This window comes from Ctenocephalides felis, unplaced genomic scaffold, assembly GCF_003426905.1.
Source record: "Ctenocephalides felis isolate EL2017-DRISC unplaced genomic scaffold, ASM342690v1 CF-g0.4_SCAFFOLD_01492, whole genome shotgun sequence".
In the NCBI taxonomy this organism is placed as follows: domain Eukaryota; kingdom Metazoa; phylum Arthropoda; class Insecta; order Siphonaptera; family Pulicidae; genus Ctenocephalides; species Ctenocephalides felis.
Window position 1 is genome coordinate 30,848,972 of NW_020537646.1, and position 72,089 is coordinate 30,921,060.

A 72,089-nucleotide genomic window follows, 5' to 3' on the forward strand; every position below is an offset into this window, starting at 1 on the left:
TATTAACTTCTCATAGAGAAAGTTATAGTAATCATAAAAAATATTTAATGGAAATGTTTACATATATTTACGTTCTAAGAACTCTGGAACATTTTGGCATACCTTATTAAAACTGGATGTGTGTCTGTGTGTGTGTACTTTTTCGTCTACAATTTTTTGCGCAAGGATCAACCGATATGAAGGATTGAGAAAATTTGATTCATATTAAAGAAAAAATGTTTTGATTTGTTCTGGTAAAGGCAGGCCCAGTCGTTTTGAAGATACAGAGAAAAAAAAATGACAATTTGTTTTTGAGAGAACAGTGTCGGATTTGATTTATTCAACAAAATATTTCACTTGAAGTTGAAATGAATCTAGATTTTTTTAATTTATTTAGCAGTTGAAAATTGTTGTTAGGCTTATGCACATTAAATTAATTATCTGTTATTTTATAGAGATTTTAATAATAAGTATATGAATTGATTCTAATTGTTCGGGTTTTATATTCAGATTTATAAAGTTTGAACTTCATTCATATAGTTTAAACAAACCTCGACATTTTGATAAACCTACTTGAATGGGTTTAAAAATTTTCAAAATATTTCAGAGTTAATATATATACTATGATTAAATTTTACTATGAAAATAGACAAATCTTGCTAAAACTAATGAAACTCATAATTTAGAAAATAAATGTTATTGGAAGATAGGTAATGAATATATAAGACATAAATTTAATTGGATAAATTATTTTATTGTATTTAACATACTTATAGTAACCGTAGTATCGTTTGATATCAAACTTATCAGTATTTATGCAATAGAAATATTGGGACTTTAGAAAATTTAGACGACGAGAGTGTACAATTTACGATTATTTATTTTTAGAATATAGGAAAATAAAAAGATTAAAAAGTAGTAGTTGTAGTTGTAAGACTTAAAAGTTGTCCGAAAGGGTCTTAAATCGTAGTTGAACGTGGTTGAATAATTAGTTCTTTTATAGTGAAATAACTTATTTTGTAGTCAGAAAAGTTAATTCTGATTTGAATTATTACTACTATAATTAAATATAGTAAGAAATGTACAATTTCAGTGATAATTACTACTATTTTATCAGGGATATAGTGACACATTATCATTATAATATTTCCTTTTTGTTCAATACCCATAATAAAATTTACCTTGATACCTTGTTATGTTTACAGAGTTTATGCCAGTACTGATGTGAAAATGTTATTTTGACCTTTATAGAATAATATTCCTATTTATAACTTCATGGGTAAACACAAAATGGTTTTAGATGGATAAATATTTGAACTGTTCGATGATCATATTTGTCAGGCTTTCTGTTTACAACATAGTAGTTTATGAAATACAGAAAATACCAAAAATGTATCTCTGTTTATGTATCTATTATCGAAATCACTATACTCTATGTAGAAACTAATTCATATGTAATGAATAAATATAAGATCAATATACAGATGTATAAATACATATACATAATGAATATTGATTGTTTAACAAATTCCTTTGATTTTATTTTTAGTTGTGGGTCTTACAACCAAATTTTTAATCTTAATTGGAAAAGCGTATTCAACACTATTACAACCTTAAGGTTCCAGTTTTTAATTCACTTTAAATTTAGAAATATATGGTAGACTATAAGTAAAAATAACCATTTCGAGAATTGCTACACAAATATTGAAGTAAAAAATACTAATTAGGTATGTTACATTCTATCACAATTATTGCAACAACAACAATTCAATTGTCCAACAATTACTCAATATTCTAGTATAATAACAGATTGTAATTTCGGTGTGAAATATCAATGAAATGATTTACTCTAATATAGATTTTTTTTAATTTAAATTAGCTATTTAAAACAGATTTTATATCTATAATATATTAATACTTATGTTAGAAATAATAGAATTAATAAAGTCTGGAGCACATTTTCTAATTTAATTAGTCAGGTGGCGATCCGTTAGAACTATTGACATGATTGCGTAAAGTATCAACCAAATGTTTCTCAACTTTGTTTCAAAATTTCAGTACAAGCAATTCCTTCTGCTTTACTTCGAAAATAATTTGACAAGAATTCTGAAATAATTCTGCATATATTTTAATATAAGTATTCTATATGTAATATATCCGACAAATAAGAATGTGACAGTACAGTATTGTCGTAACTTCAGCAATGTTAGAATGTGCCATTACTTTTGTTTGCAAGTAGTTAGTGAAACAGATTACAACTCGGATTAGGTATAGTCTGATCTCAGACACAGCTGAATATACAAGTATTCTCCTTATACATATATATATATATATATATATATATATATATACATTGTATATATATATATATATATATATATATATATATATATAAGGAATTTCTTCAAAAATTGTTTTACCTCACTAGCTGCGCTTTCTTCTTGTTGTTGCTGTTGTCAAAATAATTGTTAGTTTTTTGATAATGTCCTGCTTGCCCAAAATGTAAATACCTTAAGTAAATTTATGTGTTTAAAATACATTTTTTTTACAAATATACGTACGTACAAATATTTCATACGTGAGCCAAATGATAATTTAGTAGATATGAAGGTACTGCACTCCTCTTACCGCTTGTAATGTAATTAATAATGTTATTGCTTGCAAACGTTTCGACATCGTCTTTGTTTTTAACATCAGTGCCTAAATATAAAAAGTAAAATTAAAACATTTTGTGAAAAAAATATTCTTTATAAAAAGACAATTGTAGCAATTATTTGTTGAGTTGTGTCACAAATGTTTTTAATAACTCTTAAAAAACGTATAAATAATCTACTATTTCCAATGAGAACGATAAACAATTTTGTCATAATTATATTAGCAGCATGAGGCTAATGTTTTTAGTAAATTTTACTATTCTAGTTCATTTTATAGAAAATGTAAAAATAATCTATACTTTTTGAATCTAGTAGCCATTTTGCTATGTTGTGGAATATAATCTCAACTTGCATCAATAATAATGTTAAAACTGCTTCGAAGTTTCATTTTAACAAAATGCAAAATAAATTGATAAATGTTGAATTTAGTAGCATTTTGTGATTTCAAGTAAACTTTCTGAATCTACTTCTTATAATTTTGTCAAGTAAACGCAAAACTAATATAAATTTATAGTAAACTTCTAATTTTAGAAGTTCGAACAACTAGATTTCAGAAAATTTTATCACTAGCTTTAAAATTTTGTCCACTTTTGAATTATCAGAAATTCTGTTGATTTATTAATTACATAGCTTAGAGAAGAGTAAATCAAATGCTAATTTGAACATGAAAAAACCAAAATACCAAAATACTGTCTGGAGCGCAATCCATAAATAACTTGGTATATTTAATGAAAAACGCAATACTTTACTATTTCACGATGATTTTATAAGAATCGATTATATGAGATATTTTCTATACATTCTTTTGTTTCTATATTGCAATTTAACTAATTTGGAGCAAATATGCTCCACTGTCCTTAAACACGATGAATCAGACAAAAATCAGAATCACACAAAAAAGGTTATTAATAAACTGATTCGAACAAAAAAAAACTTACATTTGATAACTTACTCTTTGAAAGCAATTCGGTCTACTGATCATGTTAATGTGAGGCGCTGACTCAATGGAATAATGTAAACTTGTTCGTACAAACATACCGCTTCTTCAGTATAGTGTAGTTGTTTCAGTCACTACCGTAACCAGTCGTACCCAGTTTTGTCTATATGTTTTTTTTTTATTAAATTGCAATCTGTACAGTCAATAGACAAAGATTTCCTCGCATGATGAGTGTTTCCGTCAATATCCAAGCCACCACTCAGTAGAGTAGGTATATTTGTCAATTACAGCTAAACAAGTAAATTTTATCACCGCAAATGAATCACTAATCCATGAATTTCAAATCTAACTGCTTGCTGACAATTCATAGAAAGTAATTAAAATTTATTTCTGTTGAATTCTCGTACCAACCATCATCACTTGACGTCGCCAAAACCTGTGATTAAAACTAGCCGTTTTATAGCAACTTCAAAAAGGACGCAGTAATTACAGCTCTACTTATACATCATATTACTTCTAGTCACATATTAAATTTACACATCAAAGAAGATTCGCTAATTCTTACTTAATTCGCGAAAGTTTCGCACTGCAACTAATTGTGGGAGTGGGTCTGAGTCTGTTCCTGATGCGCGCACGGCGAAGTTTCTCGCGTGACTTAATTTGCTTTGTCACTTTGAGTTTAATTGCGAAATTTTAATTGTATACAACTAAGTATTTACAATTGTTTGTTAACGATCGTACTTAATGACAAATCATTCAGACGAAACATTAAAATGAAATGATAGTGAATATTATAAGGTCGTAAATTGCGCGATGAAGTGGACTTCAAAGTTCAGAAAATGACTGAGCAAGATCGGACAAAATAGTTTTATTATCATTTGTTAGTTTTTGTAACATTAGTCATATATTTGGTGGATTGAATTACATAAATTGAGGTACATGTATGTTTTCAGAGTCGCAAAAGTTGCTTGCCCATGTTCCTTCAAAAATTAATATTATCTATTTGATTATATATGTATCAGGGTATTCCAGTAAGTAATACACAACACTAGCACTATCATTAGTTGTAATCACTATTAAAAACAGTGATTACAACTATTATAATAATAAACTCATGTATTTCAAAGGTTATGAGCTTAAATAGAACCTAGAGCTTTCGACTATGCCCACTTATCAACTATTGTGGTAATTTTTTATGATTTCATCAATTTGGACCATAGAACTCCAACTGTGTATTAATATTTCTAGAGCTACAGTCAAAAATGCTCAAAGTTTGGAAATAAGACTTTTAAAAAAATTATTATAACGATTTAGATAGTTTTCATAAAAGTTTGTTCAGATAATTAGGATTGCTAAATGATTCAATACTTGTTAGATTCATACTAAATGAACTGAGAACAAGTGAAAAACCTGCAAATAAGACAGAATTTTCTTATGCAATCAGTCAAATATGTTTCGTTCTCAATTATCGAGACAGAAACATTTAATACTGATAGATAGTAAAATGCGTTTATGTGAAAATTTTGTGTTATTTTAAGGTTTTAATATGTGCAAATTTGCACATATAAGCACATCCTAAAAACGCAAATTTTTAATAGAACTTGCCAAATCACTGTAGTACTTTTTTTTAGGTAGTATTTGCAATCAATGATTATATTAAAACTTTATCGTATTGTGTTCTTGATAAATATTTGTACAAATGATACTAATATGATGTAATCTTATACAAGAGTTTTTAATTTATTATTATATTGGGATTTTGGATTTAAAAAAATATCAGATATCTGTATGATGTCATAAATATTTACATGATCAATAATCTGGAAAATCAAATAATTTGAGGAATAAATATATTAAGATTTATAATCAGTCAAAAAATTAGTTGGTATTGGTATTTTGCCTTGAGGCAAGTTACATGAACTTCCCGATATGTGTAAATAATCGACCTAATCAATTAAAATTAAATTAATTTATGAGTGATGGAGTGGATTTATTACACATGATTGAAAACAAACAAACACGTTAACTCGGAGTATTTTCTAAAAGCCAATCTTCAAAAATCAATAATTTTTATAATTGAACCAGTTTCCGTAGGACTTTAATGATTTAGTATGTTCATGAAGACCAAGTCCTCTATCGTTATACTAAGTAAATCGTCTAATTTTAATTTTAACAAACGTCAAAAAAGCTACTCATTTACTCAAGCTTTGATGAATTTTTAAAATTAAACTATTTGTCGTAAGGCTATAATATTTTAGTAAGTTCTATAAGACCATGATATATATCGCCAAAAAAAATCCATAAAAACCAGCTCAATTTTTTTTCAATAGTTAATTACAAGAAAACGGCTCGGTAGATTTTTACCTAAAACAAATCAGTATCAATCCCAACTGATATCTTTCGAACAGTTTGTGATTTTTTAAAATCGATTCAGTAGTTTGAGATTAAATGTGGACGAAAAGTTTAACACTTTTTTGAAATTACAAAGAAACGGCTCGGCACATACGCACACACACATACTTTTACCAAATTTAGTTTCATTCGATTCAAAATGGCTTGAAATGTCGAGAAAACATAAAATCAGCGAGTTTTTGATGAAAACATAACATTCTCCTTCGGGAAGTTAATAAAACTTATGAAAATTCTACAAGAATTTAATTTAACCTTTACCTTGGTGTCGGAATTATATTTTCGAGAAATTACATCCTGACCACATGTGATTGATTCTTGCACATACCTAAAAATAAAAGAAATATGATTTTAGACATACGATTTTATATTGACATGCTACAAAAGTGTTTAGCAATTACATTTATAACTGAATGATTATTTTTTGGCTTGATTAATTTTTGAGATTTCTTTAAGAAAATATACTTTAAGAAGTTATAGTCAATATTGTTTAAATATCATATTCATCTTTAAATGAATATACGACAAATGAGAATCCTTGTATACCATAGATATACAACAATTGCTTTGTGACGTACGTATATATATGTATATATATATATATATATATATATATATATATATATATCTTATGCATTTTTTCATTTCCTTCATGTGAGCATTTTAATCCATATTTGTCTTTTTGTATCCATTAGTACATTCGAATGAATACGTTTTCTATTTGTGTCTGCTATTTTCCTCACTGGAATGTGTCAGACAAATCGAAGAAGCGACAATAATGAAAATCCCAGATGTGAAAACCATTGAAAAAGGAAAACCGCATATACTCAATATGCATATATATAGCCACTACAATCCATAGTAACATGTACACGTGGACTTCTTTACTCTGGCATGAACACATACGATAGTGTAACAAAAAAGCGAATCACAGAGAAAAACAGGAAATCAAGATATACAAATTTTCTCCTGGCTTCGAATCTCCAGGGATAGGAAACAAATTAGTAGGTTCGTTAGGACCTTTTTTGTGTAATCAGATTTCGAAGACATGTTATCTTGGTCTATCAGGTTTTTTAGAAATAATTTCGCAAACCGAGTGGCAAATTATATTTTACGACTAGTAGAGAATATAAAAAATTTCTTATATAGAAAGGTAATTATTATTCAAAAAGGTTCCTGAGAATGTATAAGCAATTATAAAACACTCCAATAACTTTGACGAGGTAATCGAAATTATTTATTTACTGGAAATATTCTTAAACATTTGAAATAGAATTATACTGGAAATATACGATTAAGTAAATAAATTATTTCTGAATAATTCATAAACTGATTTTGAGACAAAGTCCGACTGGAAAAAGATGTATGTTTTTTATACATGTTTTTAATACATGTTTACATTAACATGATCTGTTTCTTTATTCGATTTCTGTCAATAATAACTTTTACTTGTATACAAATTAGTCACTTTTGTTATTCTGCTGATAGTTGAATATTTGTAGAAAATTACGAGCAATTTGCATATATAAATTAGTTCATTCAAAACGATGATTTCTTTTCAAAAGTGTGCGTTGGGTACGGTTGTGACACGTGGTTGTAGATCTTGTCCTTTTCGCCTGAAGATAAAATACGAAAGAGAAAGGGAGGAAAAATCAATACAAGAATAAAAGATTTCACAAAGATTTATTGTTAACTTTGTTTAAAAAAATTAATTTATATAATGTTACATTCGTGAGCTTTGTGTTTAAATAGGTACTTTGTGTTGTATTTCATATTTTTGGTAATGAAGATCGTTTGGTGTTTATAACTATTTTATGCCTGTCACAAACATTCCGGGGATGTGGCCGGTTGTGACACCCGCCCTCTTTTTGTATGCTTTTATTTTATCGCAAATAAGGACATTATTTTATTATTTACATGTAGACCAATGTTCAAAGTACCATTTAATTTATTCATCTCCCAGTTAACGATCTTTATGCGCCGTCTTACCATAAAACATTATTAAATAAAAAATGAACACACTTGTAAAACATACATGTATTAAACTTTTATTTTTAAAATTCGGTTTCGGGTTTTTGGCTAAAACATAAACGAAAAATGTTGTTCTTTTCATCCAGTAAAAAAAAATGCCTGGACCGACCGTAGTGTAAGTGTAAGTAAAAAAAATCGACGCCAGTTCTTACGAAATACATCAAATGGTTTCTAAATTTTTAAAATTGTTGCAAATATTTTTGAGAAGTCGATACAATGTTAAGATTGTAACTTACATACACACACATACTTTGTCTAAATTTTGTCTCAATCACTTGAAATGTTTGTCTGAATGAATGAAAATGTTGAAATGCTGACTTGAAATGTCAAGAAAAGATAAAAGTAGCACGTCATATTTTTTGCAATATCATGAACTTGTCTTTCAAATATCAATTGATGAATAGAAAATTATATCATAAGTGAGTCAAAGTTTTTTAGTTGACAATCACAGATTTAAAACAAATACTAATAATATTGATGAGTGTTAAAAATCAGATATTTCTGGTCAATTTTCAAAGAAAACATTAGGAGCTATAAAGCAAAACCCAACAGTAGAAGTGATTTATTTGACAATCACAAATTTGAAAATACTCAATCGAGTAAAACAGTTGAGTGTCAAAAATCAGATATTTCTGGACAATTTTCATAGAAAATAGTGAGGGTTATATAACAAGTACCCAACAGTATGTCATAAAACTAAAACAGAAATACACAATAAAACATGTTAAAATCGGACGTAATACTAAATAGGGTATAACAAATTAATAAAAGTCAATTAGTTATTTAAAATTGACTTTTTAGTGTGTTCTTTTGTTCGAAATTTCTATTTTTTTTTTTTCAACATCAGTTTAGACAAACACTTAAATCGATAGTATTGAACTGTTTATTGATTCATCGGATTCAAATTTCAACCCGGTAGATATTAATAAAAGCCGCAGCAAAGCTTGACCGAACATACTAGTATATATATAGTAGAATCCGATTAGTATATATATATATATATATATATATATATATATAGTAGAATCCGATTAGTATGACGCCGGATATATTGACAACTAGGTATATCGCACTAGGAAGTTTGGTTTCTATATAAATTTCCTTAAAAAACAGCTGTCTAGTCGGATATATTGACATCGTTTACATTGACATGTCGCTTATAATGACCCCTATTTGCAAAAAATTATGTCCAATTATAATGACCAACATAATGTGGCCAAGTCTACGAAAGAAGTTGCTATGTCTTTTGTGCATAACAGCACTAGGGACTGTTTTTACAATAAAATTATGTAAATAAATCAATCAATAATTTCTGATTACTTACATTAAAAAATCACATTTGTATGTTTATGGGCAGGGTAGACCAATTATTAATGGTCCATCACGGATATATCTTAAAAAAATAAAATTAGATTTTTTTTTAACAAAAATATTTGATAGTAGAGGGCAAAAAATGTATAAATTCATAACCGGACATCACCTTTATTCTTATAACTTTGCTAACAGAAGATAAGCATCACATGAGTGGGATAAAAAGGACCAGCAAAACTTTTACTTTGGCAAAGGTGTAAGCAATAAAATATTAAAGTTTTTAAAAAAAGCAATTTTACAAGAGATTAATTAAATAAATTGTTATTCCGGCTCGTCAGATAAATATTTCTGACCCATAGCAGATCAATGTAATGATTGTTTTAATGTTTGTAACAAGTGTACCCACAGAATTAATATTTTGCATTGATTCAATAATGTAGCTTAAAATCCCTTTAAAATTTAATAGAAGAAATTGCATCTGTTGCCATTGTTGGTTGCAAATCAAATTGGACCTTTGTACTCCGCCCTACCCTATGTCAATTTTATTTTATATTAAATTTTAATATGTGTCATTTTTATTTTTAATAAAAATGTATGTATATGCTTTTCTTTCAAATTACTGAAACATGTAACATATTCACATATTAAAAAGTTTTTCTTCAGTATGCTTTGTATGACGACCGGTTAGTATGACGAGATTTCGGCGACCCTTCGATGTCATACTAAGCGGATTCTACTGTATATATATATATATATATATATATATATATATATATATATATTAAGGGTATATATATTGATACCAAGACGCGACAACGCCCGTTGTTTTCGACTCTTTCTGCGGCATCAGATAAGCCAATACTTGCCTCTCGTTTGCCGTTCCACATTGTACTATCGATCAAGTTGCGACGTCACGGGGTTAGGGGTGGAAGGGCTGTAAGGGTTTTATTTCGAGCACGGATCGTATGCAAAATAAAGGATTATATGCAAAAAAATCATACCCAAGAAATTATCAAAGGACACGAGGCTTTACGATGTCACACTGTGTATATATTGTAATATATCTGCATATTTTGATGACAACTGTTCGTAAGAATGTGAATGGAACGTTTTGTGAATTATATTATGAACAAGGTTAATATAATTGTATAAATATGTATTGACAATAAGTATAAACTAGTGTGGTGTATGGCATCGTGTCTTAAGGCAAATTGGTGGAACTTCCCGTACCGTTTGCGAAATGTTCGAGGAATATCAAATGTTTTCAAATAGACTATTATAAATATTGTAACATTGTATAATATTTATAAGAATTATATAAACTGAATTGCTTAGTTCTCTTAAAAACTGCCATTTTTTGCACATTGAGCTTTGTATCTTCGAAATCGCTGGGCCTGCTTTTACCAAAAACTGATAACCACTTCTCCCAATCATTACTAATTGAATGTTTTTAGATCATTCAAATCGGATGCTCCGTTCTCTCAAAAACTCGATTTCTATTTGCTGCATTCTTTGTTCTTTATCTCCGTAACTGCTGGACCTGCCTTTGCAAAAAACTAATCAGCACATCTCCCTATCAATAGGAATCGAATGATTTTTGAACCATTCAAATCGGTTGATCCGTGCGCCCGAAAACGTGAACGAAGAAATGCGGACACCCAAAATATACACACTCACACATCAATTTTTTCTGAGGTATGCCAAAATGTTCAGAAACTTTCAAAATGTCGAGAAATGCCCATTACTATAATATAACTACCCCATTTTAAATTGTATGCTTAGGTTCATGCTGTTTTGAATTAAGAACATAAATAGAATTATCTTTTTCTTCTTGGAAATTTATATCCCAAGAATTATAAACTAGGTGATTAAATAAAGATAAACTTTGTGTAAATTTTTAAATTTATAATGAGATGAATCTATGGACCTTAAAAAATATAAAAGAGAGAAAAACGAAAATTTAAGAGCAAAATCCCTTTCATCATAAAGATTGAGTGTAAAGTGCTATATCAGTATAATTGTTATAACAAAGCATTGAAAAATGATGTGTTGAAAACTGATAAGTTACAAAAAATGATAAGCAAATTGTAAGCAATCCTGATTTATGGACCGATTCCGTCGTAAAATAGACCAAGGTTATGTTACGCTGCCATTTTCATATAAATTGGTACTAAAAACTGTCAAAATGCTATGGCGTTGTTGTGCAGTTAGGCATCCTACAAAACGCACACATGTCAGAAAAACAATAATATATCAGCATCTTTATGATGTGCATTTATAATATATGCGAGAAGTTTGATTGTTTGAGTAATATTGTAGCATAGTTTTTCCATAATATTGGTATATTTTACGGCAGTATCGGCTCATTAGTCTTGTTACTCTGAAATTTTATTTACTATGTGGCTTAAAATATCTTACCAAGTCTTATTAAAATATCTTATCAAGTAAGTGTGGCATAATAGTACAATTTAAATTTAATTCAACTATGTGAAAAAATTGAGATATGTTGGAACAATTCCATTTTTGTTCAATAACCATCTTACTACGAGTATCACCCTATTGACGGCATTCAATGTGTCGACTATTATTTCAATAATTATCACTATTCGTTAAATTATTGAGCATTTAAATTTTTATTTGCAATTTTTAGTTTTTAAAAAGTGTAATTTTTAAGTTTGTCAGTAATGTTTTCTAATAATGATTACAACAAGTTCAAATATGTTGTGTGACTAATATTCTAACAGCTTTCTGGTCTCTGCAGCAAATCTTTAATGCAAAAACTATAGTAGCCAGAATTTCTATGACAAAATGTATGCAACAAATTCCTTTTACCTATTGAACCTCTAAAATTTCGTAGAACATTTTCACGTACCCACATAGTTCTGTCTATAGTTTGACACGCGCGAATGTGAGCTCTCCGTTTTGTGAAATATCGTTTTTCTCTAGGCAAGAAGGGACCTCGCGATCCATTTAAGGACGATGTAAGGACTTAATCTCGTGATTGAAGATTCCTTTTCCCTTTCCGCACACTCCAATAACCCTTTTCGGATTAAGGACTCCCGTTTAATCCCGACGGGAGAAGCTGAACATTGCACACTTAAGGCACTTTAAACCGAACGAGATTCTTAAGTAAGTCACAGAAAGAAAATTTTATTGCACATGATAATTATAAAAGATTACTGGAACTGTGCGAGTTTTGCCTCGACGTGATAATTTTATTTGTGTAAAATTATTATAAAATGTATGTTTTTAAAAGAAGTTATTACTAAACAGAACAAAATTGAACAAAGCATCATAGGTTAGTTACACTAGATATAAATATTTAAGTGCTATTCTTAAATAATATCACTAATAGCAGAAGTGTGTATTATTAATTATTCCCCTGCTGATAAAAAATATGGTATATATATATATATATATATATATATATATATATATATATATACTAGCTGACCTGGCAAACGTTGTTTTGCTATACAAGGTATATTCTAAACATTTTCTAGAGAATCAAAAATACTAATACTTTGTGTGTATAAGGATGTGTTGTTTGAATGCATACAATATTATAAAAACAATGAACTCGATTAGTTTGTCTGTATTTTGTCAATACAAACTGGAAGTTTCATACACTTTCTATAGAAAACATGGTATAATTAAATCCAAGTACTTATTGATTACGTTTCAAGATTTTCAGAATCTTTTTGTGTATAAATGTAAATAATACTACTGAGCTTATACCAAATTTTCAAATTTCTGCGAAGAGAGATGGAAAATAAATTAAGTATTTTATCTTTGACCTGCCATTTGAAAAGTTTCAAGTAGCATCCGATGAATTAATGTAGATTTAATAAAAAATATATATGTAGAGCAGAGCGAGGCACAAAAGTCCAATTCGACTTTGAGCAAATATTAATTCTATTATAAAAATCAAACCAATTATATCGCAATAAATAACACATTTCAAACGAACAATTATCTGACAACGTTCAGTAAAACTGCCAGCTACTTCATCATTGTAGAAAAGTGCTTTTTTCTGTCTTCCACAAATTTGTTTTCTAGACCAGGGTAAAAAGGTCTATTTATAGGCGGACTTGGAACGGCCTGTTGGCAAACAGGTTTAATGTCTTATTTTAATTTTAAAGAAATTTTACGAAATAATTACATTTTTAACTAATGCTAAAAAACTACCAACTGAAGAAAATACTTTTATTATTATTTTTCAAAGATTATCTATCTCCCGATAGCAAAGTCATGATAATCAAGATTATAGCTGGATATACATTTTTGTCCCTCTACTTTTGAATATCTTTGTTAAACAATGCTTATCTTTACTGATGTTTAACACATCGGTGATAGACGTTTTTAACCCCGGACCTTCATATATTACTATCTATTCTACGATAACTTCTGGGAAATTATAACTGGGAAAATGTTATTCGACAAAATGCCCCTTTGATCGATACCAAATTTAGGTTCTGAAATTAAATAACATAAATAAAAAATAATACAAGAGAGCTACATTTTTATATATAAGATATAAACCTATGAAATATAATTTTAAAGTTGTTAGAACTTTTCAGTTTGAAATTATATATCAAATCTCTTTTTTTTTCAGGAAGATGGCCTCTACGAGAAGTATCAAAAAGGCTGAATGCCACTTCATGAAAGCATTACAAGTAAGTTGTACATTATTTATTAATAATATTTATTTAAAATAAGGAAACATTTATATTTTTGCATGAAAAAAATAATTTTAGAATTAAACTGGTATGGTCAATTTAATTGCCGTCAATTAAATAAAATCATCAACGAATACGACATTTCTAATAAACGTACGTGTACGAGTATGTATTTAATATATATGATCCAGCAGACCCGATTTTGGAATCATTTATACTGGTTTAGCAAAAGGTCGAGTTTAAATCCGTTGATCGTGGAAACTTAAATTGTCTATAATTGTTAAGTTGCCTTCGTAAGCCTTACCCGGTTAACGGCTATGGATAAATTTCCATTTAATCCAGAATTGTAGGGATCAAATTTATTATATATCAATACTGATTTGATTAGAATGGTATTTGGCCCCTCGCCCTTTTCTACTTGTGTACATTTTTGTAAAAAATATTGTGTTTAGTATTTGGCTAATATTTAGCTAATCATTTGAATAAAGAGAAGAGGAAAATTAATTTTGATAAATACCATATTGTGACCAATTGGAATATTTTGTTTGGTTGGTATCACGGCTAACATTGATTTTTTAATAATTTAATTAATAATGAAGTGTCAGTTATTTTTATTTGATTAGGTTGGTCCTATTAAATGTATGCGCTCGGACAGCCTTCAACAATAATTAGGAATTATCTGACCGCTAGGTTTTTTTGTAATGTGATAAATTTTAAAAGAGCAATGAGTTTCATTTTTTAATCACTTGTGATGTGCGAGTGCAAATATTTATTTTACAAAATGTTCTCATCATGTGTGCGGTATACCTTCAACAATTAGTAGGCCGTAATACCCGCGCTCTTTTATCTAAATTTGGAACTTTTTCGATATGTACGGACGTTCGATATTCAATTGTAAAGGAATATTTGCTTTCAATTTCAATACACTTTACTATATACTAGGGTTTATACAAAAACCGACATTTCAGAAAACCGGTTTTCGAATTTTAATTTGACTAAAAAACCGGTTTTCGAATTTTATATAGAAAATAAATTTTTGCTCGAATATTCTGCAAAATTATCCGCAAATTTAGTGTGATTTAAAGCAGTATTTGACTAAGTTTATTTATTTCTATGATAGTAAACGAAATTATTTCAATTCTAATAAGTAGAATTAAAAAATAATAGTTTATCTTGATTAAACTTTAAAAATAATAATTTGTTATTCATATATTATTTTCACATATAAGAATGAAAATATTTTTATGATTGTGAAAGGAAAGTTTTCGAATAAATAACAATACTACATTTTCAAATAAAAAACATTCATTAAATAAAAAATAAAGAATATTAGATACATGTTGATACATACTTGTTAATAACAATTTTAGTTTTAGAAACAATTAAGCTAAACTCGGGTATTGTCCGTTCTGAGCAATTTTAATTAATTAATTTTAAACATTCTAATTGTTTTTTGTTTAATAAAATACGATTTTAAAAACTTGAGAACGCTTATCGAATTGCTACTTAGACGTGTCCTTTGTTTACTTACAAAATTTCCTGAAATAGAAAATAATCTCATACTTACGACCAAATTCTGTTTTCAAAGCCTGATATGATAATTCTAAGTATTTTGTTTTTTTATTTGTGGCTTCTAGGGTTTAAAACTCTTTTTTTTAAAGTTTGACTACCGACAAACCCTACTATATACATCGTGCCCATACACGAAACGAATTGAGATAGTATCCATTCAAATAAATTTATACATTTAGAAAATAAAAATATGCAAATTTTAATGACGTGTAAATAGGCTGCCGGGATTGCCACGTATATCACTTATTTTGAAGGTGGCCAAGACACTCTGAATATTTAAAATTTATTCAGTAAACCCAATCTCTAAACTATAAATAAATAATCCATAATTCAAATTCTCTAATTTATTACAATTAATAACGCAGTTGTCTAGTAAATTTATATATAAAGTTTATATCAGCGTGAGAGATAAATTCGAAGAGACACAAATCAAATATTGAAAACTCCGGCCAAGTCGCTGCGAGGAACCTAACTCATTATAAAGTCATAACTCATGCAATTATTATGTCAAATATACCCGGAGCCACCCGGAGCCGTGCATCGCGTCGCCATCGTAACGGAGATAACGAAATCTGCCGAGCAGAATGGTGCAGCCCGGAATGCTGATGGCGACGGTGCTAAATCGGCCATAATTGGGCAAATTTGGGATGCAGTAGTAGTAGTATGCATTAAACAGCATCAAATCATATTAAACCTCATGGGATTCATTTATTATAATATTACTGATACAACTCTTACCAGAAAAATATATAATTTAAAATAGGTACAGCAATTTTACACAAGAATTGAGAAGTCATTTATTTATGCATATACAGAATACTAAATCTAACGATCAGAAATGCAGCGCAAAATGGCATAATTGGACAAATTTAGGATGTAGCGTTTTGCATTTGAATCATATTTGAATGCAAAACGTAAGATCTTCTCATATCACATGTCTAGAATTATAAACTGTAATTAACGTATATGTTAGTATTATTATGTATGGTAAGGCAACTTTAACCATGAATAGGTAATTTCTTCATTACATAGCAATAAAATAGTACATCTTCAGAGGAAATAGATAAATACATAGTATAAAGTAACATTTGAAGAACTGGTAGGACTAATTACTTTGCATTCGATGTAAAAACTAGTGGTGATGGCATGGTGGCTTGTAACATCGTAACAAAATGTTCGAGGAAAATTAAATGTTCTCAAATTAATTCTAATATTTATAAGAATTATATAAACTGAATTATATGAACTGAAAAAGTTAAAATTATTCAAAAAAACTGATTTCTATTTGCTGCACATCTTCATATCAATAAGAATCGATTGTCTTTTTGAATTTATCAAACCGGTTCATCCATACGCTCGAAATCGTTGTCGATAAATTATTTCCACACATACAAACACATTTCATTTCATTTTTTCTGAGGTATGCCAAAATGTTCAGAAACCTTTAAAACGTAAACATATGCAAAAAATTTCATTTTCGATTTTTGGTACATTACTATAACTTACCCTATGGAAAGTTCATTATTTCACGTTATATTATATATGCGTATGTACTAATTTGTAAACAACCAATTGTAAACACTTGTCAGCATTCTCTGCTAAATATAATTATTTTTATAGATTGCAGAATAAAAATAAAATAAAAAAAAAAACTAGCTGTAAGTGGAATTCTGTCTTGAGGCAATTATGGCATCGTGCCTTAAGGCAAATTGCTGGAACTTCCCGTACCGTAACGAAATGTTCGAGGAATACTGAATGTTTTCAAATAGATTATTATAAATATTGTAACATTGTGTAATATTTATAAGAATTATATAAACTGAATTGCAGAGTTGAAATTATTTGTAAAGTATATTAGAACTATAGTCAGAAAAAAAAATTAAATCTGAAATATTTTCGATATACAAAAAACTAAAAAAAAAAAAAAAAAAAAAAAAAAAAAAAAAAAAAAAAAAAAAAAAAAAATGTAACAAAATTTTTTTTTCCAAAATCAATTATTTTGTTAAGACAAGCTGAAAGTTCTTTCAATCATTTAAATCGGACGCTTAGTTCTCTCAAAAACTGCCATTTTTTACATATTTAGCTCCGTATCTTCAAAATGGCTGGGCCTGCCTTTGCCAAAAACTAATAAACACTTCTCCCAATCATTACTAATTGAATGTTTTTTACATCATTCAAATCGGATACTCCGTTCTCTCAAAAATTCGATTTCTATTTTCTGCACTCTTTGCTCCGTATCTCCGAAACGGCTGGACCTGCCTTTGCCAAAAACTAATCAGCTCTTTTCCCTATCAATAGGAATCGAATGTTTTTTGAACCATTCAAATCGGTTGATCCGTGCGCCCTGAAACGTGACTGGAAATTTGTATCCATACATACATACACACACACACACACACACACACACACACACACACACACACACATCCATTTTTTCTGAGGTATGCCAAAACGTTCAGAAACCTTCAAAACGTCGAGAAATGTAAAAATTTTCAATTCCGATTTTCGGCCCATTACAATAACTTACCCTACGGGAAGTTAAAAATATTATATATGGATATTAAATAAATCCATAATATAAATATACACAAATTGAAAAGTAGCAAATTAAATAGCCAATTAAAGTAACATTTGTAATATGCACAAAATTGACCCGAAATTAACTTAATTACAAGTCTATTATCGATCGGTTTGTATAAATCACTTGGAATTCCATATGATTATTATGTTTTTTTTTTGTTTACGAATATCAGTCAGAATATAAAAGTGCTATGAACTGTTGTATTGATAATTCTCAACTACATAGTTTTTTTAGAAGGCAACCCTTCGGTTGGCCTAACTATATTTGATACACTTTTATCTTGAATACTAATTTTTATTTAGTGTAGTAGAAAGAAACCAATTACTATAGCCAAGGAAGATCAATGAAAATGAAAAAATTAAAAGAAAGAAAAATGTCCAGAAAAAGGACATTTTAAGTAAAAATCATTATCACTACTGCTTAACATTAGGGTGTCCGAGGTGGTTGTCGAACCTAAAACTTTATGGTTGAAAGTAAAAGTGCTGACCATTTGGCAAGAAAAATCTCATTACTTTTTACTTTAAAGCGGCATATTTGACATAAAATTGTTTGTTCTATCATTGTGAATATTGTGTATAAGATTAATAAAAGGCAAAAGTACGAATTAAATCATCGATAAAAAATCTTAAAATTATGTTCTTTTTAAAATGCATAGTAACTCTTGAATTTAATATCATAAGTGGTATAATATATTTATATTACATTGACAGGAATATTTAAATTGTGACTTGTATGCGCCGCTACTCATTCTATTTGCCTGATCAAAAATATCATTTAAAATGCCTTCATGTTTTAGTATCCTGCTAAAGTAACCAAGTTTGTATGTGCTGGGATGTTGAAAATCAAATTAATACAACTATATTTTAGAAACTCTATATTATATTGTCTGATATACCAAGAGTTGGAATTAGTCTCATGTCCAAATTGGCCTCCGGAGTTTCACCTAATAATATTTAGTTTGGTGTTTTATTCAGTATATCACTTTTTAATTGTTTAAAAACTGATATAAATTAAAAACATTAAAAAATTTGTAATTTCAATCTTAAATATTTTATGTTGCCCATTCATAAATCAGACGTTAACAGATGCCTACAACAAGGATCAACTGATTGAACTTCGTAAAATCTTTTCCAACTCAATTGCTTAAGATTATTAAACTCTCGGAATAATTTATGACTACGGGAAACATATAAGTTATGTATTTTATGTTAAGTTCAAAATTCCGGCTTCTGACATTTTCGAAGCAAGAATAATTTCTCCTAAATGCATAGTCAACTACACTGTATATCAATCCAGGGCACTTGTAAATTTCCCACAAGCTCACATATCAAGTGTTATACATATTCAGCAAATATTCTGTGAATAATTTAGATAACATCTGATCTTGCACGTAATCAAACTCGAAAAGCACAGAAGAAGGCAAAGAAGAGAAACTGATGGGTCATTTAATGGTCTCATCAATCAATCTGAAGAGACGTTATCGAATACACTGGAGACTTGTCTTCTGTAAATTACCAGAATGATCAAGTATTTGATTCATACACACTTCGCATGAAAAAATAATATTAGTCAATTTGAGTAAATGGGAGGCGAACTTCCCATTCAGTTTTTGAGTAATACATTAACACACTTTATTTCATGAAGTACATAATACATACGAAATACTACGAAAGATGATAGTGAAGTTAGATAGTGATCAAATATAAATACTTAAATTTTTTGGTATATAATTTAAATACATTTCATTAATAATTACACTTTTTTAAATCAAATCGTGTCTAGATATAAAACCAAACCATAAAGTATCTCGTATCACTCACGGGCACAGAACCTATATTCGATCTTTTTATGCTTTGCCAAAAATAAACATAATCCAACGTTTTTGAAACAAAACCACTGTAATAAATTATAATTTAAAGCAGTGAATAATGTTAGAAAATTAAATCTAAAATTAAAGTTATGTTTAGTATAATTGGTAAATAACAAAATCGTATATTTCATAAAAATAAAAAAATATTGAGATCTTCTTTGGCTGTCAAAGAAAGACTTTTAGTTTATTTATTTTCAAAAGCAATCAAAATATTATATCCTATGAGCTTTTTGGCAAAATTCATTTACTCACACAAACACACGAATGAAATTATTGTGTTAGATTTCAATATATAATTGTAGTCACTCCCATGAGTAATTCACTAATTCTGTAAATTTGGTCTTAAAGATTGTCTATGGAAAGCTTCTTTTCTAGTTTTCTTGAGACTAGTATCCCTGAAAATGAGTTAGTATAGAATTGGTATGGCCTTCCAGTTTTATAAAATGTTAAACGCTTAAAGTTAAAGCTTTTAGTTTCATCACTCTGTCTATAAATTCTATATTATGATCATAGTCAAAGGTTTTATTAGTGACATATCAAGGAGCATCGGTAATCTGTCTCGAAACTTTAGACCGGACACAATACCAGGTGATAATCATTATCAGGTATAAATGTCAATTTTTTATATCCAGTACCTTAATTTTTCTCTCCAAATTTTATCCTAGCCAACAATTCCTTACCTTGTTTAATTCATATTTCGTTGTCTTTTGTGATTGCTAAAGATATAACTACTATTAAGTCTGATCAATAAGAAGAAATTTTAATAGTAAATAACATATGTAGCTCAAGGCAAAATGTTACAGTCCGTCAGAAGAACCAAATACAATAAAATAGCGATTAGGAAGCATTCTCTGCGGACCACAATAAAATCATCTCCCAGGGGACAATTATGACCTCCCACGAGTCAGAGGAAAAAATATCATTTAGAAATCCCGCAAATCGAACTATTATTTCTGATTTATTATCCATCGTGATACCGCATTTAGGATCATTAAGCGAACCAAAGGATCAGATATAATGCGATAGAAGAACTTTATACTCGAGATTTTATCTCGGAGTAGGGAGCAGCGACAAAAAAGCAAAAGTGAAGCTAACTGAACTTGACTAAACTCATTATTTTTAATTTTATTTTAAAAACTGGAACTGACAGTTTTTATCCGCACGCCGCGAATAATTTATAGATTAATAATGCAATGAGGATCTGGATTATAGACGTGATCCGGGAATGAAGCTCATATAAATTCAACCGATATTAAAGTAAAGAGAAAATATCAAGAGCTTTTTATTTTAATAGTATATATATATATATATATATATATATATATATATACGTGTATATAATAATTAATAAATATTCTAACATTATTAGCTCCTACGTTTGCTTTTTCTGTGATGAGGCTATGTTAGAAGATTTTAGAATGTTGAAATAAAACAATTTTCAATAAGGAATCAAAATAAATATAATATGGCCTGAATCATATAATAAGCATCCCAGGAGAAGCAAAATTAAGTAGATAATTAGCAAATTATTTTAATAGTAATTTATCCCGAATAAATGACTTGCTACTATGTGGGAAATATTTATCAGCAGAGTCGAAATAACTTAATTTTATTTACCCCTTGTAACATTCGGGTCGATTGTGATTAGTCGTCATGTACGTGAATAGAGATCTGTCGTTGTATGTTTTAAAGTTACATAATAGTACAAATCTTTATTTAATGAAAATTGCCTGAATCAGAAGAATATTTTACCCTATACCTTGAATCTAATAAAACAAATTAAACATTTGTGCCGTGTACTAAACGTAAGTTTATTGATTAGAAATAATTTCTATATTATTCACAGTATCAATAAATCTTTGAAGTTATTAAAATGGAAAATATTTTAGGCAAGAAAAATGTTACATCTGTTCAAAGAATGAGATTCTATTGCCAGCGAAAAAGTAAAAAAAATACCATCAGTTAATGAATGTATGTTAATTTTAATTACATAAAGTACTTTGAACACAATTTCATGATGAGTGAAGTTGCGAAAACAATATTTGTTTAGGCGTTGTATATCATAATCCGAACGAATAATATAGAATTTATTAATCAGCAATTATTTCATTTCTCTAATGAAGGTTCATTTCTAAATGCTAATTACAATGACAAACCGATCATGTCATATTTGAAGTAAGACTTTAATTACATTATTATTTAAATATTACACATATTTTTAATGCTATTATAAATATATAATTTATAATTTATCATTATATACTAATAAATGTGTGCATCACGAGTGTTACCATATTACTAATAAACATTATTCAAAATTGTTGGATGATGTATTTATTTTTACTTAAATGCGATCTTGTACAGTAGCAAATAAGTTTTACTTCAATCGCGTGTGAACCTTGCGCGCACTCTTTTTTTTAGATATTGGTGGTAAACCTATTCATCCGAGGATCTTGAAGCCCCTTTAACCCTTTTAAATATTTTTATATAAAAAAAAGATCAACTATGTCGTACATACATTTCGTTCGTCCTCATAGTTATATGAAAACGACACCATCAATGTCGTTTTGTGTTCATTTGTCCAGGTATAGTTTCGAAAGAAATTTGTTACAATGTTTTACCACCTGTTTCTAATAATGTAATAAATCATTCATATAACTCCACCGGCGCATCCCAGGATATCTTGAAACTAAAATTCTTGCATCTAATAACTAGTTATACTTCAGTCAAACTGTTCCCGCCGCTAACTGTTCGCTAACTTTATTTCGCTCGTCGACTTGAGATATAATCAAAATGTATTACTCTCGGTGATATTGTGTTATAAGGTTATGGCGTTATGAGATAACTTCAAGCAACTTTTGCAGAAACTGTTTGTTCTTAAGGATATTCTTCGAGTAGAACGTACATGTCTGACGTATCGCTGATTAAACTAGCGAATACTGAATAAATATGCTAATTATAATGCGAATTGTTGTGGAAATGGAACACTGGGGTACTGGAAAGGAAGGCAGTCGTATGCGGAACACTATATAATTGCAAATGTATACTTGCAGTAAAGAGACAAATGTTAGTTTTCAAAAATGGACAAATATTTTTAATAATTGTGTTACTACCATTTTATTCACATATTTAATGATTATTGGAATTTGTGGTTATAAAAAAATACATTTTATATAATTTTGCATAAAATACTATTTTCAATCTCTTGTATATGTATTATGCGTCTTAAATATTTACCCCACTTTTCATGAAGTAAGTTATAGTAATTGCAAAAAATCGAAAATGAAATTTTTATATATCTTTACGTTTCAAAGGTCTCTGAATATTTTTGGCATACAGTGAAGAAATAGATGAATGTGTAGTAAGTTCAAGAACGGATCTACCGATTTGAATGATTAAAAAAACATTATTGTCTTGTTGATAATGAAACGTGCTGATTAGCTTTTGGACAAGGCTGGTCCATCCGTTTCGAAGATGCAGGGCCAAAAATTATGATTTAGTTTTTGAGACAACGGAGCGTCCGATTTCAATAATTCAAAAATCATTTTAAAATGAAGAACTGACTAAGTTTTAAGAAAGGCGGGTCTAGCGTTTGGTTTTTGGATTGGTAGAACTGACTAAGTTTTAAGAAAGGCGAGTGAAAAAAATTGGTATTTGGCAGTCAAAAATTATTAGACATATGTATATCAAATTATCCGATATTATATGGAGATTTTAATAATAAGTATAATTTTGTGGGTTACGGGTTACGTACAAATTTACGTTTTATCGTAGACTGCGACGTGATGCTTACGCGCTTCAATATTTCTTCTCTTAAACAGCCACGCAGCACGATTGCTTTGAAAAAAATATTAACATTACAAATAATATAAAAAATTCAAATTTCTCAGAGGTCAGTTATATCAAATATTTCAAAATTTTCAAAAATTTCATTTTCTCAGTTTTTATTACAAATATTTTATAAACACTATTTCTCATCGAATCAGTTCAGCCGTTTCGAAATTCAATAATTTTTATAATAGTGAGACAAAGGACTGCTATCGATTTGCAAGTGTTTGTGTCAATCCGGTTGTACATATTTGGCTACATTTGTCATTGTCATTTTTTTAAGTGATAAAAGCATTCACCACCGTTATTTTTTACTAATAACCGCTTCACAAGTTTCATACTTTTTTTTAAAAAAACGCTTTTTAAAAACTGACTAGTACAAAGACTATAACTATTTTTAAATTTTATTGGGATGTGAAACTTAAATGTTGATTATTATGAAATATATAGCTATATTGATTAAATGTATTCGTTTAGACTAAAAGGAATTTTATAAAGATATTTGTTACTTTTGTTACGTAGTTATATAATTTATTAAAACTCTCCTTTGATAATTCAGGTTATTGGGGTATAATTTAACCCTTGTAGCTGTGGACTGTATTAAACACTGATTTGTTTGTATATTATGTATTTGTTGCAGTTGTAATTACAATAACTGATTTGTTACTAAGCTATAATGAAAGAAGATATATTTATTTTTATTGGTTATTTACATGTTGTTAAGCGGACTTTACTTTCAGAAGTGAACAACTAGTTCAATTAAAACACTCCGCTACCCCCTCTACCAGGGGTAGCAACCATTCCGTGTAAAACTTGATGCCCTAAAGTTTGTCACCTTCATGGCCAATATGATAAAACGAAAAGCCATCCGAACAATATTAAAAATATATTTTTAAATTAACGATATATCAAATTGAATTTAAATTGAAAAACATGGATAAAATATCAACTTTTGGCTCACATACACACACATACTTTGTGGAATTTTATGTCAATTGATTCATAATGAGTAATTTTTCGTAATAACACTTAATTTTACGGATGAAGTTTATCAGATTTTCTGACTAAAATAAACTTTTCACTTGAGAAGTTCGTAATATTTAATATAATGCGTCTTGAGTAATAATGCAATGGAAACATTCAAAATGAGATTTAAAATGATTGAAGTGTTTCCGATTTTAATTGCATCAACCTAAATTTTTCGTAATGATCACTGTGGTAATTTACTTAATAACACTCAATTCGAGCATCAAACTGTCCCTGTGACAGTTTTTTAAGAATTCTCATCCCTGAATGTATTTTTTCTGCATTATTTTGGTAATTACTACTTCGGCGAACGCGCAAAGCTAATTGAGATTTATACTCAGGGATTTTTGCTCTGACACAAAAAATGTGCGCGCAAAACGAACAAAAATCTAGAACGGAACGGAACTGTAGATTGGCTGTAAAAATCGTTAAGGATCGCTGAAGAAATTGCTAAGGAAATACTTTTCTTGATGCCTTTTTCTATCGCATTATCGTTATATGCAGATGCATTTGATACTTGACTTCAAGACTGTATAAGCAACTATAATTGCAGGATTGTAGAGCTATTTTAGGATCTAGTATATATATATATATATATATATATATATATATCGTATTCTCCAAACGTTTGTAACTTCAACAATATTTTGTTCTATATTTTCAAGATAATGTTTCTTTCCATCAAAATACTATATATAAATACACAATGTATTTCTTCCCTTACAGAAGGTCAAAAATCGTCTTTTTCCGCATAATTACATTAGCTTTTCTAAGTCAACGGCTTACGAAACTTAATATCGTGCACCCTTTAGCAAACTCAAAGAGAATTTAAGAACGTCTGAAAAGAAAATGATTTTTTTGTGCCTGACTTGGTTGTTGGAATCATAAAGACGACCTATTTTTATATGTGGCTTAATTGAGCGCTATCGAAAAAAAAGGATTCTGTGAATATTTATATATATATATATATATATATATATATATACATATATATATATATATATATATATATATATACATATATATATAACCTAATTAGGATGCTTTTGAATTTCCTTGCTCCCAGGGACCCAAATTCTTCCAAATTGCTAAAAAAAATTCTCTGTTAGTTTTAGCTTCTAATATTAAATGTAGGAAAGTCTGCACTGGGTTCTGGGGTCTCTTTTCTAAGTCTTACTTAATAGCATATATCAGATTTTTGTTGCAAATTTTTTATTAATGATAAAAATGAGCAAATACAATGTTACTCTCAAAATTTTGATTCACTCGTCGCTAAGATGCAAAATTATAAAAAAAAACAATGGAATTTTACCTATGTTATTTTCACAAGAAACTTCGGTTGGAGTTCCGACTATCTTATAGTTAATATTTATCTATTCAGGCAAATGTTTTTATTTTTTGGTTGGTAGGACTTCTATTGTCTAGTTAAAATTTTTCGTGAATTGGTTTATTGAAGTAGTGATTAACCTTTTGTTTGCAAAAAAACAGAAGTTGTTTTTTTTATTCTTATAATGTTTGCAAGTATTCAACAAAGATGAGCATTTTTTACTTAACTTCTAAAATAGCAATCAGAATAATTAACAAGTCTATAAGCTATTGAAATATGAAATGTACGTAACTCAAATGCTATAATTAAGGTCGATTAAAAGAAAAGTAGAAATAGTTTTGTTTAGAGAACTCTCCAGTGAGAGTATTTAATATGATGAATAAAATTAAACCTGCTTTTTCTTAGCATTGAATTTTGTGTGCGAAATAAAATATCAGCAGCCGAAACGTTCACAATAAGTTGCAGAGATTGATTTCATTAGTGAGAAGTCAATGTCAAGAGCAAGTGTCTTTAATTGGCATAAATTGTTCCAAGAAGGTCCAAAGCGCATTGAAGACGAGCCATATTAAAAGACGAACAGGAACATCTACAAAATCAAAGAATTGGTGCTACAAGATCATAGATTGACTAGTAGTCATTGGATGGATTTTTTCCACATTTCAAGGAAGTAAGAAAACACAATTTTGAAGTGTATCTGCAATTCCATAATGCACAATCCCACACTGCACTTGTTTTTAGTGACGATTTCGCCAAAAATTCAACCAATATCGTTTTGCAATCACCGTATTCGTCGGATTTAGTATCCCGTGACTTAAGTTGAAAGAAAACTATAAAGGAGAACATGATTTATATGCAGAAGATAAATTGAAAAGTATATAGTATGAAAATAGGATTTATGTAAAAAGAAGATAGTATGAAAAACTGAAGAATGTAGTAGAATTGTAGTAGTATATAATAATTATGTCATGTTGTAGGTGGATACATGCCTGAAAGCGAGGCCAATAAAAATTTAATAAAAAAAAATTATTGTACTTATTATACAGTTTAAGTCATTTTCCATGTTTGAAAATTTATAATGATCTGTTGTAAAATACAATGTATTAAAATAATAACCAGAAATACAATAGTGGATTTTCCAATCAAATGATGAATTATGAAGATATTTTATTGATTTCTATATAAAACTGAAATGAATTTTTGCAATTAATAAAATTACATTGTAAATTTAGTTTTCGTCTAAAATCAATGTAATTATATTTCAATAATGGCGGCTTTTTTCAACCTTCTATAGAAGTTTTTTTAAGTTTTTTTATAACTACATTTTTTGTTATTTGATAGTATATAGTTTGCTTGTATTAATCAGCCAGTTTGGAACGTACAAAAAATAATAATAAAATAAAATAAATTTGTCCTCATTCCGAATTCTTTCCACTCGTTACTGTATTTTACAAATTGGTTTTGTGACATTAACTTAGTTGATTAGAATCGGTAGTGCGCGGTTCAATTACTACTGATTTATTTGGATTTTCCTGATTACATCGTACTACAGGTACATGTATATATATATATATCTATATATATATATATATATATATATATATATATATATATATATACATGTTACATCATGAATAGCCTTGCAAACGAACACTTATACCAAATATATAAGTTAGAAACAAGATCAATTACGAACGTAAGATGCTCCTCTCATATTATGAGAGTGCAGGGCGAAACCTTCCTGAATTGATTCAAAGCACACGTAGCAGTATATCAACTGCTATATACTTACACAGAAAACAGGGCCGCATTTTACCCAAAAGTTGAAAAAAAAATACAAAGTAAAAATTATACTTGAAGTAACGGGTAGATGTCCTCTCAAAAATGCTTATTGCACACATAAGAAAATATTAAAGAGTTAAACTAAATTTTATTTATTTTTTCTTAAGGCAACTTTTATAAGAATTACGATATATGGAAGTATTCAATTTAAGCAATACGAATTGAGATTTAGTATATATTAAAATTAGCATGGCAAAATTTCCAATACAACCCAATAATTTGAAAATAAAACCAAGTCTGATTGAAATTATAAATACGTTTTTTTAAGAAATAATGATTTTTTTATAATTCAACCACATTTTGCAGGCCTATGGTATTTTAAGATGCTAGTTTAGATAATAAACTTTTTCTATTAAAAAGTTTTATTATAATTACCAGGAAAAATTTAACAATAGCTCTTGAACAAAACATTAATGGACACAAAAAACTTGCCATAAAAATAATTATATTTTATTTATTATATAGAGCATAGCATATAATTTTATTAATATGTAATAGCTAATTTTCAACTGGGCATCTATTTAATAACCTATTTTTTAACATTTATTAGTTAATTTCAGTATTGCAGTAAATAATGTCATTAATTTGTTTGCATATAATTGGTCGTTTTTTATAAGTGAAATATGGAGTTTTAAGAATTATAGATGTGTCTCAAATATATAATTTTATCTATTTGAATATCGCAAACAAAATATAACAATTCATGTATCCAATATGATTAAAATTTATCGAATTGTTAAATAAATTATATTTAACATATGTTATGTAATTTTTATTGTATATTTTGCCATACGTTGTTTAATTTAGAAATTTTTCATCATTAATGAATGTAGGTGTGTGCCAAGAGCAATTCCCTGAATTATAAATTGAAATATTATTCTGAATTGAGGTAGTTTTTTAGATAAATATTATAAACAGTAAATACACATATATTCCAAAATCATTAAGGACTATTTTAATAAAAATTAAGATATAAACTTTGCGACATACTACGATTTTTATGGTATTAGGTTGTTATGTCTTGATGAACTGTTATTTTAATTATATTTATTATAATTTTTATGTTTTGCTAAAAGTACATATCTGGTTGTATACTGCCTTATTTATAAATCTCACACACACTACGATACAAGTACATCCATATAAATAGAATCTTGGCACAAGATTCAGTTTTCCTCTTTGGCTTTTCCGCAATTATCTCCGGAAAACTTACAAGTGATTTAATCCCTTAATTACCTTTGGTTTCCTATATACCGATACTTATATATATATATATATATATATATATATATACGACCTTATAGCAGACCAAAATATTTTTAAGGAATAATATATATTATATATGTACCAAAACATTGAAATCAGATAAAAAGAAATAATAGAGTAAAATATAACAATAATGAAAGATAAAATATTTAGAAAGAAATTTATTTTTAAAATTTTTCAAAAACCTTAAGAACATTGCATTCTTCAAAGTTGAAAAGAAAATCTCAAAGTTATTTATACCATAAAACTTAATATTCATAAGCCGTACGTGCAAGAATGAACTAAATAAGGAATATTTGATGTATAATACATGTTGTTGAAATACAATGAAAATTTTATCTAAAAATTAATCAATTAATAACCTGCTAACTCCCACAATTGGTTTGTTTTGGCGTATATAGATTTATGACAAAAAAACTCAAGCTACTTATAACATCACATTTATTAATTCATGGATATCATTTTTATATTGTTAAACTAAATAAATCGTTGAGCTTATAACGTATTGACTTAATCACTACAGCCCAAGTCCTTTGGTTAAAACACTTAAGTCGGTGTTAACTAGTCCATCTTGAGAAGAACTTGATGATGAAGATGAAGAATGTTTGCTATGAGAGCTACTTGATCCAGTCACTGACGATAAAACATCTAAGTCAGTATTCACAAGTCCACTTTGACTTTCTGAGCCAGTCACAGTAGAAAGAATATCCAAATCGGTATTCACTAAACCTTCCTGACTTTGTCCACTACTTTGAGAAGACTGGCTACTTTGAGAAGACTTGCTGCTTTGAGAGCTACTAGATCCTCCAGTGACCTTGGATAGGACATCTAAGTCAGTATTTACAAGTCCACTTTGACTTTCTGAGCCAGTAACAGTAGAAAGAACGTCTAAATCGGTATTCACTAAACCTTCCTGACTTTGTCCACTGCTTTGAGAAGACTGGCTACTTTGAGAAGACTGGCTACTTTGAGAAGATTGGCTACTTTGAGAGCTACTGGAACCTCCTGTAACCTTGGATAGAACATCTAAGTCAGTATTCACAAGTCCACTTTGACTTTCTGAGCCAGTCACAGTAGAAAGAACGTCCAAATCGGTATTCACTAAACCTTCCTGACTTTGTCCACTGCTTTGAGAAGACTGGCTACTTTGAGAACTACTGGATCCTCCAGTAACCTTAGATAGAATATCTAAATCAGTATTCACTAACCCATCTTGACTTTCCGAGCCCGTAACAGTAGATAAAACATCCAAATCTGTATTTACTAAACCACTTTGGCTTTGACCAGAGCTGCCAGATGATCCATCGTTGCATTGCTCAGCGCTGTCTGAAGATTCCCCATGCCAATGCTCATTACTTCCAGAAGATTCATCATTGCATTGTTCTTCGCCTGACCAATCATGGTGTGACCAGTTAGAATCATTATCATGTTCATCGCTGCCAGAGGATTTATCATTACCTGACCAATCATGGTGTGACCAGTTAGAATCATTATCATGCTTATTGCTGCCAGAGGATTTATCGTTACATTGATCTTGTTCATTTGACCAATCTTGGTGAGACCAGTTAGAATCATTATCATGCCCTGAACTTCCATTATCATCATTACCTCCACCAGAAATGATATCGGCATCAGTGTTAATGAGACCGTTTTGGTTGGTTGATCCACCATTTGAAATAATATCAGCATCTGTGTTTACTAAACCGTCTTGGTTAGTAGAACCACCATCGGAAATTATATCAGCATCAGTGTTAATGAGACCGTTTTGGTTGGTTGATCCACCATTTGAAATAATGTCAGCATCTGTGTTTACTAAACCGTCTTGGTTAGTAGAACCACCATCGGAAATTATATCAGCATCAGTGTTAATGAGACCGTTTTGGTTGGTTGATCCTCCATTTGAAATAATATCAGCGTCTGTATTAACCAAACCATTTTGGTTAGTGGAGCCACCATCGGAAATGATATCAGCATCAGTGTTAATGAGACCGTTTTGGTTGGTTGATCCTCCATTTGAAATAATATCGGCGTCTGTATTAACCAAACCATTTTGGTTAGTAGATCCACCATCAGAAATGATATCGGCATCAGTATTAATAAGGCCGCTTTGGGAGGTTGAGCCACTGTTGGAAATAATATCAGCATCAGTGTTTAGCAAACCGTCCTGGTTAGTTGAACCACTGTTGGAGATAACATCTAAATCAGTATTGACAAGTCCATCTTGCACAGTTGATCCAGTATTCGAAATTACATCCAAATCAGTATTTACAAGCCCATCCTGCTTAGTAGATCCACCCAAACCACCCAACTGTGATATATAATAGTAATCAATGAATTATTCTACGTAGGATAAAAGTGTTATATTTAAAAATACTTACCAAAGGATTTGCTTGGCAACAGCTAATAATAGCAAGAACTAGTATAGTTTTAAAATGCATCTCAGTTTCAATTGAGATTAAAAAAAAACTGAAGTTATTGCTATAAAATAGTAGATGTACTGATCTGATCAGAAAGCCTATACAATTGCAATAGCTCAACAAATTATTTTCTGATGCTTTGGTCAAAAGAAAATGACTATATATACCTTATAGAAAAATAAACAATGCGAAACGATTTGTTGTTGTTGTTACAAAAATAACTAAATCACAATATTATAAAATAATTGTGAAACCACCTGAATAATCAATAAACTCTTTTTGCATTAACTTTTCTAGTAAGTTTATATGAAAACACCTACATGATTGATTGAATTGTTTATTGATTTTTTCTTCATCGCCGACAAACAACTTATCGAGTCGTTGACTCTGTTAATTGTTTAAATATTAACGCATTACGTATTGTTTGATATCGACACAAGAAAAATATATCAAATGTTCAAATATTTATTCTAAAATTATTTAGTTATTTTTGTTGCTTGTATTATAAATTAATGGCATTGCAAAAAAATTGGGAATTAAATTGGTATTAATATTTTTTGACATAATTTAGACAAAATTTGTATAAATGTATGTGAATGTGGTTCGACATTTTTTGTTAAGAATAATTACAAAATATTCATAATAGTTGCATTGACAATTTAAAAAGTAATTTGTTGAAATCTGCAATAATGGCAGTCCGTTACGCATACTAACTGATATCAAGCAGTAGTAATATCAATTTATACTTGAAAATATATATTTGCATTGATTCCAAATAAATTAACTTTTACAAGCATTAGAACTATTATGTTAATCGCTTTTTACTATTAAACTGCTAGATTCCTTTTTAGTAGAACAATCTATATAAAAATTACCACAAATAATGAAATGTATTTATATAATAATAGTAATATTGTATTTCCAAAAAGTAAATCACAAACATCCAGTACAAATTAACTTAACTATGGAAGATTTTCTTTCAATATTATTCAAAAACTATACCTCTTGGTTGCCAACTATTATTACTTTGATATAAAAAATTATAATATATTTCTTTTATTTCTGTTCTACGGGAGTAGAAAATGGCAAGATTTACCTTTACATTCTCCTTTGTACTCAACTCAACTTTTTCTACATTATATCAAATATTTAGCAATCTAAGTAAATATAAAATTAGCATAAACGACATTTTTTTAAGTTTATAAATAAAAACAGAAATTAATTTTTTTTTTAAAAACTATAAAAGACAATGAAGCTATAAATTATATTTATTAAAATTTAAAATATTTATAAATTATAAGATGTTACAGGTTTTGTATATTTTATATTGAAAAATGAATTTATAAATGTTTTTCCTAAGATACTATTGATATTAGGCAATATATCATATCTTTAGCTACTATGATTTACTATAATTTCTAATCCATAGATTCAAGTAAGAATTGAAGTAAGTAAAGTAAGAAGTAAAATTTTTATATTTCAAGATCTCTTTATTGGATCACGTTTCAATATCTATACGTCTACGTCAATACTACTATCAATATTCAATTCTTCGATTTGTTCATTTGAAACTATATCTTCTACCAATTCACATCAGTATTATCTTCTAATTTAGGTATTTGATTAGCATCTTGCATAAAATCTTCTGTATTTACGACAATGTTTGATGTAAAATCCAATTCTTCATTATCATTTAATTGTATTTTTGAATCTTCATCGAACACATCTACAGTATCTAATTTGTCTAAAGTTGAGCTCTCGCCAATATTTTCTAATAAATCAGTTTTGTTAACATCATCATTAACTGGTGAAGATCCCAAAAATTCTAAAAGGCTTCCAGCATTCTGATTTTCGATTTGGTTGTTATTGTTCGCTATGAAAGTTGGATTATTGCCAATGGGCAATATTCCTATAATTCAAAAAAAATTGAGATTATAGTTTTATTATTATTGAGATTGGCTTTATTGTATTGAGAAAAATTTTACCTGTTACTGGTACTACTTTAACAATCTCGCTCAGAACTGGAAAATGTGAGATAGGATTTGAAATAAAACCGCCAAAGTTGAAAATGTTATCAAATCCTAGGATTCCTAAATTTGAGAAACCTGTACCTGCTCCAAATATACCACCTAAACTTGTTAAGGTATTTCCAGTACCAAGTTTTAATGCCGATTTTTTCATTTGTATTATATCACTTATAAAACTTGGTTGTGAATCAGGATATTGAGATTGTCCATAATTTGGAGAAAAGTTTTGTATGTTAATAACACCAGCATTAACATTGCTTATCTACGAATGTAGAAACAAAATTATATTTAATCATATTATATTAATTATATTATATTTAATCAAATGTATTTGAACTCTTTCTTAGAGGCAATAAACTTTAGTTTAATCAAAGCATAAATATTTTTATTAAAAAATTATATTGCATATTATGATTTTTTAAATAATTACTCACCAACATGTGCTCAAGGCAAATACATAACAATAAAATATGTTTCAAGATCATTGTAAATTTATTTAAATTTATAATTTATTGCGTTGTATTTATTGTGGAATCAGCACAAAATAATTTCACTTACTTGATCAAGTAGAACGAAAATTTAACTAAAAAATTCGTGATATTTTAGTAAAGGTAAATATGTTTTCATACATTTTTATCACTATGAGCAAATCGTATTAGCATTCTTTCACGTTTTTTAATAAGTTTTATTTCATCTCCAAATTAGTTTATTTGCCTATTATATATATATATATATATATATATATATATATATATATATATATAATATCATTTCACTTTGACCTATGAATTATTCATAGATGAATACTATTGATATTGAATGCTTTAACATCATTAGTCCTCGTATTCAGTACGTTCATGTTTCCATTTAATTTTACCAAAATTCACTAATATAGCTTTAAATATATTATTATTTGCTAAAAAACATGTTATAAACAACACATAAATAAACTTTATTCAATAAGCATACTTTAAATATTAGTAATATAAAGAAGATTTGCTATAAGTATTTTGATATATTTTATTTTATTTATTCTTTAAAAAGCACTTGTACTTAACTAAGTTATTATTGAGATTCAATTTTCAATCTTTATTTTTCTATAAACTAAATAACAAGTGAAATTAACATTTTTATCCGAAACTGACTCAACCAGCTTGTAAATTTTTCTGAAGATGTGATGTTCATTTACTTTTGATGAATTTAGATTAAAAAAAAAAATAATATTTATATGATTATATGATAAAAAAAATATTTCACAGCATCTTTTATCTATATTTTAGGTACCACCGATGAATTTGCTGATGTTTATTAATTATTTCACAATTAATTAGGTGCAAATACATAAAAAGGAAAAAAAAAATCTGTTATCTATAACATACGGTTGTTTTTCTTATTGTATATAGAAAATCAAATCACTGTATATAAAATAAGCTAGTATCAATCACTTATGGCTGTTCTTACAAATTAAATTTACTACAAATTGAAGAAATTGAAAATTGCACGTTCATTTATCGTATTTGCTAGTGAACAGTCACACTATTTTTTTATATTACCTTAATATGCCATAAAAAAACAAGAATTTCAAATTTTGGGCCAAAGAACTGAACCTTAGACAACCACAGGTATCCAGGTGCATTTTGCGTCTCGAACAACTTGATATCAAGCAGTAGTAAAATGTTTTTACTTCTATATAAATAGAAAACTAGCTGTAAGTGGAATTCTGTCTTAAGGCAATTAAGGCATCGTGCCTTAAGGCAAATTGCTGGAACTTCCCGTACCAAAAATTATTATTTTTTTAAAAACGATTAACATTTTTGAAAAAAACTTACTTTGAAAAAATAAGATTTTTGAGAAACTATAAATTGGACAAAAAATTACTTTTTTTTGAAAAAAAAAATTTAAAAAAAAATTTTTTTTTTAAAAATTTTTTTTTTGAAAAGAATTTTTTTTTTTATTTTGACATATTGTGGAAGATCTAAACTTTCTTTTCAAAGCAATCGTACTGCTTTAACTGCATAGGGACAAAATATAAAGCGCGTAAGCGCCGCGTCGCTGTCTAAAGCATAAGCATTGGTACGGAACCCATAGGAATGTTAACAAAATGTATACTTATTGTTAAAATCTCTATAAAATATCTGATAATTTGATGTGCATTAATATGTCTGATGATCATTTTTGACCGCCAAATGGCTCATTTTTTTACTTTTTCCTCCATATCTCCGAAACCGCTAGACCTACCTGCATGAAAATTTTATCGGTTCTTCATCTTGTCAATATAAGTGAAATGTTTTTTGAATTATTCAAATCGGACGCTCCGTTCTTTTAAAAACTAAGTTACCGTTTTCGGCACTTTTTGCCCCGTATCTTCGGAACGGCTAGACCTGCCTTCGCCAAAAACTAATCAGCACTTCTCCTTATCAATACGAATCGAATGTTTTTTGAATTATTAAAATCGGTTGATCCGTGTTCCCGAAATCGTCGACGAAAATTTGTATCCGCACATACATACACACACATACATACATACATACATACATACATACATACATACACACACACACATACATACATACACACACACACACATACATCCATTTTTTCTAAGGTATGCCAAAATGTTCAGAAACCTCTGAAACGTAAAGATATATAAAAATTTTCATTTTTGATTTTTTTGCGATTACTATAACTTGCCCTACGGGAAGTTAATAATGCAGGTGCAATTTGCGTCTTAAACAACTTGATATCAAGCAGTAGTAAAATGTTTTCACTTCTATATAATTAGCAGAATATATATCTAAATGTAATTTAAAGTGATAAATGTTTTCCAGAGCCGTTGCTGTAACGAAGTGAAAATAGGTATGATTACAGTTGGAAATAATTATGCGGATCATAGTTATAGAGGACAAATAAGGACTAAAAATATTTATTAATTTATTATTTAAGGTAGTCAAGGTAGATATCTAATTCATTCGTTAAATTGTATTTATATTGTATCATTATTAAAATCTATTTATCCGTTGTTTTTCTTGAAAACCCAGTCACATTAGTATTCTGGTTGACGCGTATTATTGTTTGTGTCCTGTCAAAATGCGAACGTGAACGTCCTTCAGAACGAAGAGAAGAAACCCGCCATAAAAGGTCCTTGTTTATAGCACACGGACTCGGCTATCTAATTATGTGATAAAGAATTTATATGTTACAGTATTACACAAGTAAATCCTACTTTCTCATACAATAATTTGATTGCTTTGTAGAATACTTAATAATGAAATAAAAAAGTGATATTTCTTAATTTGGCAGTCTCTAATGGGTTTAGATACAATATTAAAAAAAATTAAAAACACTAATAAATACATATGGAATAGTTTTATAAAAACTGGATACTACTTGCATGTATCTCATAGGAGCACACCTTCAATTATTGTTCGATTCAACAAATTTATTATGCCATTTCGTTTTTATTTTTCCAACTCAAATGTTAATTCTCAATCTGACTGACTATTTTTTTCTCTATAAAATATTCGCGTTCAACTGAATTAAAACTATTTTTTTAAATTGTCATGTCACTCAGTGTCACACACAATAATAGCAATTTGGCATATTCATATTCAAATGCAAAACTTGGCAAAAATAATTTGTTGGGATAGAAATGGGATAGAAATAGTTACTCTGCTCTATTATATTTTTATGAACTGCTGTTGTTGTTATATATGATACAAAAACAAATTTTTATTCAAGGTACACAGTTATAGAGTAAGGAGGGGGTATAAAGTTCCGCGGTAAATAAGATCTACCACCGTGAGGATTTTTTTAACAACAATATTTGAAAGTAGAGATAAAAAGTTGTATAACGTACCATCACCTTGTTTGCTACAATGGTATTCTTGTGAGATAAATGACAATGTTTGGAAGTCAATAACAAAAGCATTTTTTCGTTGTTAGTTTTTTTTTGGCTGTGAGCACTGTTGTTTAGTTTACAAAACCCCAATATAAACAAGATTAGATAGACAGATTCAATAAATTTTTTAAATAACCTCTACAAATGCTTACATGTGGGTGCGGTAAAAAGTATCAAATGATCCTTTGCCATGACAAAGATGTAACGATAAAAAGTAATTAGTAAAATAGGTTAAAAAATCAATTTTACAAGATATATTTTTTATATAGTTTAGCAATTAAATGAATAGATATTTTAACTGTGCATATGCATATTTTTTACGAAATACCAGAACAAGTTTATACACAGTGTTATTTTTGTAAAAAATATAATGCAATGTAAAGTAATTTGAAAATGCAATGAAATCTGGAATTTTGGAAGTGAGCATTTACCACTTGTGCACTATAATTAATATAATTACAGGTATTATAAATGTGTTGGTGAAATATTAATTAGAAATCGTAATGCAACCTAGTGTTTAAAAAAGCAAAAACCTATTCCTGGAATAAACAGTTAAATTTTGTATCTAAATAGCTAAATCCCAATATCGGTTGATCAACCACAAGGGTAAGAAACACATATCAGGAAGTTAGTGCATATGACATTTACGCCTAGTTCTTCAACATATTGACAAACTCGATTATTTACCTATTCAGGAATATTTTTGTAATTTTCCTTAATTCAAATGACCACTTAAGCCTAGTTATCATATAATTTCCGAATAACAATCGTAGCTAAATCAACATCTACTAGTCGCCTACAATGTATTTAGAGCAAAGCAAACCAAACCAAAAGGGTTTACTTATGTGCATAGTTAGCTCAGGGAGACACATCTGACTGTATATATCTGTAGATGGTACTAGATATCTGTAGCTGGTGGTGGATTGGGGTAATTTAGTAACAAGCCCTTAGGACATTCAATGACTCTTGTTAGTCTATCAGAAACTATATGGATACGCGCTAACAATAGATAACATAACTGACTGTCTAGGCGTAGTATAGGTGATAGTAATAGGCAGGTTGGTGCATGTGTATTGATTGAGATTTCAAACGACACAAAAGCCTTGGACTGATTGGGTAATTAATTTATAGTAACTTATGTATATTTGCTAATAACTGTATTGTTGGTTGATGTTTAATTATTTGAAAATTAAAACCACCGATCCAGCTTTTTTAATTCTTTTTATTCTGGTTTTCGGTAAACTCGGTTCAGTATTTTTGTAACGTAGTAAAAATTATGCACCTTCCTGCTGATTCTAAAGAAACATTTCGACTAATCCAAAACTAACTAGTGGGGTGTATGGCATAGCGCGTTAAGGCAAATTGCTGGAACTTCCCGTACCGTGATGAAATGTTCGAGGAATACTGAATGTTTTCAAATAGATGATTATTAATATTGTAGCATTGTCTTATATTTATAAGAATTATATAAACCTAATTGCAAAGTTGAAATTATTTGTTTAAAGTATATTAGAACTATAGTCAGAATTAAAAATAAAATCTAAATTATTTTTCATATACAATTTTTTTTTGACAAAAAAAAATGAAAAAAAAAGTTGGAACAATTTTTTTTCCCGAAATCAATTATTTTGTTAAGACAAGCAGAACATTCTTTGAATATTTAAATCGGGCGCTCAAAAACTGCCATTTTTTGCAAATTTAGCCCCGTATCTTCGAAATGGCTAGGCCTGCCCTTGCCAAAAACTAATAAACACTTTCCCGATCATTACTAATTGAATGTTTTTAGGTCATTCAAATCGGATGCTCCGTTCTCTCAAAAACTCGATTTCTATTTTCTGCACTCTTTGCTCTTCATCTCCGTAACTGCTGGACCTGCCTTTGCCAAAATCAAATCGGTTGATCCGAAAACGTGACTGAGAAATTGTATCCATACATACAAACATACACACAAACACACACACATCCATTTTTTCTGAGGTATGCCAAAATGTTCAGAAACCTTCAAAACGTCGAGAAATGTAAAAATTTACAATTTCGATTTTCGGCCCATTACAATAACTTACCCTATGGGAAGTTAATTAACGCGAGTTTCCTTTAAGTTTGATCTAAAGGCATTTAAATTTTTGAAATCACATACGCATGTTTTTTCTAATTTGGTGTCAAACGATTCACATTGCTTCAATCGTCTGGAAATCATACATTAACGAATCACATTTTCTTCCAAATGTAAAAACTCTATTAACTGCCAATGTGCGATTTTGGTATATTTGGTATAAATCATCTAAGAAAAATAAATTTTAGACGCGCGTGGATTACGTTATGGGAGTTATAGAACTTTCAAACCGATTTAAATCATTTTAAAACTACGGTTATAAAATTACGGCGATTTTGGTATACTCTAGAAATTGTGATTATATATTCTAGAGTCATCCGAATTTTCAGGAAAAAACGAGAAACTAATCATTCAATTTTATCTTAATAATGATGTTGTATTTGCAGAAACTATACAAACAAAAAAAATTGTAGTTTATCTTTGTATAAAATAGCATTCATTGAATTCCTTTCTACATTGAATAAATTGGAAGAAATTTATATAACGTTAGATTGATCCAGGACTAGTTTTACATGACCATATTTATATCTTTTCGACTTGAACAATATTGTTCTATAAATGATTAATATTTTGTTGAATTTCTTCCTCAGTCAGTAGAGGTTTATATTTGATATAAGCTTCAAGAAAGTCTTCGAGCGCTTGCCGTGCGCATCAACTCTTCGTAAATAAATGATCAAACTTTAATATCGTAGCTCACGAATGCATAAAATAGATTGAATTCTATTTACAATTCCTGTACTATTTCAACAAATGTTTCCTATTTGTAGAAAGAATGTGGTTTATTTATTAAAATCGTAGAAACTATTGGAGCATGGCATCGTGCCTTACGGAAAATTGCTGGTACTTTCCGCAGCGCCATTTAAAATTTTTGATAGATTTTTATGTTAATGTCTGATTTTTTTTTCGAAGCAATTGCGCTGCTTAGAGTTTTAGAGAAGAAATTCAAAGTCTTACAATTTAACATTACAAATTTTGATATGGAATCATAGTAATGTAAGAAAGAGTGCGCGTAAGGTTCACACGCGATTAAAGTAAAATTTTTATGCTATGTACGAGATGGAATTTAAGTTAAAAATAAATACATCATATAACTATTTTGAATAATGTTTATTAGTAATATGGTAACACTCGTGATGCACACATTTATTAGTGTCGACCATTATACATATTTATATAATACTAAATTATAAATTATATATTTATAATAGCATTAAAAATTTACATGGTTCTTATAATGTTTATTTCATAAATTTATCGAACATGTTGGTTGAGTTTCTGGACAACCCTGCACATGTATATTGTGTAAATATTTTTATATTGGTAAATAAATATAAATTGTATTTTTAAGCAAAATTCATTTTTGTTTTCTCAGTACAACAATACCTATTTTGAATTTAAATTATTTAATAAACTGCAAAACCCGGATCAAAATTCTGCTAACGATTATCATGTGACATGTATTTCTTATAAGATACTTATACTATATTCACGTATGCCTAAACCTTAAATTCTATGTTGTACGCGTTTTAACTAACTATATAGTACGCCTAATACGCCTAATACGCCTACAACCCTATATACATAACACGCTCAATATTATTTCTTATCTTACAACTATAATTTTTCTTAAACGCTAATTTTTCCGAACCCTACCGAGAATCGAACCCGAGCCTTCTGCGTGGCAGGCAGCGACCTTAACCACTAGACCACCGTATCGCTGAGATTGAACGCTTTTTTCCGCGTGTGGTCATGTCACCTTAGTTTCAATTACTTAATTATAAGGTAAAGGTACCGCGGAAGAACAGTGCGTCTCTTAATATGTTATTTGTGGGGGACCTAATAGAGTAGCGGTCAAGGCGCTCGACTGCCACGCGGTGGTCTCGGGTTCAATTCCCGGTGTGGGGAATAGATAAACAATAGAGTATAGGGTAGAGACAATAGATAAGAGTAAAAAAATATAGTATAGGGTAGAGACAATAGATAATAGATAATAGTGAAATATAGCGTGTAAATGGTAGTATGTAAGGTTCATAAAAGGTAGTATGTAAGGGTAAAAAGATATGTAGGGTGTATGTTATATACCGAGCGCTTTTAAATATGGAAACACGACTGGTAAATTTTGTGAATTAAGCAGTAATGATAATGATTCAAATAAACATTCATACAGACAAATTTTGCGAAATTACCATTTGCACCGAAGATAGTGATGAATGTGATGATGATATTATCCTACCAACAAAAAGAAGAAGTTTGATAAATTAAATGAAGAGTGGAAAGGCATTAGCGAATGTGCCGATTCTTCTTCAATAATCGAGTTTGACATACATCAACAAACACCCTACACGACTACAAATACCAAGCAATATAAGACATCCAATAGATTATTTAACTTTATATTTTACAAATGAATTATTAGACAGTATAACTGAGAAAAAACAAACCATTATGGCAGCAAAAAATGAACAAATATACTGATCAGTGGTACATTCTAACAGCGAGAGATAGAAAAAGGGATTGTATTATCTGTTCTGACAGAAAAGCACAAGGAGGAAGGCGGCGAACAAAATTTTATTGTAAAATATATCAAAATCCACCAGCTAAGCATTTTGGAAATTGTTTTGAACGTCACCATTCTTTATGTAATGATCTGAAATAAATTAATATTATAATGTATGTCCTTCAATGACCACAATTTTTTTTCAAACAAATTGCATAACATACACAATGAAATCAAGTTTACAGCCCAGTAGATTGTTTTGAAATTGGTGCGATCCCGTTATTTTTGATTACTACATGTTTCTGTTTGATATCATTATATATTTTAATAAAGGTTGTCTGATAAATGACAATAACAATCACACTTAAAAATAACTGTGTAATTTAATTATATACTCTGTGTTTCTATTTTGAGATTATATAAAAATCAGCTATGCGTAATATGCGCAACCCACGATTTAATTAAATATGAAACGACTCGAAAGGGTTTTGACGTTATGCAGACACAGATATTGTCAAAGAGACTCATACACACAATACTGTGAACATTATATAAAATAATAATAAAATGCGAATTCTTATGTGGGCTTGTACTTTTCCATTTATTCAATATTAAATACCGTATTACGTACTTCCATCGTCGTAAACATAATATTTGTTTTCGTTGCAAATATTTACATTGAATTAGCATATGTCTCTACTCGAAAAGCTTGCGCGCACAAACGTTGAGAATCAAAATGTTCAAAACGGTTCTTCACACATTTGCCTGGTTTTTATTTGACATTTTATGTAGCCAGAACGTCACATGGTATTTGCAGAATTACACGATCCAAACATAAAGTGTGCAATAGCAAGTATTTGCATTTTATTGCAATTTGCATGTATGACGTTGCACTTGTGGTGTGTGTGCTCAAACGATGCTTGCATTGCAACAAAAGAAACTATTTATAGAATTTATTTAATCATAAAATATATGAAAACATATCTGTTGCATTCGAATTTGTAACATGTGATGTATAGCTCTTGCTTTCTATGCTTTAATTATGTTCCGATATTTACACAAGCTGGCTTGGCAAACATTGTTTTGTCATATAAATTGTTTTCAGAGAATTTCTGTGCTAATACTAAAATGACTATTAAAAAATAGCGGTTTTTTGTAGGAAAATGAAAATTTAAGGCAGTATGTGTTTTTTTTTAAATACAAATGATACAGAAATAAATTGAAAGAAACTGATCCAAGAAAAACGTAATTAGAGATCATCCATCCTTACCACATATGTGGTCCACAATTCGGAGATATATGACAAGACTTACTATATTGTTTATATTTTTTTTGAATGAAAGTAATATATTATAATTGCAAATTTTGTCGATATTTCAATCTTATGAAAATTGCGTTTATAAATTAATATATAGTATAAAAACTGTTTTATGATATTTTGTTATATTCTATTATAATTTTACATATTTTAGATATGCTTATAGTTATTTTAATTTTCTCTCGGTCAAGGTATAGAGGATGACAAGAATTTAAATTCATACAAATATTTATATACACAAATAATATATAATTATATTCGTTATTTCTTATCTTCCGAACAAAAAAATCAACTAATAATAAAAAACGCAAGTTTCTTGTTTTTACGTTTCGAGATTAGATATGTAGGAAAATACCAAATAAATAATAAATAATCCGGGACAGTATATATATATATATATTTATATATATATATATATATATATATATATATATATATATATATATATATAAATATATATAAATAAATATATATATATAAATAAAGTTATTATATATATATATATATATATATATATATATATATATATATATATATATATATATCAATAACTTCGGCTCTGCGTCGCTGAATAACAAGGCCATAAGATTTTTCTCGACATAAATTATTAATTATATAACATCTTTTCTTGAGATATTTATAAAAATATTTATTAATTTAAAAGAAAAGTTATACAAAAATGTTTTAATTATACAAAATGTCATACCTGGTTCTGAAGGAACTGATTGAATGTGCATCTTACCTGTAACAAGAATAAATTTATTTATTTCGTGTTTATATATTATACATTCCTTTAGATTTTCATTTGATATTAAAACTAAATTCTAATTTGATATTTTGTTAGAATTGAAGGATAGTGTACTTATTAAAGAATTCATTACGTCCATATTGGTTGTTCATCTTTTATAAAATAACACCAATATTTAATAAATATATAATTTAGTATATTAATGAAAGGTGAACCACTGGGTTTTTCTTTTAAAATTCTGTGTTATTTGTCAAACTAATTTCTAAATGTTTTTCTATTTAGACAGATTGTAATTTATAAGAAAATAAAAAAAAACTTTTATAGATTGTACTTTTTGAAGTCTAGAAAATCCAGCATTTACATTGTGTAAATGTTCTATCACCGAAAAATTATTAATATAACACTATAAATATGATATGGCAAATTTTAACTTAAAATAAATTTCATAACTAAGACATGAAGGTTATTGAATAATGCGATTTTCTAATTCAAAGAAATATTTCATAACTTATGGACTAGACCATTTTCATCCATAAATCATAAAAAATTAAGATTAACTATCAGAGAATGCTCTGAGAGAATGAAACTTAATTTATTCGATATGAAGCTGATTGCAGTGTTTTTTAATTTGCAATATTTGAATAATATTCATAAAATTTTGGCAGGAAATTTACGCTTCATTTAAATACCTATCAAAATACTTTAATTTTTTTTAAAGATCATCTTTAATAACATTAATATCAACAATTAAGTAACTAGTTGTCAGTAGCATTTTACCTTAAAGCAAGTTTCTTGAACTTAGACGTCAACTGTAATCGGTAGTTATCACACATATACAAAGCCAAACATACTTCTCCAAATATAGTCTCATTCGATTCAGAATGACTTGAAAAAGTCTTGAAAAACTAAATTTTTTACGAAAGCCTTAACTTCGATTTTGGGCAGTTGATATGAAAACAGATCGATAGTTTAAGAATTAAACCTTGATACTCGTTGATTTCATAATAATTTCCACCTAAGGCAGTCAGTAGTACAATATTAAAAGAAAAGAAAAATATATAATTTTTTTCAAATCTAGGAGATGAAATCAACTTACTTTTGCAAAAATAAGAATTTAGTAAATAAAATATTGAAATATTGTCATTAATTAAGATTAACTACTTCTGCACTTGAACTCTATCCTTTATTAAAGCAATTCCGTGATTGTTCAAGAAAGTATAACTTACAAATTAGCCCGTGTTCTCTGTCAATTGCATTCCCCATCTATCTTGCCTGCTAATCAACGTGAATGACCCATGGATCTCTATTATTCAAAGCTGGAGGAGAGTAGATTTGAAATAGGTCGGTTCATAGCAAATGTATCGAACCAGACTCCACAATTAAATTGGACTCTATTTGCTATGTTATTACTCAATATAAAGGACTGAATAATTGCTTTTATTGACCCAAATGTCAGATCTCATGAAAATTATGACTGGAATACATATGGACCTATTTGATACTGATGAGCATCGAACAAGATTGTCGGATAATAATCTGTAGGTTTGAGATATAAAATATTTTATGTATTTGCTATAGGATTAATTTGGTGAAATTAGTAGAATTAAAATTCATATATTTTTCACGAATCACTATTTATAGTCAAAACATAATTATGAATATGAATCATTACCTTGTACATATTTAATGTTTTGCAAATATATGTACGACCTTAGCTATTTTGTTTCTAATTTATTTTCTAATGATTCTGAAATCGAAAACTCCAACTAAAGTTCTATTTGCCTATAGTTTAAAATTTCTATTCATAAACACATACAATTGCTCTAGATTTTATAAATTGTAAGGCTGGATAGTATACAAAACATTATCAGAATTACAACATCAGAAAGTACAAATTAAATGTAACTACCAAGGTAAATATATGTATTTATTAATTAATAATAGCAGCTATAAATTCAATTATTTTAGTTACATATTTTATATCTCTGTAATCATAAAATTCAATATATAAGGTTGGAATCTCAGTAATTTCAGCGTAGATGGTTTCAATTAAATTTTTAGGTTTTAGGTTTGCTGACGTAGTCCAAATATAAAATTACTATTGGTAGTGGATATAGTTTTTTGAGCCCTCGCGTTATTTATGATTGGCGTTTATTTAAAGATAGAGAATGAAATCGAAAATTCTTGCCATATTTTGTTTTTCATTTCTGCAATGTAAAGAGTAGGGTTTATACAAAAATCTACAATTCAGAAAATCGGTTTTCGAATTTCAATTTTACCAGAAAACCGGTTATAACCGGTTTTCGAATTTTATATAGAAAATACAATTTTGCTCGAATATTCTGTAATAACAAAAATTTATCCGCAAAAGTGCGATTTAAAGCAGTATTTGGCTGAATTCATTTGTTGTTCAATTTTACGGATAGTAAACAAAATTATTTTAATTTTAATTAGTAGAACAAAAAATATTAGTCTATCTGGATTAAATAACTTTGCAAATAAATATTCGGTAATCATGCATCATTTTCACATATAAGAATAAAAATATATTTATAATAGTGAACGGCAAGTTTTCGAATGAATGAAAATAATACATTTAAATAAAAAACATGTGTCGAATTAAAAAAAATATTAAATACAATCTTTGTTAATATCAATTTTAGTTTTAAAAACAATTAAGCTAAACCCCGAGTTTAAATTCAGGGCAAATTTTAAAACTAATTTTAAAAATTCTAATTAGTTTTTTGTTTAATAAAATATTTTCAAAGAAATGGCTTAATATAATATAACATATAATAATGTTTTTGTTATTTTATGTGTGGCTTCTAGGGCTAAATACTCTTTTTTAAGTTTAATTAGAAAAATATACTGAAGAAGAAGTGACACTAATTTAAATTAATATATACACTGGTATGGAAGTACAAATTAATATATACATTAGATAAAAGATTACAGAAAACCTTTCTGGAAACTACAGCAGACTGATAAAGTTCCATATGATTCCAAGAATCAAAACGCTCGCTTCCATCTGGTATATTTGGCTATATTTGTCATTTTCCATTTATACAGTGAAAATTCACGAAAAGTTATGATGTCTACGTTGAACAATTAACAAATTTAAACAATGTAGTTTAAAGTGGCCTGAATTGGCTAATCTAATTGTAATTTATTATTGACATCACAAATTTTTGGCTATTTAAGAAAAATTTTTGTACCCTGACCATGCACCTTCTGATACATTTTTTTTCATTCGAAAATTCAACAATACTTCAAATAGTAAATAATTCATTAATTACGATGGTGTCCAATTACCTGATTCAGTTTTTTTTATTTTCTAGACAACATATAAGTGCTTTCTAGACAACATATAAGTGCTTATAAACTGGACGAGGACGTTTATATATATTTGAGAAGTAAATTATGAGAGTGAAAATTATGAGAAGTAAATAAACAAAACTCAATTAAACTAAAATGACGGAATCAATCTTTTATCAATTTATAGAAATTGAATTCCAAACTTAAAAATATTTATTTCAGGTATAGTGGTGAGCTTTAAACATTTAGCTTGAACTAAAATTAAAATCCAAATCATTTTCAGTACTTAAAAAAAATTCAAAATTGAAAAATGTTTTTTTTTTGAAATTTTGAAATCAAACATTTTTCTGCTTTTTTCAAAAACTAATAGTTTCTTCTGACTTTCAATAGAAGCAAAATGTTTTTTGAGTTATTGAAATTCGATGCCTAGAAAATCTGCCATTTTTGCATTTTTGGTTCTGTATCTCCGAAACGACACGTCCTATCTCTGCATCAAAATTTAATCGTTACATTTCTTTATCATTACAAATTAAATTTTTTTTAATCACACTCCTGAAACGTCTTTACCGACCAAAAGCACATTTCAGCACATCTCCTTATAAATAGGAATCGAATGTTTTTCGAATAATTCAAATCTGTTAGTCTATAGTTACAAAAACGTGGTCGAAAAATTGTGTCTACACATACATACACACACACATGCAAACATAATTTTATTTGTAAGGTACACCAATATGTTTAGAAACATTTCAAAGGTAGAGATAGGTAAAAAAAATATTTTTAATTTTTGGGCAACTACGATAATTTACCTTAAGGGAAGTTAAGGTATAATTTGCCCTACGGGAAAGTTTATCATAAGCTAATTAAAATTTGTGAATTTCTAGATATTTATTTTTTTTAGCATAAATTAACATTTAATTCATGAAATTCGTTTACTTAAAAATCGCGTTTAAAAAGGTCAGTGCCAAATGAATTTCCTTCAATCAACAAATTGATAATATCTCACGGCGCGCATACTAATTTTCGGCGTTCTCAAATATTTACGTAGCACCTGTGCGGCTGTGCAAAGTGCGTTATTAATTATATCAGACATCTTTGCGTATTTATTTTTCACTCCGCTTATCATCTTTCTGTTGACACTGTCTGGTCATTTAATTCGTACAAAGTGTATTCCTTGTAAAGGTTCTAATAACATTTAATGCCATTATGTAAATAGCAGAAAGATGGATCAGAGAGTGTGTGTCGGTCGTGAGATTATTCAAAAATTTTGGGGTTGTATGTAGGCAATATTAATTTTTTTTGAAAAATTTGGTGAAAATTGTTGTAGTTTACAGTGAAGTTGTGAAAACACGTATTTATGTAAGCAAGTGAAAGTTTGTCTCAATTTTCTAATGAACTACTTATCAGCATTAACTTTTTAACAGAGAGCTAAAGAATAACATTTTACCCACAATTAACCCTTTTGCTACATATATCGTTCATGTACGACATTCACTAGACCACCTGTGTATACGAGTGTCGTTCATGGGCGTCAGCATTATGTGCTTGTGTGTGCGGATGTCATCCATGGACGACATGTTCTGTGTCAGGTTTTGCTTCAAAATTTATCACTACATCTTAAAACACAGATTATCGATTTATTTCAAGATATGTTTGTCATTTCCAATAAGAATGTGTTGAAAAATTAAAAATCACGCTTCTAATAAACAAAAAATTAGTAATAGTTACTACACTATTACTATTGCGTTATCTAATTCTTCAACACATTCTTATTGAAACTGGCATAAATATCTTGAAATAATTCGTTGTCCCAGGGGTCTCTTTAATAGTGCTATTTTTTCGTAGCAAAAGAGTTAAACTTATTTCGTTGTGATTATTAAACTTACATATTTTTCGTAGGACAATGAAGGAATCTTCTATGTATATACATATCTCGCGAAATGTCAATTATTAACAAAAAGAAATTAAGAACTTTTTTTAGTTCCATGGTTTCTCCACTTACAAGAGGAGGTATGTATCATGTCTTACAAAATGTATCTAAGTATTACAAAATTTGCAATTTTTCTTTTACCCTGGTATATTACAAATGACATCCTACATAAAGACCTAAAAATAAAAACTATTAATGAAATGATAAAAGAAAGGAGCAAAAAATAGCACGAAAAACTAAGCAATAAATATCCCACACGAAGATTGAAAAACAAATGGCCATACGATCTTAAATAAAATGTCAAAAATAAAAAAAAAAAAGATATTTTATAGGAGATAATCTCTTAAATGCATTAACACTGCAAATGCATTGTCTTAAAAAATGTATATTATTTTGATTGACAATAAAACTATACAAATAATTTTTTTTTTGTTCAAATGTTATTGTAATTAAGAGTAGTGATATTAAACATATAATTCATATGTATATTTTTTTGAATTAGAAATAAGTATTTTCTTGATATAGTTGTTTATAAAAATATATCATTTTTGATAGTTGCTATAATCAAATTGTAGTAGTTTCAATTGATTTATTATTAATTTATTTATTTTTACTCTTCTTGATAGTTAATTACTACTCTTGCTAAATAATTTGCTGTAAATAATTGACTACAATACAAACAACTATGAATAAAAGTTGAAATTGTTATCATCACAATTATATTTATTACATTTTGAGAGGTCATTAATATAATTTTAGTTTAGTATTAATACAATTATTATAGATATTCCAATTATTTTACAATTTCCAATCATAAATTCAGAATCGACGTCCATCCTAACGATTTATTCATCTAACTCTAAGCGAAAGCCCAGCCCACCAGACTGAACCGAAAATTCCCCACTGTTTAGTATTTTTAGTTTTTAGTAAATTTTTATATTATTCAAAATTTCTTATGATCAAAAACATCAGGGTTATTGAACACCAGTGTCATTCTTATTACTTCCCGTAGGGCAAGTTATAGCAACCGCAAAAAATCGAAAATGAAAATGTTTATATATCCTTACGTTTCAGAGGTTTCTGAACATTTTGGCATACCTTAGAAAAAATGTATGTATGTGTGTCTATGTGTGTGTGTGCGGATACAAATTTTCGTGGACGATATCGGGAACACGGTTCAACCAATTTCAAAAAACAATCGATTTTTATTAATAAGGACACGTGCTGATTAGTTTTTGGCATAGGCCGGTCTAGCCGCTTCGAAGTTACGGGGCAAAAAGTGCCAAAAAGGGTAACTCAGTTTTTAAGAGAACGAAGTTCACACACGTGTTACAATAACGTGTTACAATTTTGTGTAATTTTTTTTTTGGGTTCCGTACCAAGATTTTTAATTACGGTACGGGAGGTTCCTGCAATTTGCCTTAAGGCACGATGCCATACACCCCACTAGTTATATATTTTTTAACGCTTTGAATAAAAAGGACTTCGGGTCTCACTTTAGCCGCCCGAGGGTGTATCATTTCGCGGTCTCGCATTCATAATCCTTTTTATGACGAGCGCGTGTGTGATCCTCTGTTAAATTAATTTCTAGAAATATCTACGCAGGAATCTTTATTGCGGAAACTGTTGGACCGTTTGCGAATGCCGGACGGCATAGTTGTGTTAAAGGACAAATATGTACTTTTTCCCGCTTTTCCTTGATAAGGTGAGCATTTCGGAACGTGTGTTTACATCACATTTTGGAATTACGTCAACATATCAAAGGTTACTCCGAGTTGTTTAATGTCGTATGATAATTTGTATTTGTTTTGAGCGAATCAGGTAAATGTTATATGAATATGCATTAAGAATTACAAATATTTCGGTATATGTATTAGGAAATGTTAAAAAAACAAAGGCAAAATTATCATTGTTGGCTTGTAGGTAAGTGGCTAGAAAGACTGGGTCTGAATCGGAGGTACCAGATTCTTCCCACTTTAAGCATCTTGTTGTCAAGCAATGGTGACAACAGTTTTCATTTGGAAATATTGGTAGCAATATGTTGCAAATGAAAATAGCTCTTGATCCAGCATTGCTGCAATAATAAATATTTGTCTTATTACAGAAATTATAATAGTAAATCATCACACAGAGATAGGATAACTGAACGGGTATCTGTAGATACGACTAGTATTATGTGTTGTATTAAAACAAATCAGCGCAACAGCTTGTATGACTCTTAAATTCTGCTCAAAATAATTAAAAAAGAAAATATATATTTAAACGTATTATAAAATTTAACAAATCGGTTTTTACCAAATGTAGATATAATAAGCATCGAGTGATAGCGTATATCAATGTGTGATGTACGGGTTGCCATGAAGAATTATTGACGGATCTGAAAGTTGCGTTTTCAAGTGGAAATAATATAATGATAATTATCATGTTTTGCTCTAAAATTAGTAATACAAAAAGTATTTATGCTATTCATAAATTTGCAATAATTTAATTTAAACGGAATTGTATTGGCTAAGAGCTAAGAGCTTTGGCATTGCGATCACAGAATTCTAGATTCGATACCCATGTAGGACAATAGATATCAAGTTATAGGTATTGTTCTATTGTTTATTTCGTTTTTAAGTGAAAATAGCTTTCCACCGTTATTTACAGCTTTAAATTAATGGCATAACATCAACATTTAATAATTTCTAGAATCTAAAATACTAGATAAAAATATTAGATAGAGATGCATTCTAAAAGTATGTTATTGAGGGCAATCTTTCTTAATTTTCATGCACCTGTTAAGTTCTTATTGATGTTCAGAAAGTAAGGTAAAAACTACCTGTTAAGTTCTTGCGGTCGTTTGTCTACTTTTAGCCATCAAAGCCATTTTAGCGTTCCGGTCGTAAGTCTGCTTTCTGACACCAAAGCAAGGAACCATTTGAATCGAGTGCTATCTGCATTTATACAGTATGCAGTAATTATAAAACATAACTTTTATACACAAACAACACTAGTTATGCGTATTGAATAAAAATGTACACAAAGTTCACATAACTATTAATAAATATTGTTTACGCATATTAAACTTGCGTGTCCTGCTCTATCAACGAAAAATAATTCCGGGTAGAAAGATACGCTTCTTCAAATTTAATTCGATCGCAAAGGGTTAAACAACCATAACGTAGTTGAAAATGAGCTGTTACAAGTTTTCTTACATTTATTACATGTTAAGGCGTCAATAACAACTTACTGCTGCCTTTGCCGATATCACCTCGTATATTAATAATTACTACACTTTTGATGTGCCTAGTGTCGCGACTAACTGAATACTAAATTATAAATTTTAAAATATAATACAAAAATTATTATACTAAAATTACGCTGCCTGGATGGGATGACATACAAAACACTTACACACTAATACATACAAAATTTGCGATTTTTGTATAATCCGTATAAATACGAAAGTTTGCAGTTGACCTGTCATAAGTTCTTAAAAGAGCACATGGTTTATTGCAAGGATAAATTGTTAATAAAAATATAAAAAGGGATGCAACGTATTTACTTAGGCTATAGAAATATATATATATAGGAAAAATTTATATGATTTGCACGTGCATCCTGTGCTCACTTAAACTAAACAATCATCATAATATATTTAACGAATTTTTAACATTACATGATTCATATTGTTTATGTATAAACCATGCATAACATTTAACAGTATAACAATGCAGTAACTCCCAAGATGAAACTTAGACAGAAACTATTTGCATATTTTTAAGAACAACTACAAAAATTAATGTCGTTTACTCCCTTTGGTCACAAACGAAGAGGTTTACCATTGCACGATGAAATTTTTATACCAAGTGTACTGGTTCATAAACTAAACCACGAAACATTAATGTATTTCAGCAGAGCATAAAATAATTTTCTTCCAATCGTCGTACGCCAAGTCCGGGTCGTAGTATTCTCTCTAATCACATCGCAACATATTCAAATGGACTAGTATTCCTATTCCAGGATGTGGTTCGAATATATAAGTGTCAAAGGAATTATTTTTAAGAATAACTGCAAAAAATAAAGTTTGTTCACTTGTATGCATATGATCGATAGATTTACAAATGTATCATAAAAAGTTTCCACCAAATGTACTGGTTAATAAACTAAACCACAAGCCATTAATGTATTACAGCAGAACATAAAATAATTTTATTCCAATCGTCGTATGCCAAGTCCGGGTCATAGTATTCTCTCTAATCACATTGCAACATACTCAAATGGACTAGTAGTCTTCCTATTCCAGGATGTGGTTCAAATGTGTGTCATCGGAATTGTTTGCATATTTTTAAGAAACGCTACAAAAAGTGACTTTTTTTCACTCGTATGCTTGTGACCGATAGGTTTACAATTGTACCATAAAAAGTTTATACCAAATGTACTGATGAATACAACTAAATCACGAGCCGTTAATGTATTTCAGCATAGCATAAAATCATTTTCTTCCAATCCTCGTATGACAAGTCCGGGTCATGGTTTTGCTCTCTAATCACAGCGCAACATATTCAATGGACGGCTATTCCAGGGTGTGGTTCGAATATGTAAGTGTCATCGGAATTCTTTGCATATTTTCAAGATTTTTTTTTTTTTTTTTTTTTTTTTAACTCATTTTATTTAGCAATCAGAAATACATTAAGATTCCTATGAGCTAAAATGACAATGTAAGAGCGAAGCCTAAGAAGAGCTCCAATGAGATCTTCTCAGTTTAACAATTGCTATAATAATATTATATTAGACCTAATCTAAGACTAAGTCTAAAGGCCATTGTCGTTTCAATCTTCTTATACCATAAGATTTAGTAATTTCAACTATTTAATAAATTCAAATATTTTCAAGAATGACTACAAAAAATGATTTTTATTCACTCGTATGCTTGTGATATATAAATTTACAATTGTATAATGAAAAGTTTGTACCAAATGTACTGGTTTATAAACTAAACCACGAGCCATTAATGTAGTTCAGCAGAGCACAAAATAATTTTCTTCCAATCGTTGTATGCTAAGTCCGGGTCGTAGTATTCTCTCTAATCACATCGCAACATATTCAAATGGACTAGTAGTCTTCCTATTCCAGGATGTGGTTCGAATGTGTAAGTGTCATCGGTCGGGCATTAAGACGAGGCGGCCATCCTGTGGGTTATGATACAGTGTGGGTAAGAAAGGACATTACTAAGGCGTGCCCGGCTATTAGCATGCTATTTGCTTGCGCTTGATATATGGCCAGTGATTTCGACTCGGTAACAAATTATGCAATCTATAAGACAGTCTCTCTGGCTGTAGGTACGTGCCGTCCCGAAGATATCGAAATTGCGGTTATTACACATGGATTATTAACGACGACTATTTGTCAGTTGCGTCGACGGAAATTAACGCGAATTAAGAGAGAATAGGGACGTGAGATACTTGTTTATGGCGATGTTCGGGAAAATTATGATGGAATTTCTGAGTAATTCGAGGAAATGGATAGTCACATATATTAATTTTGAACCTCCGAAATACAATAACTGTTATATGCTATATTTGGGCTATAATTGTCAATTATTCAGTTCAATTTTTTTCATAGTTCAACAAACTTCTAAAATTTGAACTTAAATATGCAAATATAATCTCACAGACGTACATGCATACTTAGGAATATATTTAGATAAATCTATTTATCTAATTGTTTTCATAAATATTGACAAATGACATTTCACTTTTTTCATGTCAACATTTATTTAAATTTATAAATATTGATTTTTAATTAGATTTAAAACTATAAACAGTGATTTTGAATATAGCATTTCATCTCATTTGGATATAAATGGATACATCTATATATTTATGTTTTTGAATTATATTGTTGGAACTGTCAAATATTTTTTTTCAAAAATCATAAATCTTTTATTCTCGAATTTTCCATAAATTTTGACATTTGTCATTTTAGTGTTTTGTTTTTTTTAGTCATTTTAGTGTTTTGTTTTTTTTAGTCATTTTCTGTCAAATTTTTATGAAATTTATAAAAATTTTATATTTATATTTTAAATTCACTTTTCAATATTTCCTATTAATCTAAGTTGGATACATATGCACACGTTGAGCCAATAAAACTTAAAATCGGTTCAGTAATTTGGGCGTTCATCGCGAACCAACATCGTGACACGAGGTTTATATATATATATATATATATATATATATATATATATATATATATGTGTGTGTGTGTGTGTATGTCTGTGTTAGGGCTGATCAATTTGTGGGAAGCTGAAACAATTTGAACAGCCCTTGCTGGGTACTCTGCATTTTTTTCTGAGTCTATTTAAGAAACTTTCCTAAAGAAACGATAGCCCTGTTTTGAATATCGTGCTAGCGACGTTTTCAATAAGTATAATATTTTAAAACATTAGTGTATTTAAAATTACCTTTACTAATGAACTAAAACTACTACTCTTAGCAAATGATATTTTATAAAATTTATATAAAAAGGCGATAAATTCAATCGATATTATTGCCCATCACTAATAAGTATAATAATTCAGTTAGCATATTTATTCAGTTCACATGATTTATTCATAAATCAGTTGCAGTTTACATATAATGTAATTAAATATTAAATGGGTGAAATATAAAGAAATATTTGCCTATTAAGGGTTTAAATTTTTAACATTTCTATAGTACGAGCTAGAATTTTGATTATCTAATATTATTCGTAATCATGTATTCTGAATTGTCATAATTAGGGCATTTGCATGGATAAACAAGTATGAATTTGTGTTGTTTTCAAATATATAATATTTCAAATGGTGGTAATAATTTGCAAAATGATTATATAAGTTTTATTTCTTTGCTCCGAAATTCCTCGTATAGACTTTTGGCCATTAGAATGTTTTATTCTTGATACTTATTACAAAGCTTAAATAATGGAGAAAAAACTATATTGTTAAAAATTTAAATCCTAAATAAACAATTTTTTTCTTAAATTTCACCCATTTCATATTTACTTACAATATATGCAACCTGTAACTGATTTGTAGAGATTGATTGTAACTTATTTGCAGATAAAAATTACTATTTAATTATAAGATGAAAAACATGTAACCATTTATATTCTTTTAAATATACTAATGTTATAATTATTATTATTAAGTATAAATACTTATTAGTGATGGGAAATTTTATAAAATATCACTTGCTAAGCATAGTAGTTTTAGTTTACCAGTGAAGATAGAAGTATTATTACAGTCATTATTGTAAGTTTACCTCGGAATTTGAGATTCACTGCTGTGAGTCTGTAAATTCTTGTATATTGACACTAAAAAGTTAGGTATACCTTGCCATATGTAGGTTTTGAGACAACTTCTTAGCTTTAATAGACTAGTATTTACAGACTTATAGCTGGGTATTTCGAATTCCGAGATTCTTACCTAATGTAAGCTTAAATGACTGGACTATGTCTATACTATTATAACCAAATAGATTCATCAAGTAAAATGCATTTGGGAAATGTTTTTTTAAAGATCGGATCATTTTATAAAATTAATTCTTAAAAATTTAATATCTATGCAAATGCATAATTAATTAATTATATATTAATTCATATATAGTTTTATATAAAATATAACTATGCAGCAAATTGATGTGTTGTTGTCATATTTTTCCAATATTGAACGTGATAACATTATTAATTTAAAGGTAAAGTAGATATTTTCTAATTAGTGTAACTTATAAGAGTTGTAACAATATAATTATTTCATATAAATATAACAAAAACACTACTTCGTTTTTGTATATAAAATAGTTGATATTAAATTGCTTTATAAACATCAAGTGCCAATAGATAAGTAGTTTAAATACATAACATAAAAATGTACTTATGTCAATTTATATATTGTTTCAACATACCAAATTATCTCTAAATTAACTCTTAATTCAATTAGTAAAATAATGAAAAGGAACCTACGCATATAGTTTCAGAACATCCTGAATATTTTGTTTATGGGAAATCCTATAAGCAGTAATATGAAAATCATGCTATGCTTGCTTTATTACAAATCAGTGTTAATAATTCGCATATATGAATTCATAAATGCAAATAGTTCTAGGTGCATCTAATGGATGTCTATTTATATATCTATCCAATATGCTAGTCTAGGGTATCATAGCACATAAATCAAAACCACACAGCCGTCCATTACCGACAGCATCAACTAATAATCTCTCACTAAATAAAATTTTCAAATTAATTTTATCGCAAAAAATTCAGCAGTTAATGGTGCTTTGATAAAAGCTCTGACAAAAGCTGCCTGTTACCTGTGTCGCGCCCGCCTATAATTCCGCCATCAAATTGCACGATAAATCTATATATGTTTAATAAGCATGCGCTGGCACGTATAAATTTATTATTACACAAAATACATTCGGTAATATAGTTCCCATGGCGGGTTCGCGAGCTGCGTTTTGGGTTATAAACCGAAATCCCTGACACGCACACATAAATATGTTATCTGTACAAAATATGCGGCCTAGACGTGTGCGTAGGGCTGGAAGATGATCGAGGATGGTGGAAGAAAGTCGATTATAAAAATTAGAACAATCGATAATTAACTATTTTTTATCCGTAAGTCTTCTAAATTCTAGTGTAAGGAGCAGAGCTTGATTGTTAACTTCCCGAAGGAGAAGTTTATGTTTTCATCAAAAAATCCGATTCGCTAATTCATGTTTTCTCTACGTTTCAAGCCATTTTGAATCGAATGAAACCAAATTTGGAACAAGTATGTGTGTATGTGTGTGTGTGTGCAAACAGATTTTTTGCCGATTTCAAAAATTTAAAAGCCATTTGATGTATCTCTAACTACTATCGTTTGTCAATTTTGCGCTACGATCGGACGAGCCGTTTCTTTGTAAATCGCAGAGAAGTGAAAATATGTTCGTTCACGTTTTAGCCTGCAATTTTGAATCGATTTTAAAAATTGAAAAACGTTTGTTTTTGGTAAAGATCGGCCGGGTACCATAGTCTTATAGATCATACTAAAATCTTACGACTCTCTAATTTGAACAAATCGTTTAATTTTAAAATTTCGTCAATGTTTACTAATATAAGTGTCGTTTTTTTGGCGTTTGTCAAAATTAGACCTTTCATCGACGTTTGCTCAAAAACGCCTAAACCGATTTCAGAAATTTAAACGCCATTTGATGTATCTCGATGTGGGTTATGATTTCTCAGTTTTGTGTGACGATCTGCCAAGCCGTTTCTTTGTAATTTAAAAAAAATGTTGAACTTTTTATCTTCATTTAAGCTCATACTACCAAATCAATTTTAAAAAAATCAAAAACTGAACGATACTGATTACTTTTAGATGAAAATCTGCCGAGATGTTTTCTTGTAATTAACTGTTAAAAAACATTTATGCCACAATCTTTTTTGGCGATATATCATGGTCTTATAGAACTTACTGAAATATTACGGTCTTACAACAAGTAGTTTAATTTTAAAAATTCATAAAAAAATGAGTAGTTTTTTTGACGTTTGTTAAAATTAAAATTAGACGATTTACTTGGTATAACAATAGAGTTCTTGGTCATAATGAACATACTAAACCATGAAAGTCCTACGAAAACTGGTTTAATTATAAAAATTAATGATTTATGAAAATTTGCTTTTAGAAAATACTCCGAGTTAACGTGTTCGTTCGTTTTCAATTATGTGTAATATTTCGGAATACTTTTAATCACTCAAAAATTAATTTATTTTGTTATTAATTATTGATTACACATATCGGAAAGTTTATGTAACTTGCCTCAAGGAAAAATACCAATACAAATTAGTTTATATTATTTTTCAGCTTAATTAAGAGTGAATAGAATTAGACGCTCGTGTTTTATTTTAAATTTCGGTCAAAGAACAGATTTAAAAGAACCATATTTCACAGAATGTTCTAAGAAAGTTTCCATCATTTAATTTTTTTTATATCAATTAGTTGGCTATCTTTTTGATGATTTGCCATAATCCGCACAATTATATTTATAAAATTCGCATCACACTAGAAATAATTACTTAGTAATCACCAAGTATTCGATATTTATATTAATTTCAAAATCTTTTTTAAATTTAACTTGAAAATGAATTTAATTTGAAAATCTAAAAACAATTGATTTATTTATTGTAGTAATTCATTAAAAAACTGTTCAAGATAACTTCTAGAATTGAGAACATTTTAAACTTTTCAAAAGTGCTTTATCTATTAAATATAATGATAAATTAATAAAGGGTAGTATTTTTCTAGAGCAAGTCCGTGAGCTGGGTCCAACTATTAAATATTTACTCGAATATGTCATTTACATTTTTCAATATTTATCTTTGCCGATAAACTCAAATTGCTAAACTGAACAAATGGTATTTTATAGATTTACTATAAAAATGTTATAAAATTGTTCGACATTATTACCCATCACTAGTTGGGCGCGTCATATGGCCGCGATTAATAATATATGGATATGCGTATACTAACTGGTAGGTATTTATTACCACTACCGGCGGGTATACCCCAAAAGACCAAGAGCTCTGCCAAATAATTTCTATATTCGCTATTTTGTCTTCAAGATATATAGCGAAAGAGAGCATTATTTTCTTCGTAAAAACGCCTGGCGGTATAAGACAGTATTAAGTATTGAACAAATAATGCTCTGCTGGAATAATTTTTATCTTTTATGCTAAATTTTCATCTTTTTACGTCTTCTCCTTTACTATATGTTAAATATTTTGTGATGTTTAGAAGATTGGGTACGGTTGTGCCAATTTTTTTGATCAGCCATAATTTTGTATTGTAATCAAAATCAGTATAGTTTTGGCCGTTGTGACGAGTGTCCCTACCGTAACCTGGTACAACCGTACCCAGTTTCCCCAACTCGTTATATATTTAGTAAAAATATTTTTTATCAATAATATTCACAGTCATAAATATACAGTCACAAATCAGAAATTGATAAAGATATGTCAAGAACTTAATAATTATTTGTAGCTATATAGAATTTAAATTTATTTTGAAGTTTTCTAGTATTTGCCTGTGCTATTTATGCATAATAAATACAAAATTATACTATAGTATACTTTTGAGAAAATAAATATAGCAAATCAAACGTTATTCTTGAAACCAAAACTTTAAGAAGAAACGATGATTTTTAATTATTTCAGTAATATTTGAAACTTTTGATCAACGGAACAATGTTCTTATTTTTAAGGTGAAGCGAGAGTTTTACGATGAAAATTTCTATTATTCTTGCAAAGTTTAACAATCACCAATAATAAAACCTGTAAATAATAAAATCAAATGTATCAAACTATAAAATATTGTAGATTGTAAATATAATAAGTTTTTCTATATTTGAATACTATTTTACTTTTGCTCTCGTACTAAATTGCGTATGTACGAACTAAGAATATATAGTGTTCAATGTGTTCCGTCCTGTTATAAATTCGAAAACCATTTGTATAATTAAATTTCCACTAAGGAATATTATAGAGGTTTTAGTGGTGAGATGTTTTACTAGACTTAATGCATTAAATTTACAACGTCTATAGTACTACATTATTATAAATTCGTACTTCCATAAAGTATGCATACAGGGAATTATTTTGTGTATATTGTAATTAGTAATTACAATAAATATTAAGTACAAGTTAGTAATTTCTTTTTCATTAATATTTGAAAACAATTAAATATTAATGCAATATTAAATTAAAATACTAATACAATATTTATACTTTATTATACACATTGACTATGTTGCAGGTAGTAAATAAGTATATTAAAGTAATAATAGGTATTCAATTATCGATATATAACTAAATATATAATATAAAATCTATAAAATCAAGAAATATATTTTTACTTTGACATCATGTATGTATAAACAGAATATATACAACTATTTGCACCTAAATATTTAAAATTTTTATAATAATATTAACTTTACGAAAGCAAAATTTATGTTTTCGACATTCTAGATCGATTGAGCAGCAAAATAAAAGCAGCTAATTTTTTTTGGCCAATTATTGGCTAACTATTGGCCAAACCATTTTTTGCGAATATTTTCAACGTCTTTTTTGCTAAATAGTAAACTGTCCAAAAATTCAAAACTATTCGAAAAATATATATAAACTGCTAAAAATATATATATAGTTTGCTAATATATATAAACTGATTTTGAAAACTGGTTCAGTTATAAATAATTCTAAAATTCGAAACTAACAGTGCATGATATTGTTTCTCGAGGCAAATTACTAAAACTTTCCATATTGCAACGAAATGATCGAAGAATATTAAATGTTTTCAAATAGATTATTATAAATAGAGTAACATTTTCTAATATTTATAAGAAATATATAAGCTGAATTACAAAGTTAAAATTATTTATTTAAAGTATACAAGTGAGCTTTTGAACTTTTGCCAGAATTAAAATTAAAATCTGAATTATTTTCGATATACAAAAAATAAATATTTGGAAAAAACATTTTGAAATAAAAATTGTGTTTTACCAAAAACAATTGTTTTGCCAACACAAATAAAATGTTTTATGTATCATTCAAATTGTATACTCCATTCTCTCAAAAACTCTGTCCCTATTTTGTGCACTCTTTGCACCGTATCTCCGTAACGGCTGGACCTGCCCTTGCCTAAAACTAATCAGATTATCTCCGTATCAATAGGAATCGATTGCTGTTCCAATTTTGTTAATTGGTTCATCCATACGCCCGAAATCGTCTACGAAAAATTGTCTCCACACATACACATATACATCCATTTTTTCTGAGGTATACCAAAATGTTCAGAAATTTATGAAACGTAAAGATATGCAAAAATTTTCAGTGCTAAATTTTGGAACGCAACTTACGACTATTTATGCATATATATATATATATATATATATATATATAAATTTGTTTTTTATTGTTGCGCAGAATGAAGACTAGACTAGGCTTTAAAGAATAGTGTTTTCATAAATGTTACTCGCAAATATTGAATTCGAGTTGAAAGTAGAGTTCGGGTAAATTTAATAAATATTTATATTGAAGCTACTTCAATTTTGTAATAAAGCTAACACGAATTTATAATTGCTAAAAACCTCTTCTTCATACTTATCACTTAACTTGTCTAATAAAAATTTCACTACCTAATAGTTCAATTTGCAAAACCGTTTCTCACGATTTTTTAACACGAGCAAATTGAAAAAACAAAGTATTTCTTTAATCTTCGCCCGCTTAGAGTATTCTATTTTCAAGGCAGCACCAACGAAAGAAGTTCGTTTTATCACATTTTTTTGGAATTTTATAAGTCTATGCTAATCTCCCCGCGGATTACTTTGAGTAATCTCAACGTTAAGTCTGACAAACGAATAAAACAAAAAGTGTACTACGGAACAAGAGCTAGAGTTTAAATAAAAACTCAAAGGTTCGACTTGAACAAGTATCTTGTAATATCTAGTTTAGTGTTGTCAAGTGAATTTCTAGTGAAATCTATCAACTTTAAAGCTTCCTCGACTTGTTTACGTTCAACTTTTATTAAAACTATAAGTGCACGCATTTTGTTTATGTAAGAACACTTTGAGACAGGATAGAAGCAATTTATTTACTTTGTAATAAAATATGTTACATAATGCACCGAGTGAGTAGAGAAGCTAATTTGATGTTTCTATTTTTATATGCACTTTTAGATGCAATGAAATGACTTTATTTGCAGAGATAAACATTAAGTCGTGGAGCAATATTTTTATATATTATGGTATGCGCAAAATAATGTTTTTTCACGTAAGTAGCTTTTTTAATACTATTAAGCATACTTAATACTAGTATACTATATTTAACGGTCGATGGTCGATGGTATTTAATATATTAAAAAGAACAAAATGTTTACCAGAATTGATATATGAATTTCAATGTTTTTAAAAATGCGCTTAAATACTGGAAAAATATACTTAAATTAATTTCTATATAAAAAAACTGTTCAATCATTGATCTTTCCTTGCAAAAAATAAAAGCAAATACAAATTTAATTTTTTTCCTTATTAGTGGAGTTCTAATAATCAGCACAAAAGCTTATAGTTTTTTTTATTTTCTGATTGCTATTTAATTATTGTGAAAAAAATCCCCCTGAAATTTATATCATTTTGCAATCACATAGTATCGACGGTTGCATCTATTTACTACAAAGCATAGTCATGTATTAGCAATATTAGCAAAATCAAAATTTCTTTGATATGTTATAGCGATATACAGGGATGAAACTATTTTTTTAAATTGTTTTAAATACATACTACAAACTGCAATGATTAAAAATTTAATCTTCAAAATATTTTAGAAAATAATTGAGCTAACTAACACGTTTAGTATTTTTAGTATATGTATAAAATTAAAAAATTTGGCTGCGTTCAAGCTTTGATATTTTTTTGGTTGAAATTTAATTATAATTGTAGCATATGAAAAATATTTATGTTAAAAAAAATTAGAATAACTTATATAATAAAATACTAGAGTATTTATTTATTCAATAAGCATCATAAGCTAAAATTACATCGAATGATATATGCTTTCATTAAATTAAATTTATTTTAGTTTTTGAGCAAATCTGTAAATAGAGTTTTGCACTGAATTCGAAATTGCAAGTTTTGCACTGAATTCAAATTTTATTCTATATTGTACAGTAAAAAATGGATATCACTAATGCTCGAGCCAAAATTGAATAATCAATACTAAAAAAATATTTTAACCCTTTCGATTCGGATGCTGCCGCTTCGGCGACAAAATTCATATAAGTTTTTTTAAACTTTTTGTAAATATATATATAGATATATATATATATATATATATATATATATATATATATATATATATATATATATAAGATAACACAATCACATACTTCGAGACAGTTTAATTCCAGTAAAAGGCGTCTCAGCACTATTAGAATTCAATTTTTACGATATAATTCTATATCGTTATTTTTTAGATATTGTATTTTTTATTGCTTGAAATAACACTCCAATGAGAATTTCGATTATTCTATAAGTACCTATTGTGATGCATATTTTACTATTAAAAGACTATCCAATGGTTGTCTTTTTTATATCTGTTACATATTTTATTAGAAGGCAAAATAATAGTTGTCCTTTCCTATTTGTGATAATATTATTAGTTTTTGCAGGTATGCTCGGAAAAGCTATTTTTACAAAATATTACGTGGAGGGTCTAGTAAGATAATATGTGTACTTTATAACTTCTTGTTAGGGCACTTATAGTAATGGGCCGTAAATCGAAAATGAAAATTTTTGCATATCTTCACGTTTTAAAAGTTTCTGAACATTTCCGCATTTTTTCGTCCAAGTTTTTGGGCGCACGGATCCACCGATTTGAATCGTTCAAAAAACATTTGATTCCTATTGAAAGGGAGATGTGCTGATTAGTTTTTGACAGAAGCAGGTACAGCCATTACGGAGATACGGAGCAGAGAGTGCTACAAATAGAAATCGAGTTTTTGAGAGAACGGAGCATCCGATTTGAATTATCTAAAACATTTAATATTCCTCTAACATTTCGTTACGCTGCGGAAAGTTCCAGAAATTTTCCTTAAGGCACGATGCCATACACCACTAGTTTTTTACCTGAATTTGGAAAAATCGAAATTTTCAAAAAAATGCAAAAAAAATCTAGTTGGATGAAGGAGGATGTGGTAATTTAAAAAATTTGCTAGAAGGAGAAAGGGTCCAAAACACATTAGAAGGCGATCATGTGATTGTTGATGACTCAATTTAATGAAATTTGTTATAAAGTTCAAATGACATCAAGAACACACATTTCTAAGCTACAAACATGGGAAAACAAACAAGAATTATTTTACTAATTATTTTTGTAGCTCCTTGATTTCATTATCCATCCAGTATTACGACAAATGTACATCATGTGCAGCTGTGAACATACCACAAATTGGACTACGGCTATAGTGAACTTTCCTGAAATTTTCACCGAGACAATCAAACTAATTCTTGTCGTTTGCGTACGTGCATAATATAACTTGCGGAGTACCTACCAGTACCTACAAACACAATTCTACTGGATGAGTTCGCGTTCCCTTCACATTCACAAACCCGGTTGCAGGTGAATTTGTGCGAAAATGCAACACAGAAATTAAAGTGTCTCAAATAGAGTTAGTTGCTTAACTTAAATAACGGCTTTGCTCGGAACCTCTATGAATAACCACTCTGATAAAGTTTTATGGGAGTCGTAATACAACAAGGGTTCTGCACACATTTGGCGCAAGCTCAAAATTACATTCTGTTAATAGCCTTGGCGGTGCTGAGCAATTTATTTTTTATGAAGTATTTTAATATTATGTCATGTTTTCAAACTGTATACTGCCCAACATATCATTTCGTTAGAAATGTATATTAACATTTAATATTTAACTAGTTTTATAAGGTTATATCTCATTATAGCGTAATGGAAGGGACGGCTTAGCGCAACCATTAGCAAAAGCTCCTGAAATAATATGTTGAATAGCGAGATAAATTAACATTAATTTTTAATTTATTTTTAAGCTCTTTAATCCTAAAATATTGCATATATTATTAGATTAAACTTATTGAAGTTCGTTGTATTTATTGAACTAAACTTTACCTAAAAACTTGTAATTGGATGAATTTTGGTACTTGATTTGACTAATTTCCGAAAATTTTGTTTTCACACAAAAAATTTGATTTAAGTTTTAAGTCTTTCTGAAATGTGGTTACACCAAAATTGAAAAAAGATATGTGTAGTGAAATTCTGCACTGCCATCGATCAGAACTCGACTCGTTTTGCGCAAAGATAAGTAGAACCGTTTCTTAATAATTAACAGATATGCGTAAAAAGTCGTCTTTGTTTCAGAAAAAAATCCTGAAGCGATTCGAAAAATTTGAAAATCGCTTGACAGATAAATTGGTAATCATACTGATAGTTTGTGGCCAAGATCGATCGAACTATTTCAACTTTTCAATTAATTGCTGGAATTTCTTTTATGATCTTAATAAAACTTAACAAGCTATTTAATTATAAAAATTCATTATACTTTAAAAGTAATACTCCAATTTATGACACACATAATCACAATAAATAATACAGTTAGATATATAAGAAAACGTTTTAAAAATATCAACTGAGAATCGCATTGATTAGTTTTTAATAACAAGAACAAATTTTATTTTTGAAATGCACAATTAAAAATTTTATTGTCACAATCTATAAGTTGCTAAATTACAATTCTTCTTTATAAGGTCGATTATTCACACATGTGAAAATTTGCCTTAAGAGAAAATGTCGCTTATATTTGATTCTCATTTATTCACAAACTAGTAGTGTATGGCATCGTGCCTTGAGGCAAATTACTGGAACTTCCCGTACCGTAACGAAATGTTCGAGAAATATTAAATGTTTTCAAATGAATTATTATAAATATTGTAACATTGTCTAATATTTATATGAATTGTATAAACTGAATTACAAAGTTAAAACTATTATTTAAAGTATATAAGTTTTGAAACATTAGTCAAAATTAAAATTGAAATATGAATTATTTTCAATATACAAAAAAAATTAAAACAATTTTTTTTCAAAAGCAATTATTTTGTTAAAACAAGCAGGACTCAGGGCTCAGTCCTCTCAAAAACTGCCATTTTTTGCACATTTAGCTTTGTATCTTCGAAATGGCTGGACCTGCCTTTACCTAAAACTAATCACCTCTTCTTCCAATCATTACAAATTCGATATTTTTAGATCATTCAAATCGGATGCTTCGTTCTCTCAAAAACTCGATTTGTATTTTCTGCACTCTTTACTTCGTATTTCCGTAACTGCTAGACTCGCCTTTGCAAAAAAACTAATTAGCACATCTCCCTATCAATAGGAATCGAATGTTTCTTTAACCATTCAAATCAGTTTATCCGTGGGCCCGAAAACGTGGACAAAAAATGCGGACATACAAAAAACACACACACACGTCCATTTTTCCTGAGGTAGGCCAAAGTGTTCAGAAACCTTCAAAACATCGAGAAATGCAAAAAAATCATTTTTGATTATTGGGCCATTACTATAACTACACTACGGGAAGTTAAAAATCTGTACGCCTATCATTAAAAAAGAATCTAGACGTCTATTAATTTTTGCTCAAAAAACTAAATCTGTTATTTAATAATAATAGGTTGAAAGTACATAATGTAGTTACATAACCAACAAAGATATTTTAGAAAAGTGTCCAATTTGTAAACCAGATATCGCTTTTTTATGTTTACTAATTGTCAAGTAATAAAAATAGTAATGTAAGTAACAATTAAAACCTTTACATTTTTTTGCATTACAGTATGGAAATGTATTTGTAATTGTACTTATTGAGATTAAAATAGAAATTTATATATCACGGTTTTGAGTTATTATTATGCTACATATACGGGTAATCAACTACATTTCAATACAAAATAAAATATATTCAGTATTATAAAAATACATGTAAAATAGAATTATTAGTTGATTTGCAGCTCAAGTCATTGGCAATTTCATAATAACATTAGTTAGCATACTCCGACAAATTGCAAAAACTAGTCAGTTGAAGAATGCTTTGCTTTGTTTGAAATCTACGTGCATTTGTTTAAAACTTTTTACATTACTTACATTAATTAGTCTGTTAAACGATCTTCAAATTCAAAATTTTATTATGTGTCTTCGTTCATATAATAAATATAGTTATACCAAATTTCATTAATTTTAAATATGTCATCTTTATTCTAAATTCTCATGCACATGTTACATAACAATGAATTGTCTTTTGTATCATATGATGGCATAATATTATGTAAATTGTGCAACGTGGCATATTCTGCAAAACTTGTTCACATAAGTACATTACAAGTAGAGCTCAAAATTAATATCGTTATACTGAGATGCTGTAGTACATTTATGTAACAATTTTCTTATATAATTGGGTTATAGATTATATATAACAACTAGATTAGCAATGGGACTTGTTAGAATGTACATGTTCAGAATCAGAAATTTAGCAAAAGTTTGTTTTTTGGATAATTGAATTAATATATTCTTAACCTATTTAAAATTTACTGTTGTTCAGAAGAAAGAAGAAAATATCAATTACAAAAAAAAGTTTCATATCATATATTTTTAAAGCAAAATAACGATTCCAAATTATTCTAATAATGTTTTAAATATTAACTAATATTACTCTAAAAACTAGAAACTATTTTGCATAAACAAACTGAAAAAAAACTATTATATCACCGTTGCAATTGAAATATGTCAGGAGGTTAGTTTTTGGCAATCTCCAATGTTTCGTGTTTTGTTTGTAGTGTTTTTTAATAATAAAATAATATGTTTACCATACTATTTTTAGTCTAATTGTGCTATTACTAATAGCATTATTATATTGTTGAAAGTTCTTCATTGAAATCAATGTAGCTCAAAAATAAAAGCATTTTAAATCTATTTCATTCGTTCACATTAATCAATTTTATTATTACAATTGTTGTTTATTTTTTATTGAAAAATAATCAAAACATATATTTGCTGGTCATCAATTATTTTATGCTAATATTTTTGATATTTTACATGTTTGATATTTATCGACACAAAATAAAATTGAATACATTCTATAATTTGTTTTTGATCTCTGTAAAATATACAAATTAATATTAGCAATATAAAATATGGAGTGAATAAGTTTAAGTGTATGGGATTTTTTAATTATATATGTGTATTTACATCGGCGTATTCATCATATATATATAATCAATAAAACAAACAATAGAAAATCAGAATAAAAAGCTATTTTATTGCATATTGATGTTATGTTAATTATATTCAATTTTATTCACATAAATACTTTTAGTGAACATTTTAATATGTAAACGACTGTATCACTTTTACCATCATAGTTAACTTGTACTTAGAAAATAACACTTTCTAATATCAAAAACCTTGAATTTTAAAGTTTATTGAAAATTATAAATATAGAATATATATGTTTCACTAATATATCATAATTATTTTATAAATTTTAGAAGTCATTGAAATCACATTGAAATCTTGCTGATGAACAAAAATTTGTAGAAGAGATATTTTAAACCAAAATTATTATATAATAAATTGTATTAGATCAAAATAGTTTAAAGATAAATATATTTTAGAATATTTCAAGTACCACTAGGAAATGAAAAATTTACAAACAGTACATATGCTCTCAATCCAAAGAAGTTGTATTAAGGGGTCTCAAACGGATTAGTATCTCATATTAAATATATTTGCATTACTCTTAATGACATATTACTTGAAATTGGTTAACAACATATTTTCATACCTCGCAAAGAAAAAAAGCTAAGAATCCTCTAGAACCTAGAGTCTAGATAATTGCTCCTATTTTTTATATAAAAATTCATACAAAATTATCTCATCTAGGTTTAATCCGAAGCCCAACCTAGCTAGAAAAAATAACTGTAAATGGAAATTTGTTTAAAATAGAGAATGCACATTTCATGACACGTGAAATGATATCATAAAGAATTACATAATTTTCCGTTATTTTAGATGTATTTGCCATTATCCCATACAAGTTACTTGAGAACGCATTCTTTTTTTGATGGCATATGGTTCGTTTTCTTTACTAACACTATGTCATTCAGCAAAAAAATATTAAAAAATTATGTTAGCGGTTCTATGTGTTATCATGTAATAATAAAATGCAATATTTTTTTCCAACTGGTGATTAGCTACATGAGTAAACAGATGGTGATATATGAAAACACAAATGAATCGCAGGTGGAGGAATATAGTAATGAAATTACTGGTAAAAAAATTTATTCACGATTGTGACTTTTTACATGCAGACTTACAGTATTATAATATATTATTGCATATTTGGCTACTTATATTATAATTAATTAATTGAAGAATAATTAACTCACTACTTCGATAGCTAACCAGAACATGACCGCGCCTTGATTCGCCAATAAAATATTACAAAAATCACTTGTTCGTAAGATATTGGATAAACATATTTCTACACGCCTTTGTATATTTTTTAAATCGATATGTAAATAATAGCCTATGAAACGTTTTTCCCACTGTCAGACATCCGTGAAATATTTATTCGAAGTATTTCGCCCGTAAAACTCTTTCGGAGTATTCTTGACAACGCATCAATACGCCTTATTAGATTACGTTCACCTTTCATTTGACGGAGACGCCCAAGATGTAGGGTACGGTTTCATAGTCTAAGACACATTTTGTTAGAAGAACTTTGATCCCTAATATTAAACCCTTTGCAAGTGTCAAATATCCTATGCAAAACCCACGTCATATATATACATCAGCCTGTTAAATGCGTTATAAGCGCCTTCTGCGCTCAATTTCTTCAGCGATTTCATTCGCGTCTTTCACTTTGAAAGAGTATTATGCTCGAGTTGTTTCATGGGTTCGAAATTTGATTTAAACGATATAAGATCGTTTATAGTTTATTGCAATATACAAAGACATGCATAATAAGTTAAAAATATAAAAATATTGAATATTTATGTAAACAAAATACTTGAATAAGTGGAATAACAGGTACTTATTTGCGAAATGTTTCTCAATAGTTATATCATGAAAGAAAGTAGAATTATTAGCAATACAATATTTTTCTAGAAATAAACAATTCGCAATGCATTTTTACAAGTTGAAAAAAAGGAATAGTATAAAGAAGTAAATGAGTGCATATATAAAATATAATTTACATTAAATGTTTTATATTTAAAATTGATATTTTCAGTGCAAAGGTTGACTCAAATGAGTGTAATTCTGAAAAAAAAACTTATTCTAAATTATACGTTATTATTTTCAAAATTATAAGTATTAATCAATTAATACTCATTTTAAGGCTGTTCAAAATTAACTAATATTTAAACATTTAGATGCGTGGATTTTTTTGTATGAAATTCATTTTTGTTATTATCACTTTATAAGCACTATACATAATTCATATGACCACTAGAAGATGCTCATTTTGCCTGTGATGAATTCAGACTCGAATGCCCCAATATTTTTTTTTCATTTTTATTGTTTCTACAGCAATCAGAACTCTTACTTTAATGTTCTATAAGATGTTTTTGTTCGTGACTTATGACCTAAGGTATTATTATGAGAGGCAACCCATCGGTTCACCATTCTCCTATGTGTGGTATTTATATATTAGCTCTTACGTCTAATAGTATACATATGATTGAATGATGCAACTATGTCCACGGAGGACGATTTCCACTTGGAATTATATTGTGATCTATAACACCAAGTGAAAATTTGACATCAAAGTTGCCTGATGTCAGGCTTGGCGGTAGCGAGAATCGAACCAGCGAACCTGGGTCTAGTTGCCCCAATAATATATGGTAGATCACTTCGATTAATTAATTATTTACAGAACTGAATGATTG

General features: G+C 28.5%; 1 protein-coding gene across 1 annotated transcript; it reads right to left on the bottom strand.

The window, feature by feature from the left end:
- Window positions 1-29,826: 29,826 nt before the first annotated feature.
- Window positions 29,827-34,193, bottom strand: LOC113371116 (uncharacterized protein DDB_G0290685). The gene is made up of 5 exons (XM_026611762.1): window positions 34,188-34,193; window positions 33,712-34,015; window positions 33,311-33,635; window positions 31,688-31,709; window positions 29,827-31,617 (listed from the first exon to the last, which is right to left on the bottom strand). The coding sequence occupies exons 1-5, from the start codon at window positions 34,191-34,193 to the stop codon at window positions 29,827-29,829; spliced, it is 2,448 nt and encodes an 815-aa protein (XP_026467547.1).
- Between the last annotated feature and the right edge of the window lie 37,896 nt (window positions 34,194-72,089).

Coding starts and splice junctions, on each gene's coding strand:
- LOC113371116 (XM_026611762.1), bottom strand. Junction 33,636..33,711: donor TAAAGTAGTACCAGTAACAG/GTAAAATTTTTC, acceptor TTTGAATTATAG/GAATATTGCCCATTGGCAAT. Junction 31,618..31,687: donor GTTGCCAAGCAAATCCTTTG/GTAAGTATTTTT, acceptor TATATATCACAG/TTGGGTGGTTTGGGTGGATC.